This window comes from Prunus dulcis, chromosome 1, assembly GCF_902201215.1.
Source record: "Prunus dulcis chromosome 1, ALMONDv2, whole genome shotgun sequence".
NCBI classification, from domain to species: Eukaryota; Viridiplantae; Streptophyta; class Magnoliopsida; order Rosales; family Rosaceae; genus Prunus; species Prunus dulcis.
The window spans coordinates 4,528,938-4,599,443 of NC_047650.1; the positions used below are offsets into that span (position 1 = coordinate 4,528,938).

General features: G+C 36.0%; 7 protein-coding genes and 1 long non-coding RNA gene across 18 annotated transcripts in view; 5 read left to right on the plus strand and 3 right to left on the minus strand.

Annotated features, from left to right (window-relative positions):
• The window catches only part of LOC117621167 (cycloartenol synthase 2), an 11,364-nt gene extending 9,201 nt beyond the window's left edge, over positions 1-2,163 (minus strand). Inside the window, exons 1-2 of the mRNA XM_034351498.1 lie at positions 1,942-2,163; positions 1,580-1,790 (exon numbers count right to left, since the gene is read on the minus strand). Coding sequence (XP_034207389.1) covers positions 1,580-1,777 — 198 coding nt within the window. The 5' untranslated portion in view covers positions 1,778-1,790; positions 1,942-2,163. The remainder of the gene's footprint in view (positions 1-1,579; positions 1,791-1,941) is intronic.
• A 14,302-nt stretch (positions 2,164-16,465) lies between these two features.
• On the plus strand, positions 16,466-24,473 carry LOC117628265 (cycloartenol synthase-like). Its single transcript, XM_034360686.1, has 14 exons — positions 16,466-16,663; positions 16,816-17,010; positions 19,028-19,117; positions 19,584-19,778; positions 19,980-20,064; positions 20,403-20,569; positions 22,342-22,530; positions 22,657-22,770; positions 22,863-22,985; positions 23,095-23,217; positions 23,686-23,784; positions 24,024-24,080; positions 24,184-24,230; positions 24,326-24,473. Exons 1-14 carry the CDS (start codon positions 16,466-16,468, stop codon positions 24,471-24,473), a joined length of 1,830 nt encoding a protein of 609 aa, XP_034216577.1.
• Positions 24,474-26,050: 1,577 nt separating this feature from the next.
• On the minus strand, positions 26,051-36,742 carry LOC117616160 (U3 small nucleolar RNA-associated protein 21 homolog). Its single transcript, XM_034345390.1, has 18 exons — positions 36,460-36,742; positions 36,330-36,357; positions 35,953-36,053; positions 35,280-35,483; positions 34,900-35,143; positions 33,699-33,874; positions 32,820-32,902; positions 32,388-32,460; positions 30,930-30,995; positions 30,347-30,389; positions 29,801-29,940; positions 29,273-29,485; positions 28,848-28,932; positions 28,448-28,742; positions 27,668-27,929; positions 27,320-27,536; positions 26,993-27,204; positions 26,051-26,705 (listed from the first exon to the last, which is right to left on the minus strand). The coding sequence occupies exons 1-18, from the start codon at positions 36,583-36,585 to the stop codon at positions 26,556-26,558; spliced, it is 2,718 nt and encodes a 905-aa protein (XP_034201281.1). The 5' UTR covers positions 36,586-36,742; the 3' UTR covers positions 26,051-26,555.
• A 2,978-nt stretch (positions 36,743-39,720) lies between these two features.
• Positions 39,721-42,988, plus strand: LOC117614804. Of its 5 annotated transcripts, none has more exons than XR_004583917.1 (9): positions 39,721-39,776; positions 39,866-40,001; positions 40,094-40,200; positions 40,352-40,431; positions 40,933-41,047; positions 41,145-41,208; positions 41,312-41,368; positions 41,483-41,539; positions 42,519-42,988. It is a non-coding gene; the product is annotated as an uncharacterized LOC117614804 (long non-coding RNA). The 5 variants fall into 5 exon arrangements; XR_004583918.1 differs by having other exon boundaries at positions 42,526-42,988; XR_004583920.1 differs by having other exon boundaries at positions 39,944-40,001.
• A 651-nt stretch (positions 42,989-43,639) lies between these two features.
• LOC117616235 lies at positions 43,640-44,215 on the plus strand. Its single transcript, XM_034345484.1, has one exon. The coding sequence runs from the start codon at positions 43,640-43,642 to the stop codon at positions 44,213-44,215; it is 576 nt and encodes a 191-aa protein (XP_034201375.1).
• Positions 44,216-50,315: 6,100 nt separating this feature from the next.
• Positions 50,316-57,612, minus strand: LOC117635784 (26S proteasome regulatory subunit RPN13). 3 transcript variants are annotated; one of them, XR_004586949.1, is made up of 15 exons: positions 57,493-57,606; positions 57,208-57,285; positions 56,127-56,219; positions 55,952-56,011; positions 55,612-55,650; positions 55,449-55,523; positions 55,291-55,357; positions 54,848-54,929; positions 53,644-53,762; positions 53,521-53,544; positions 52,406-52,500; positions 52,246-52,323; positions 52,061-52,115; positions 50,879-51,149; positions 50,316-50,683 (listed from the first exon to the last, which is right to left on the minus strand). XR_004586949.1 is itself a non-coding variant. In XM_034370149.1 (14 exons), the coding sequence occupies exons 2-14, from the start codon at positions 57,244-57,246 to the stop codon at positions 51,007-51,009; spliced, it is 969 nt and encodes a 322-aa protein (XP_034226040.1). In that variant the 5' UTR covers positions 57,247-57,285; positions 57,493-57,612; the 3' UTR covers positions 50,696-51,006. The 3 variants fall into 3 exon arrangements, 2 of the variants coding, with proteins under 2 accessions (XP_034226040.1, XP_034226050.1); XM_034370149.1 differs by lacking the exon at positions 50,316-50,683 and having other exon boundaries at positions 50,696-51,149; positions 57,493-57,612; XM_034370159.1 differs by lacking the exons at positions 50,316-50,683; positions 53,521-53,544 and having other exon boundaries at positions 50,696-51,149.
• Positions 57,613-61,975: 4,363 nt separating this feature from the next.
• LOC117614469 (tRNA pseudouridine synthase A) lies at positions 61,976-66,523 on the plus strand. 5 transcript variants are annotated; one of them, XM_034343290.1, is made up of 9 exons: positions 61,978-62,272; positions 62,361-62,627; positions 62,751-62,896; positions 63,431-63,522; positions 63,722-64,059; positions 64,804-64,867; positions 65,693-65,755; positions 65,865-65,915; positions 66,023-66,124. In XM_034343290.1, exons 1-8 carry the CDS (start codon positions 62,205-62,207, stop codon positions 65,871-65,873), a joined length of 1,047 nt encoding a protein of 348 aa, XP_034199181.1. In that variant the 5' UTR covers positions 61,978-62,204; the 3' UTR covers positions 65,874-65,915; positions 66,023-66,124. The 5 variants fall into 5 exon arrangements, 3 of the variants coding, with proteins under 3 accessions (XP_034199181.1, XP_034199180.1, XP_034199179.1); XM_034343288.1 differs by lacking the exon at positions 65,865-65,915 and adding an exon at positions 66,314-66,523 and having other exon boundaries at positions 61,980-62,272; positions 66,023-66,238; XM_034343289.1 differs by lacking the exon at positions 66,023-66,124 and having other exon boundaries at positions 65,865-65,982.
• Positions 66,524-67,942: 1,419 nt separating this feature from the next.
• Positions 67,943-70,506, plus strand: part of LOC117616244 (pollen receptor-like kinase 2) — a 3,656-nt gene continuing 1,092 nt past the window's right edge. The window contains exons 1-2 of the mRNA XM_034345492.1: positions 67,943-68,868; positions 69,501-70,127. Of these exons, the coding sequence (XP_034201383.1) occupies positions 68,115-68,868; positions 69,501-70,127 (1,381 nt within the window). The 5' untranslated portion in view covers positions 67,943-68,114. The remainder of the gene's footprint in view (positions 68,869-69,500; positions 70,128-70,506) is intronic.

A 70,506-nucleotide genomic window follows, 5' to 3' on the forward strand; every position in this document is an offset into this window, starting at 1 on the left:
AGTTGAGAGATTTTGGGATGATTTTCACACAAAAATAAAATAAATAAATAAATTCAAGGAGCAGCTTGATATTCTGGATGACTACAGTAGCAAATCATAAACTCTTCGCCACCATTCCAACTATGGAAGGCATACGAAATTCTAGAGTCAATTTTTTGTAAGAAACCTTAATTCTATTATTAGAAAATTAGAACTATGATTATTCTTCAAATAATATTGGACAATATGTCAAAGGGAAAGCCTTTCAGAGAGTCTGCTGCTGTTCAAACTCAATAACTCTTTAGATGGAACCCACAAAAAAGAATTTTTTACAATCATACCAAGAAGTGGAAACCTGGGGAGGCAAAACACTAAGATGTTCTTTTTTGGATAAATGCATAGGTGAAGGATTATGATTGCATATTCGCTAACCTTAGAACCCAAGTCATTACAATATCACCTCTATCAGTTCTTAGAACCCAAGTCATTACAATATCACCTCTACCAGTCCATTAAACAGTCAGAATAATCCAAATTTTAGGAGAACTGAAAAGGCTGACGTATTTTCAGGAATACTTCCAATGAGTATTCTTACACACTTTTCCCCTTAACATTTAAAATGAAAAGACATAAAAGGTCAATCGTTTACAAGATTTATCATTGACTACAAAGTAGATGAATATAACAATAGTGCAAAGTGTTTACTGCTCCTTTAGCTTAATTTAGTGATACAATTTTATATTTAGTTGCATACTGACTTATACTTGTTCAAGTTGGCAGCTTTGGAATTTTAAAAGCGGAGTACTTTGTTCAATGAAATTTCAAAAGAAATGGCACTAAAATCATGTGGAGTGAAGGGTTGTCCTGGATTACAATGATAATAATAAAAATATTTTAAAAAGAGATTGGCAAAGGAACCAGCAGCATCCAACCAACATGACAATTAAGCGGAAACAGTAGATAACAGCTTAAAAATCATTCAGAAACCAAAAATCACATGTAATAGCAGCTTAAAAATCATTCAGAAACCAAAAATCACATGTAACTATTCAACGACAAAAGTAGCAGTATCCTAGTTTTTTATCCTCAGAGGCAGCTATAATTGACTCTTACATTTTGTGACATCTTCTGAAATTGGAACCAACAAGGAGATTGTCAAAAGGTTAATACTAAAGACAAATCCCCATTTGCTTAGAAATCTCATCCAAGGGAGACAAGAGAGCATATTTAGGAACTCTTCCAGAAGACTCAAAGTGACGCAAACAAGCTGCTATCAATTACTTTTCCATCCCCTCACTTCAAAAACACTCAAGAACTTCCCTTTCTCCATCATGGTTTCACAATTCACACCACCACGCAATTCCGCATTAACCCATTGATGACTTAGTCAAACCAGGTCTTTCTGGGGTCAACTTCAACTCTAAAATATAATATCAAAATATAAAATACATATTCATATTCAAGTCTTCAAGAAAGCACAAGATCCACAAATGAAAACCATATTACTTAAAAGTTCACGTAAGCACTCTCAAAACAAGCAGCAGAGCTTTCATTTTCATCAAACCAATAACGCATTTAAACACAGAGAGTAAATAATTACCTGCATGCGCATGAACAGATCGGAGCTGTGTTTCTTAACGAACCGATTGTTGCGAAAGTGCTCGCGAGCTTTCTCGATCTCGAGGAGCTCTTCGGGGGTGCCAAGCTTGGGATCAAACTCCCACACTTGCCTGCCCACATGATTGTTGAGTGTGCGCAGCCACGGGCTCCCTCCCTCCGCAATTTTCAGCTTCCACATTTTCTGGGTTCTTCTGTTTGGTTCCCGAGAAAACCAAAATGACAGAAAATGAGCGAACTTTAACGAAAAGAAAACAATTACAACCAATACAATAGCAAAAGTAGTTTGCTTTTTGGGAGTTTAAGATCTGTGAAGCGAAAGCGAAAGCGAAAACGAAAGGTTACCAGATTTCGATTATCAGTCAAATATTTGCACTGCTAGAGAAAAGACAGATAGAAAGCCGCTGAGAAATGCAGAGCTCTCTCTCTCTTCTCTCCGTCTTGCTCACTCCGAATGAGCGAGAAGTGTAGATGGGACTCTGAATGAGGCAGGTGGCAGTCGAGAAATTTAAACAATTTGGATTCACAGGGGTGATGAGAGAGAATGGCAGACAAACACACCGTGATTGTTTTGGCTGCTTTTGGATTTTTTGTTTTTTCCCATGCCACCGAATAGGCATTTTTAGCAATTGTGTTTTTTTTAAAATTGAGGTCTTCTAGAAAACAATTTGTGCTTGAAATGGTTAGGGGATGAACTCACTAAAGCATTTAAATTAATAATTAATAATTAATAATTTCAATTACAATAATGTGACCTTCTAGATGCATAAAGTTCCATGTTCTAGAATGTGATGTACATGACCATTAACTTGTGGCTCACCAGACTCCTCAGTTTGTTTTGCTACCATTTGCAGAATTGTTTTATTAAAATTTTCCTATTTTAAGTGTTTATAGCTCAATTGGTTAAAAAATATTTATACATGCATTTGAAGTGGATTTGATTATCTTTTCTCCTATATCACTTGTATTAAAATATAAAATAAAAAACTTTCCCTACTTTTTTTTTTTTTTGGTTATCTATTGGGTATGGGAATCATAGAAGTTTGGATAGATTATTGGTTGTGAAATGAAGTGTCAAAAGATAAGGGTGACATTGTTGATTGTCTCACTGTCACGGGTATTGGAGGAATTGTATTGAGATGTCTTATTTTGGGAGAAATTGGGTTCTTTTCAGGTGGGATTGGCTGCATCTTAGTATTTTTAGTCCATCTCTAGTCATGGGTCATAGGCCAAATATAGCCTTAAAATAATGCAAAACTTATCTTCAATCATGGGCTAAAAAAAATTTCGGCCAAATTTAGAGGGTTACATTTGGCCATTTAGCCCTTCAATCAGGCCACTTGTAGCCCAACTTTGGCCTAGGCCAAATTTTTTTTTTGGCCCAACACATATGCTTTCCAAGAAGAGAAAGTATCATGCGTAGGCAAAAGTAGGCAAAAGCACGAAATATCTCGTGCAACTATATATCCAATAACCAATATTAAAGGCGCGCAAACGTCATGTTTTATTTATTTATTTTTAAAAAAAATTTGACAGTTAAGCACAATGGCACATGTAGTAATTTTAGGGTTGTTGGATGTCCTTTTGGTAAAATTAGGTGGCTTTGATTTTATATTAATTAAGCAAAATTAATTATCTTTCTTCCAAATTAGTTAAGTTTTTTATGGGTTAAAACTAAAGAGCCCTTATTTTAGTAACATCTTTAAATGTTTTCAAATTCGTTTTGTTTGAAAATATATATATATATATATATATAATTGATTTCTGACCGTTGGAGGTCAAAATCATTGATTGAAAATATGCCTTTTTTATTTATTTAAAACCTTTTTAAATGTTTTAAATTCATTTTGTTTAAAAATATATATAAAACGTACACATGTCATATATGGAATATTGTCTCTAAATAGTAGTTTAATTAAATTAAACAATACATAGTTGTGGAATGTATGAGTGTTGTACCATAGTTTTTCTCAAAATAATAAAATATGAAGTACACTAAAATATAGTCATGCATATCTGGAGATAGAAAAATTTAACCCTACACTATTCTTTAAAAAATTAATATTTTGGAGGGCTAAATTTATAGCTCTGGACTACATTTAGCCCTATAAGTGAAGATGGCCTTATAGGTGTAGATACATGAACACATGTTTGCAAGTGTCAATATTACAAAAATATGGATCCATATATTATACCGTGTTAAAAACCAGTATGTTATTTACATGACACAAAGTTTGGTACCCGAAGTTTTTAGGATCACAACCTCAATAGAATTATGATGTCTTGGAAAAGAAAATCGCAAACATATAGAGGCCAAGAATCCATATCAACAAGAATAGTAGCGTATATGATGTAATCAATCACGTGACGAGAGATGCATAAAAAATAAAGCACGGCTCATCAAGTCCGTGACAATGACAACTACACAAGCAACAAGGCATCCACACTCCTTCACATTTAATGCAATCATCAACATCTCCAACCTCCAACCTCCAAATCCTTGTCTACACTACCATAATCATCACCTTCATATGCAAACTTTGCAATCAACTTCCGACATCAAGACTAGAGGGATGTGCTTATCTTCTAAAGTACAACTTTTAGATTAATATTGTTACTACAAAAACATTCTCGAAGGGACCATTTGGTATGAAATATGAGATGAAAGGAAATTGTATTTGAAGGACAACCTCATTTGATTAGTTGCCACTGGCTGCCAGCCAAAGAGTGGTTTGAAGCTATAAAAGCTTGTCTCTCGAAGCTCCTAGGCATTGGTCCACTCCTCCTTTTGTTTGGTACGAATTTAAATGTGGATGGTACGTAGTTGCAAACAGCATTTAAACCATATTAGTGCTGGGGGGCCTCTTGAGAAGATTTGATGGTCCTTGGATAAAAGGTTTTTCTTACTATATATGTAGGTGTTGGCTGGCTTGGGAGCTGAATTATGGGGTCTATATATAAGGGCCTTTCTCTTGTTTTTTTTATTATAAATATTATTTATTTATTTATTTCATGAGGGCCTTTCTCTTGCTTAGGATGAAGGGTTTCGACATATTTTGGTTGAATGTGATTCAAACTCTTGTCTTTGGTCTCTGTTGTTTTGGTTGAATGGATGATCAATCAACGATGAAGTTAAAACAGCACCGCCCAAGGCAGCCGAGGTTCATCTTTTCCACCACTCAAATTGTTAGAATGCTGCCGAAGATCATCCTTTTGACCAATCACAAGTGAAAGCGTACAAGGAAAGCCATAAAACTTATTGGACGCATATCAAAAGCTCGGCCAAGATTGCCAATTCGGCCAAGAAAGATGTGAAGTCTATAAGTAGAAGTAAAAGGAACAAGGCTCCAACACCAATCAACTCAAAAGCCCCTCAACGCGTAAAAAATCCTTTTTATATTTTTATCATGTAATTCCTAGTTTTCAATGTTTTTCTTTAGGCTTTAGGCTTTAGGATTTAGGGTAACTCTCGTTACAAAATCTCAAAACCCGTTCTAAGTTTGTGGGCAATCCCCACTTCGATCGTTCATTTTATATATCGACAAGAGTTTCTTTGTTTATCATTTTCAAAGCTAATTCTTGAGCACCATCTAATCCATCTAGATACCTTTGGATATCCGCATTTCTCGAGCTATCCCAACCCGCTGAGCTACCGAGCTCAGTGACACTATCAAACCACACGCTCATTCTAAAAGTCTTGTAGTCGAAGCCTAGAACCTTATAGCTAAGAATTTGTTGCTTTATCGGCCACAATCGCTCGACAAGAAGTCAAGATCAATAGCACACCCATCACTCAACTCGTACCCACGACAATTTTTGGCCACGGTACTGGCACGCCATACACACATCACTAAAGAATGACGTCTTTATTATCCAGTCCGCTCGACCCACTTAATTATTTTATTCTGAAATAATTGACACGTGGCCAAAAAGATTCGGAATTCAACTGTAATGGGACTCACATTGAATCAGAGTCTATAGTCTAATCACTATACATTCTACATTCTTCTTCCTTTTTCGTCAATAACACTCAAATATTTTCCATTGGTTCTTTTATATTTGAAAGAAGAAAAAAAACACTTGTAGCATCCTCCCGCATCACTTTTTGTTTTTTGTTTTAATCATTGTTTCTTCTTTTTTGTTACATTGGAAGGAGTCGAATTGTTGAAATATCCCTTCACCTTCTCTTTATCGTTGAGTAACTTTAAAGATTGACATTGTGTGATGTTTCATCTTATAGCAATAAATATATATATATATATATATATTGACAGGATCCGAACCAAATTCCACTTTGGAATTCGTGTCGAACCTTGTGTGTGACCGACACTTGGCGAATGTCGGGCACAATTGACCTAATTGCCCTTCTAATTGAAATTTCAACCTTGACTCCTGTCAAAAATTCGGCAGAGTCTCCCCTGTAATTTGCTTAATCCCAAAATTTTCACCTGCCAGAACGAGCAAAATATCCACACAACCAACTGCCAGCACTTCAATATACATGCCAAAAGTTCCAATCTCACTCTAAGGCAATATATCAGAGCAATTCTAATGGTTTACAGAGAAGTGAATCTTTTTACAAACCAACACTTTTTGTAACAATGAGGCGCGGAAGGCAAGATGGCCCGGTGGTGGATTTCCTGTGCACGCTACAGCCTGGGGGCGCAAAACATTTGAAAATGTGAGTGGACAAAAATAAAGGTTCATAAAATATCCTGAGAATATACTAACCCCCATTGTAAAAATATAGTTGAGAAAAACTGAATATCTAAACTACCTCTGAAGCATATTGAAATCAACGCATTTACGTATTTATATAAATATATAAAATCGTATTCAAGATCAATAAAACTTGCATGAAAGCACTGAAATCAAAACTTGCATAAAAACACTGTAATCAAACTTGCATAAAAGCAATGTACTCAAACCTTGCATAAAAGCTCTGCAATCAATTAAAACTACCACTCGGATGTACCCCTGTAATTTCGTCAATTCCCCTGGTAGGTCTCGGCAACACAAAGTCTATCCGAGCTGCAAACTGGCAGGATTCAAGGGACTATAGTCAGCCTGATCCGCTGGCAGGTCTCGGTGACACAAAGTCAACCCGAGCCGCAAACTGGCAGGATTCAGGGGACTATAGTCAGCCTGATCCGCAACCTGGCATGTCTCGGTGACACCAAGTCAATCCGAGCCGCAAATCCTGGCAGGTCTCGGGACACCAAGTCAATCCGAGCCGCAAATCCTGGCACTCACGGTCCGGGCGTCCCCGAAACTCATGAGGCAAATGTCAAGTGCATTGACAAAACTGAGGGTAAACTGGATGTCCGTAGACATCGGCATAACTGAGGGTAATAACTGTACCTGGGTACTCTCGGTGGTTTAAAATATAATATTTTTGAAAAATCTGATAAATAACTGAAGTTTGCTAAATCTGAAACTATGCTGCTATTTTATCTGTTATAATCTCAAATTCTGCTTTCTATAACTCTTTAGCATATCAACTAAGCAGCATATAATCAAGATATTTAACTCCACAAAGCATGCTAGGAAAAATCACAATTAATAAAACTTATTCAAGATCAAATAATGAAATTTATTTATATAAAATCATTTATAAAAGAAAAGTCCACTCACTCCTGGTCCGAGCTAGCTAGACCTCCTGAGGGTCTCTCATGCGGGCCTGCCTGGTCCCGGGTGCCTGGTAAACCATCATGAATATTTAATTAATAAAACTGCTCGGTATAAGTTTTTAAGTAAAACCCTGACCCTTGACTTCTAAAGTGCGTGCACTAGCTTTAAAGTTATTTTTCTGCCCACTTAGGCATTTCAGATGTTTAAAACCGTCTGAAAGGACCCGAAACTTCATTAAGCGATAAACTTCCATATTGGTCGATACGGAACCCCGTGGGGTCCACGACCTCCAATTACCAATCTGAGAGTTCCTTTAAGTTCCTCACATTTAAGGAACCATGTCCTGCAAGTTTGGTCTGAATTGGACGGTCGGATTGACCACAATCGTGTAAACGCATAATTCCCAAACCCTAGTCCCAGGGTTCGCGATTTCAGAGTATTCGGGACTCCGATTCGCAATCCGTTGAATCCTACACGGTCCTGAAATCATGTGGAACAACATATCTCAAATTGAGTGCGATCCAACGGTTCGACAGTAATGAACCCGGGAATCGCACAATATGGAAAATCCGTTCGGGGCTCAAACGGAATCCAAATTGAGATCCGCGAAATCCTATGCGCTCGTGACAACACGAGGATCGCAAAAATACACAGGGTCACTGCACTACCCTCAGCCACGCGCAGCCACACGCGCCGGCAGCAGTGGGTGTCTAAAGCGATAACGTCTCGCCAGAAAAACTCAAAACCAAGGCTCCAAACTCCTATCCTAGGTATAACACCACATTTGGAGCCACTTTTGTTCTTGGACATACCCCAAAAACTGACCGAAAATGGCCGATCACGGAGGTCGAAACTCGGCCAAATTTCAAATCACAAACTGGGCAATCTACGGCTAAAATTGATGAAAACCTATCCAACCATCAGCTAGATCACGAAAAATAGGTGAGAATCTATACCTTACTCGACAAAATCGGATGAGAATTGAAGGAGAACGAGAGGCTGGAAGTTTATCCCAAAACCGATTGGATTCCTCCTTTTTCCGGCCGGCTCCGGTCGGCTCGTGGGCGAAGATTGGTCGGGATGTGACGGCGAGGTCGAGGCAGTCCCGTTGGTACCGGCGCCATGGGTCGAGGTGGTCGGTGGCGGCGGCTGGAGCGGAGAGAGAGAGAGAGAGAGAGAAACTGATGGAGAAGAGAGAGAGAAAAGATAAAAATATGATTTTTGTCCAAATTACTGTTTTGCCCTTCACGGTATTTTGACCGTATTTTCTTCGTTACAACTCTGATTCGAGTCCACTCCGTGTCTACGGACTCGTTTCGTCGTGCTCTACGCAAGGTGTAAGTGGAATTGTCAAATTCCTTCTCGGTCAAAAAGTCAACTTTTTCCCCAATTAAATAAGGTGAGGGCAAAATCGTCTTTCTTCAAAATAATTTAATAATTAAATGAGGATTTTTGTTTTGGGTTATTACATATATATAGTGAGTTTCGATTGAGGGACACCCTTGTAAAGCCACTTTACATTGTATTTCATTCATCTAAACCGTCTATTTTGTAAATATTCATTCAAAGATCATCTATGCAAAAAATTACTTGAATCCGATATCATTTGACCACTCAATTAAATTATTGAAAGTTTAGTACTGTTTTTAAACACCGTGTTCATTGATTTTGTAGGACACAATTAGATGTCTAAATGGTTTTTGATTTGTCTAATTTTTTGTAAGGATGCTTTATGAATGAAGACCTAAAAAATAGATTGTTTGAATCATTGGGGAAAAAAAATTGTAGGATACCCTAAAAGGCATCCCTCATATAATTTATTTGAGGGATCCCTCAATAGAAGGAGATTATATATAGAATGCTGTTAAATGAACCCTAAAATTAACTGAGCACACCATACTACCAAACTATTAATTGAATTACTAATTTACCCTAATATAAAATGACCAAAAAAAACATATTGACCATATGTTAACAATAATACAAATGTAATTTCTATCCGTACATACATAAACAATGAGTTTCATCCGCTTATCGTAGAATCTGAAAATTTTATTCTAACGTCTAACAATCAGTTTTCTGATCTTGCTGGGTTGATCATCTTCTCCAAATGCCTTTATTGGTGTTATCCAAATGCAGACTTTTGACACCTCTGTTAGCTAGGAGAAAACTTTTCTATTTTCGTTTTATTGTTCCCCGTCTCCATCTCTCTCTCCCTTCTCTGTAATTCATTTATTGGAAAACTGGATTGCGGTTTCAAGTTAGTTATCAGGAAGGTTGCCTTTCAATTCTCCACTCAAGGCCCTCAACTATTTACAATTTATAAATCGATTCCGAGTTTCAGAATCGGATTCAGATATCTTGGTTAGCATTCCACTTGTTGTATCATGGGGTGTTACACTAGTTTCAACTGTCGACATGACAACCATCATCAATATGTACACCATTTAGGTAAACACTGCTACAAAGGACCCCTTCAGTTATTGTGACGTTAAAACTGAAGCAATCTTGCTCACCTTGCTTGTTCATGTTATGAAGTGTTGGCTTCTTAATCGACCAGCTCCCATCTGCAATTGAAATTTTGGATGAGCCAACGCAATTTGACAAATCAACACAAAATTTCATTCATCTAGTCTTTACCAATTTCTCTCAAAAGTACTGTAGACCCAAAATCGAAAAATAGAGCACGTATTCATGTAAAAAGAGAAATCTGGCTTAGGATTGGTTAGGCTGTTGTGTGATAGAGTATATAAGGGTGTACCAGGGGTATTTTTGGTAGTTAACTAGGGTGTACTTAGTTAATTTTACATTTTGATTAAAATATTAGGGTGTACTTAGATCATAGGGTGTACTTAGTTAATTTTATGGTTTGTTTAGCAGCACTCTATATATATATAGTTATTTTCTCATCCGGATGTCCCCATATTATTATCGTGCGGATGTCATTGTAAATTGAGAAGAAAGTAGGGAGGGTAATAGAAAATACATAACGTCCGCACTGTAATAGATGTTCGCATAGGAGAATTTTTGTGTGTGTATATATATATATATATATATATATTTCAGAGATGATACGAAAATAACAATAATATTTTATAAAATTACTAAAATTAGAAAGCGTGATGTGTTGCTAATAAGTCGATAGTGCAGGACGAATGTGGTGTCATTGTCGTTTGGTATACCTACTGATGTCGTTTTTGTTCAGAAAGAGAAACGTGGGTCCCATGAATGCCACCATCTTGATTAGAATCGAGTTAGAAGAAGTCAATGCGCCAAGGTAAAAGACAATGGTTTAAATAAATTTTTTTACGTAATTTTCATGTTGTTAACCTTTTAATTTCAGATAATATAAGTATAGCATATCAATTATCAAAATGAAATAAAAGAACATTTTTCAATATAACAACTTAAAAAATAAAAATAAAAAACAAGAACAAGAATCTTGATGTTGATTAGAAGAGCTTTAGATTTCGTTTTCTATATAAATTATTTTACGAGTCTTACAACTTCAAGAATGTTTGACTGTACTTGTGTCAACTATTAAACAACTAATGATAGAGTAACAATTTTCATTTTATATATAAAAGTTACAATAGTCTGCCTCTTGCACCCGAGTTCGATTGTCCTCCCTTATCTAGTTTAAAATAGTTTATTATTGATCAATCCTTCAAAGTCAAGGCTCAACTATTAAACAACTAATCTATCCAAAAAAAACTATTAAACAACTAATACTAAAGTAACAATTTTCATTTTATATATTTAAAAAATACAATAGTCTGTCTCTTGCACCTGAGTTTGATTCTCCTCCCCTATCTAATTTAAAATAGTTTATTATTGATTGTATATTAGTTTCATTTGTTCATATTGAAATTCACTCTAAGTTTCATTTATTTCTAACAACTAGATATTACAAATACGACCCTATGGTGGGTTTGTGTTCAACTTGACAAACCCATAAAGCAATGGCCCAAATACTTTTGGGCCCTTTCATTATTGTCTAATCTTAATGAAGAACATATTAATTGCATTGCAGGAGGACTTGTATTTTCCTCATCCTCTGTTGCAGGACGTGTTCTGGGAGTATCTTAACAAGTTTGGGGAGCTTCTTCTAAAGCGATGGCCCTTCTCCAAGCTAAGGCAAAAAGGCTCTCGGCACTGTCATGCACCATATGTTGACTGTTGATGGCTTTTAAAAAGTAAATTTAGGTTTTAACCACAAAAAATTTTAATCTTTTTTGTTTTAATATTTTGACTGTTTTCTTTTATTTATTATGGGAGTTATTTAATTTTCAGGTTTTATTTTTATATTGAATACCTTAATTTTCTCATTTATTGTAGTGGAGGTTATATGTCCTTGGATGCTTATAAAAAGTCACTCTTCCTTCACATTTGACACACCACAATTTGATTTCTTTTTCTTTTTTTATGAAGAAAAGGGGGGGGTGGGGTGGAACCCCAAACACCAACACAACAACTAACTACTACTAATCAGACGAGCCTTAACAGCTCTCAACGAATCATTAAGCAATAAACAACCAAGCCAGGCAGGACTCTCCTCAAAATAATAACAGCCCAAGTCCAGATTGTGACTCCAAGTAGCTAACCCATCAACTACATCATTCCTCTCTATATAGATATGTTGAAGCTTGATCCTTCGAAACAGATTCATAAGCCTTTTACAGCTGCTGACCAACCCAGCATTAGGATGACAAGCATTCAAAACCTTACTCTGAATAAGAAGCAGAATAGTATCAGAATCCATCTCAATAACAATATCATCTACTTTTTCTCAACAACCAAATTCAACCCAAAAAACAGGCCCCACAACTCAGCTTCAAGCACTTCTCCCTGGCCTAAATTGACAGCAAAGCCACCAATCCATTGACCCAAATGATCTCTTAGGACCCCTCCAACACCAATGGCACCAGTACTACCCCTGCGAGACCCATCTATATTTAACTTGACCACACCAATTTCAGGAGGGACCCAAGCCAACAACACTTGCACCTTATTAGCTCCACTATTAGTACCAATAATGGCCTGAAACCAATCTTTTGCAGCAGTAAAAATCAAATCTCTAAGGTTAAAAGGCAAATCAGAAATAAAGTCATTTCTCCATTTCCAAATATACCAGCATATAAAAACAAACATAATTCTCCATGGAATCTGAGCAAAGTGAGCCTTTGAATACAAATTGCTTAACAACCAATGATGAAAATCAGTTTGGAAAAAAGGCAAAGCTTGCGTAGAATTCATAAAGAGATCCCAAACCTTTCTAGCTCTAGAAGTATCTCTTAAGATATGCAAAGTAGATTTAATAGGCCACTTACAGTAATTGCAGGCACAATTCCCAGTAAGTGCCTTTGAACTTACTGCTCATTGGAGAGAATTTTCTCTTGAAAAACCAACCAAACGAAAATTTGGAGTTTAGGAGGGATTCGAAGCTTCCATAGAACTCTCCACCAAGGATTTAGCCAATCTACCCCCTGAAAAAGCAAGCAGTAAGCGGACTTGACAGAGAATAACCCATTAGAAGTAGGTTTCCAGATATGACAATCCTCCAATAAACCCTGAAAATTAGCTGAAAAACCAGTAACTTTTTGGACCCATTCCTCAGGAAAAACACTCCTCAAATTCTCCACATCCCATCAACCATTCACAAAAAAATCAGAAACAAGAGAATTCAAATTGAGATCAGGAGCAAGATGCACTGTCTGCATCAGAGGCACATCACTAATCCATTTATCTCTCCAAAACTTAACCTTATCGCCTTTCCCGAGCCTCCAAATTAACCCTTTGTCAAGCATCTTGAACTAGGAACTTTGATGCCTATAAAATGCTACAAGACTCTAAGATACGACCCCCAATACATAAGCTCAAGATCCACTATGAGTACATTCATAGTCGGATAAATGTCTCCAAGTCACTAAACCGTTGCCCAAAAATAATAATCGAAAGTAGAGAAAGTATGAAAGTAGGAGAAGAGAGAAGTCAGATTGTGGCGTGTGATAAGCATATATTATATATATATATATATATTTGTACCTCTTTTATCTATTTATTTATTGTTATCCTTGATTTAAATTGTTTGTTTTAATATGTTTTGTGAGATTTGTGAAGGATTTATGGAAATATGAGAAATTGAGCTAAAAAAGGGCAAGAAGATGAAGATTTCGTACAAATCAAGTAAAGAAGCTAAATCATTCCTTTTGTCACAATGAGTGTTGTCAAAGTTCCTAGTTCAAGATGGTTCAAGTCTTATCCAAGTCAAACTAGGAGAAATCAAGAAGACCCTAGATTAGTAGGAATCCTATTTTTATAATAATTGTAATTATACCTTAGATAGGTAGGATTTCTAGGAGTCCTATAAAGAGGGAGCTTCGGCCATTGAGAGAAGAACCTTAAGCCATCAAATTCCTACGAATAGTGTGTTTCAAATGTGAAAGAGGAGTGGCCTTTTATAGGCATCCAAAAACATGTAACCTCCACCACATTAAACCCAAAATTTAAGACAATAAATAAATATAAAAAATTAAACAATTAAACAATTGTAACTCCTATAATAAATAAAAGAAAGCAATTAAAGAATTAAAATAATATATAAAAATCAAAACGTTAAATTTTTAAAAACCTTTTAAATGTCAACACCATATTCACCCTACGAGGATGAATATGGTTCAATGCTAAAGAAGGCTCATGAGTTCATCAAGAACACACAGGTACTAAACCCAAAATCAACCTTTGTGAAGTAAATAAAGATGTTTACTCTAAGTTTCTATAGCTACAACTACACATTCATAACTTTCTAACTTCGGCTTGATTTCGGTTTGAAGATTAGGGAAGATTGCACTGAAAATGAGAAATGGTATCGCCAAATTTCCAAGGGTGGATGGCCCTTCTCCACTCAAGACCAGGCTTGGCTTGTTTCGGATTGTAGTGCAGAAGGTTTGAAGGTAATCAATGCACCATGCAACAAAGGTTTTGAACTTTTGATTAATTACCCAATGGAAAATGCAGATTTTCCTCAACTAAGTATAAAGCCACACACATGTATTAAACAAAGTATTTTAGTATAGGATAACAACAAAGTATTTTAATATATACATAATTATTTTAATATATACATTATTATATATTGTTAAATTGATAATTATTACTACTTGCTCAGTTATTCTGCCTAGAGAAATATCTCATATGGCACTTTATGTAGTACTGCCCTCTAGAATATGTTGAACGTATGAGTGCAATTGTAGCTACACAATAATTTTGTATAGTATATAGTATAGTTCCTTTGGTGGACACCATAAAATTAGTTTCACGATCAGAATGCCCTAATTAATTATGTCTAGCGTCGTTCAAAAAGTTAGCTTCACAAAACATGTGATAAAATTGAATGTGTTGGAAAGAAGTAGCTGGCTGACGAATATGACGAATAATATTACAAGTCCTCTACAGAACATAGGATTTGTCCAAGAAAGAATCAATAAGAAGCTAACATTTGAGTCTCCTTCAACTATGATTTGAGAAAAACCTTCTTAAGAGCATGAATGAGCCATTCTCGACCTTCAGCAATGAGGACATTACCAAAACCCAAATATTAACACCACCTATGAGTCATTCTATATTGAGGGCTTATCTAAGGCCCCTAAATGAGGTCATTTCTCTTAATTGTTGGATCAGATCAAGATATCATATCTCTTAAATGAGGTCAGATCTCTTAATAGTGAGGGCCTTATCTATAGAGTTCTTGCACCACACAGAGTAAGGGTCTGAATTGTGTTCAGGATGGAACCGACCAAGTTTCTGACATGGGTTGGATTGAAGACTGTGAACTATGGTCTAGGTTATGGGTGCCCAGTTGGTTAGCCTGATCCAACGTTTAAGAGATAAAACCTTACCTAAAGGATATATATAAAGCCCTCACTGTAGAATGACTCTAAGTACTTGTGTTTTTGTTGCTCAAATGAAACCAAAATAATCCCAAGGCATAATTGAAAGAAGGATGTGAGGTAGAATTATTCCTAGCTAGGGATGGAGAGGTCATACAAGAACAAATAAGTTAATGCATTATGATTGATTAAGAAAAAAAAAAAACCCAGCTTTTGAAGTGAGGTGCACAAAGAAAAATTGTCAGCCATAAGATGTGATATATATATTTCCTATAATATGTTTAATATTAATTTGTAGTTAGGAAGGAATAGAGGATTCTGGCCAAATATATTTTGTTTAAAAGATCTAGTTAGAAGGGAAGGGGATATGTCCAAATAGTTCTTCAAATCTCAACAACCACACAACACCAACTTTTCATGAATTTTTTTTTAGGACTTTTCATATATTGAGAAGGGCAATAACATATTAAACTCACACACACTACTTGGATGCTAGGATTGGAACCATGACATTTCCTGAGAAGAGCATTTGTTCCAAACTACTACACTAGTGGGTCCTTTGCATTACCTTTAATTTAAAAAAAAATGAATATATTAATAACCAATACAATATTTTCGATAAACACTAAAATGATCGCGGCGATGACGATCAATGTGGTCCTAATTTCTTTTCTTCATTAAAAAAATTATGTTCAACAATGTGGTCCTTATATATACACACAATGACACACACACATATACAGTACATGTATGGATGTCCTTGGATTGAAAATTCATGTGGGAAGTACACACAAGTCTAATTCTACCAGTATTTTCTTTAGGGTTTAGCATTATTCAAGATAATATTTCCCAAATTAATTAAATTTGGGTTCTCGTGGGGATGGATATTAAGATGTCAAGTGCCATAGGACAAAAAATTTAAAAATAAAATAAAACAATAAAAGTCCAAGGTCAAATTAATGGGGGGGTAGTTTGGTAATCATGTCATGTGCAAAATATGTATAAGGACCCTCACTGTGGCTCACAAATTCAGTGTCACATTAAAGTTATATAGTTTTCTCCTAATCCAAATCGTAAGTGAATAGCTAAGGAAACCTTCCCTCTCTTTCTTGTACACTTTCCTCTGAAGGTTATCTGATGCTTATAAACCCTAGCTAGCCACCATATATTTCTTCTTAGATAGATAGAACATAATTTTCTTTGGGTTTTTTTTTTTTTTTTTTGGGTGGGTTTGTAATGAATTATGTAATCTCCACTCAAATCACATTCCCTACTATAAGATATGATATCAGATTCTTATATGTTATAATAATACTATTGTTTCATGTCTGTTAGAAGGTAAAAGAATAATGTGGAGGCTGAAGCTTTCAGAAGGCAAAGATCCATGGCTTACAAGTGTAAATAATCACATTGGAAGACAATATTGGGAGTTTGATCCAAATCTTGGAACACCAGAAGAGAGAGCTCAAGTGGAAAAAGCTCGTCTCAAGTTTCGCAAGAATCGTTTTCAATCCAAACATAGCTCTGATCTCTTAATGAGACTTCAGGTGAGGCAGCTCTCACTGTGCATGGTTTCTCTCATAAATATTTCATTTTTCTGATATATATGAAATGACTTTAATTAATTTGGGTTAATTAACTAATTGTATGCGCATATATATATATATATATATATATATATATATATTTGAATACAAAGTTTGCAAAGGAGAAAGCATGTGAAATGAAGCAAGTACCAGCTCAGGTGAAAGCGAGAAGTGATGAAGAAGAAATAAGTGAGGAAACAGTGGGGATCACACTGAGAAGGGCCTTGAGCTTTTACTCCACTCTGCAGGCTGAGGATGGTTTCTGGCCTGGTGACTATGGGGGACCTTTGTTTCTTCTACCTGGCTTGGTAAGATTTTAATTTCAATAATTTTTTTTTATACAAACAAAATTGGGGTAGGGGAATCTAACTTAGGATCTCAGGTGCAAGGGTAAATGCAACCTTGTAATTAATTTCAATACTTAACCTATATATGTTACTATGTGTATACAAATACCTTTCCATAATTTCCAGTCCTATAATAAGGCTAAGGTTGGGTTATACACATTGACCTTAATTACCATATATTCTCTTTCATTTTTTGTTTCAAAAACCTTACCAACCATATAAAGGAGGTGAAAAACTAACTACTCATGCAAAACCATTCACGTTGTTCTAAACTTTTAAAGTCAAATAAAATAATAAAAATTAATACTACATGACGGGACACATGAGAAGTACCATGTGTAAATTACTAATTGATCATAATAATTAATGTAATAAGTTAGTCCGAATACATAAACAAATAATCTAAAGATGCATCCACTCTAACATTACTTCAAAAAAATAATATTTCGGTAAGCTTCCCCGAAGAAAGATCCAAAACTCTGCAGCCTCACATTTAAATTTATAGGAATATATGTTTAATTTTGAAGGATTTGCTAAAATTTTCTGCGTGAATTAACTCTAGCATTTTAGAGCTTTGCTTAAAGATATATATCTCAAGTTACGTAAGCACGTATTTAGGCTCTCGATCGAGGGATAAAGTTATGAAAGTTGAAGGGATAATGCCATTAGCTAGTCATCCTAAATTTATGAAAGTTCAAGCGATAAAGTTCCTTATAATATTAAACACTAATGTATAATGCCTCTGTAATTTCATGGAACATTCATTCAAACATAATATATTGTATAATTCCTTTTCATCACATATATGGTCCCCCTTTTTCCCTGTTTTAGTCGTTCAAACGGACTGTCGATACATTTAATGTCATAGTCATTTTCTTCATATAATATGATAATAAATGTACGATGATAATGAAAGTATCCATTAAATGGATTTTTTTTTAGTCTATTCGAACTTACGAGTTCAAATCAATAAGCAAGACTTTCTTTTCTCCCTTTAATAAAAACTTTTCATTGCTGTAACAATGGTCCAATGCAATGGTCCCCCTTTCCCTCTTCTCCCCACTTCCCCTCCCTTTCTCTTGGTTTCAAGATATATATGTATAATGGATGAATTCTATGTCGTAGTCATATTTGTTGGTTTTGTTTATGATTTATATACATTAATCCCCATCAAATGTTTGTTTATATATACAGTGTCCTACAATTAATAATATACAATTGTATAGAAAACAACTTTACATTAAAATCAAGCTGGCTCCCTTCATTATTGATGGTCCTATTTTCCACCTCTCTTTTCCTTAATTCTTTATATTTTTATTTATTTATTTATAATCTGAGAACTTTTTGCCTGTCTCTTTATACCTCTTCTCTGTTATTTGTTTTTGTTCCCTTTTTGGTGCTACAATAATACACTGCGTAAATACCTAGCTGGCCAATATACCGTATATCCCCCTTCTCTCAGTCCTTCTTCATTGTCCATAAGGAATCCCACAAAACATGGAAATCGAACAAGAAATTTAGGGTTTAGGGAATCCCTTTGCGGTCCACAAGTACCCGAGAGAAACACAATTCAAAAATTAAAATAAAAAACGAAAGGAGAAAATATAATGTTAGTTTGCATATATATATATATATATATATATATCTAACATTATATTTAGATATTGGGAAACACTAGACCTCGGATGCAGTAATAACTACTTTTAACCAATTGAACTAAGTCTCTTGTTAAAGAAAAACTTCATTCAGTTATTAATAGTTAAGGTTGAGAGTATTGTGGTGATTGATAAAACCATCCACAACTATATGCTACATACTATCATCTATTGTTGTTGTCAATTGGTCTTATTATATATTGTAGTGATCGATTTAGAATACCGTCATAGTGACATTCCGTGTTAGTGTGGGATAGCAATAATACAAGATGTCTTACCCTTATATCGCACAAATTAATTTAAGCGATGGGATTTTGTCCTAGGTTATTGGCTTATCTGTAACAGGGGCCCTTCATGCAATCTTGCCGCATGAGCATCAACAGGAGATCTGCCGTTATCTGTACAACCATCAGGTATATCAATTTCTTAATTTTCCGAATGCTACCTGTCATTTGAAATGATTTTTAATGAGATTAATTAACAGTTGATGACATGACCGACCACAAAAAGTAGTAATTGATGTGTTTAATACTAGGCTGACTTTGGCCATTTATTTGGAACCAATCAAATTATCTTCTAGGTGTAATTAAATAAATTATATATATGAACTAACAAATCCATTGGATATGGGTTGACTGACATAACCAATTTACCAAAAACACCTAATTCTTCTGTCTTTGAATGGAAGTATGAATACCCACAATCCATTTTAATATTTATGGTTATCTTTTGGAAATAGAGTTTTCTCATACGCAGTATGCTCTTAAAGTGTTATAGGAGTCCGAACTTGAGATCACTGACTCGTTGACTACTACAAGTGTATTACTACTAATGTTTTTTTTTTTTTTTTGGGTGCAACCTAATTGTAATGAATTGCAGAATATGGATGGAGGTTGGGGATTGCATATAGAAGGCCCCAGCACAATGTTCTGTACAGCTCTGTCCTATGTCACTTTGAGATTGCTTGGAGAGGAAATGGACGGTGGTGATGGCGACATGGATAGGGCACGAAAATGGATTCTTGATCGTGGTGGGGTTACCTTCATTCCATCATGGGGAAAGATGTGGCTTTCAGTAAGCACACTTTTATTAACAAATTAAGCTGCCATTGCCCTCCACCAATTACTGTGGTCCTTATGAAATTAGCCAAAACAAAAATACAAGTTTATTTGTTCATGGATTGATAAATTTTTTTGATTGTTTTGCCGCCATATGTTAATGCTCATCATCTTGCACGGTTTTAACTGTAGCTTAATTTGGAAATGAAATTGGCAGGTCCTTGGTGTCTACGAATGGAGTGGAAACAATCCACTGCCACCGGAGTTGTGGCTTTTACCTTACTCTCTCCCAATACACCCAGGTGTGTGCATACATATTAAAAGCTTTCTAATTTTCTTTTACACTAAAGATCGAGAAGAAATCGAATACAAGAATTCGAATGCATAAATAAACGTTTTGAACTATTTAAACTATAATAAATTCTTATAAAAAAGACTTTTGTTTTTTCTTCTGTTTTCTTCTTCTTTGTTTAACGTGTATAATATGCAAGAATATTATCTATGAATGCATGTGATCGGAGAAAATTAACGAAGAATCTGCTAATTAATTATAGCTACAGAATACAGACAAAAAGCTTAAGAAATTAAAAGTCAATCATGAAATGGATTAATGAATTAATTATGCATGATGATGGTGCAGGTCGAATGTGGTGTCACTGCAGGATGGTTTATCTGCCCATGTCATATTTATATGGGAAGAGATTTGTGGGTCCCATCAACGGCCTTGTTTTATCACTCAGGAGAGAGCTTTATACCTTTCCTTATCACCTGATTGATTGGGACCAAGCAAGAAATCTATGCGCTAAGGTGCCTACGTATTCTTTCTAGCCTTTTAGTTCTTATTAATTTAAAGAAATAAATAAAATAACATCTTATACATATAATATTAACTGCACAAATATTATTTTAGAAAATTTCTTTTTGAATCAAACTTAAGCAAATAAAGACCCTTACCAGTTATATTATATAAGGGTCCATTTGGATCAAGTGATTTCAAATTTAGGAATTTAGATGTAAGGTTAAATTGGATGTTTATATTACCATAGTTTATATGTCTGTCAAGATTTGAATTTAAAAAAAAAACAAAAACAAAATGGATTTCAAATGACTTATTGCATATAGTCACTTCAATCTAAATAATTCAAATGTTCTACATCTAATTATTTCAAATACATACAATATATATCTAGTTTTCTTTAGTAAATTTAACTTTGTTGTCAAATCCAATCCTTTAACGTCCATCTCAATAGAGCTTAAGTTGCAAAGGACCCACTAGTGTAATGGTTTGGAGCAAATATGCTCTCTTTCTCCGAAAAGATCATGGGTTCGAGTTCTATAACATCTGTGTAGTGTGTGTGTGAGTTTAGTATGTTATCGTCCCTCTCAATAGGAAAAATTCTAAAAAAACATAAAGCCTAAGTTCTATACTATATAAAGATAATTTAGTAATTTAATGCTTTATTTGTCTTTTCCACATCCTACCTTTTTTTTTTCCTCTTTATAGTAATATTTCATCACATCCCTTGCGGGATCTAATATATCTAGACGTTTTTTCAAAATACATCTCTCTCGACTGTTATGAGCACTCGATTTTTATTTTTTATTTTTAATTAATTAAGAAAAATGGAAAACCAGATTAGGACGGCATCACATATTATTATATGTATTTGAAAGCATGATGGAGTCTTGGGGATGCTGCAATTCAAGTAACCAATGAAGTGCAAAGCAGTGCAGGTCAAAGGACTAAAAATACACTTACCAGAAAAATAAAAAGATTAAACTACAAATATGTAAAAAAGAAAGAGTCAACTGACAACGGGCAAGTCAAATTTGGTGGAAGGTTGTGAGGCCCACTCAAATATCAGATGGAGTCGTAAGAATTCTGACTTTATTCTTCCTAGTTTATTAATCGAATCTGATCTCATGACATGATCATGTTTTTCATAATCATGTACGTTTAAAATATAAGACATATACCAATAATAATTTAAAATTTTAAAGTAAATATAATTTAAAAAGTGCGTGGTTGTGGTTAGTTCATAAACTTTGGTTCAAATGACATTAAAAACAGTAGACAAAGATGTACGACCTAATTTGAAGTTTTGACGTAAGAATGGAAAACATAAAGGAAAAAGGAAAAGTGTGGTGGTGTTATTAGGCTAGGTCTAGAGATATTCTTGATAATTCTAATTAGATCATAGATTTGGGCCTCCCATTTTCCTTGTACTAGTAGTTTGTTAATTAGGTTCGATTAGGGTTTGATAGCTCAACTCCTAATTAAACTTCTTTTATGGGTTTAGTTGCACCAATAATCTAATCCCAACCTTTAATTTATCAGTTGAAATCAATCAAATTATGACATTTCAACATTGGTATTTTAAGCTGTATATGTTTTAGAATCTAATGATCCGATCCAAATCGATTTGAAATCACAATTTGAGTTCCATTGAAGCTTGTTTTTCCTTTTTCTGTTAACAATCTAAATCCAATATAACCAAAGAAACTTAACAAAGATAAACTAAAAACTTAACAAAGATAAACTAAAACAATCTTCCTCTTCTAAATAATTTTGCATGCAGGAGGACTTGTATTATCCACATCCCATTTTGCAGGACATCTTGTGGGGGAGTCTTCAAAAGGTTGGGGAGCCTCTTCTCATGAAATGGCCATTCTCAAGGCTAAGGCAAAAGGCTCTCCGCACTGTAATGCACCACATACACTATGAGGATGAAAAGACTCAGTATATTTGCATTGGACCTGTCAATAAGGTTTGCTTAAAAAAGAAAAAAAGAAGATAAAATATGCAAGAAAGAAAGCATACTCTATCAATTTATTTTGGGTTATTTTGGAGATTAATTACCGGACCAAGTGTGTTTTTTCTTCATGATCAACAGGTACTAAACATGATTTGTTGTTGGGTGGAGGATCCAAATTCAAAAGCATACAGGAACCATCTTTCAAGAATCAAAGATTATCTTTGGGTTGCAGAAGATGGAATGAAAATGCAGGTCCTCAAATGAATAATTAATATTGTTTAATGATTACATAATTATATTTAAAGGATGTGAGACTAATTAAACATTATTTTGATGACATGTAGGGATATAATGGATCTCAGTTTTGGGATGTTGCTTTGGCTGTGCAAGCAATCCTTGCAACCAACCTTGTCAATGAATCTGGTTTTGTGCTTGAGAAGGCACACAATTTCATAAAAAACACACAAGTATTTAACCTCAAACTTAATTAATCACTACCAAAACATAATATAATATAATTAAGATATGACATCCCTATTTAACTATAATCAACTGGGTTTTGGTGCTTGAATTAAGGTTAAGGCAAACAGCTCTGGCAATCTTAGTTATTGGTACCGCCACATTTCGAAGGGTGGATGGCCCTTCTCTACTCCAGATAATGGTTGGCCTGTCTCAGATTGTACGGCAGAAGGTTTGAAGGTAATATACTTGAGGGTTTGGAGTTGGCATAAAATAATATTGGAGAAACCACATAATGCAACATATGATGTGCATTAGGAGCTGGTTAAACGTATTTGCTGGTTAAATGGTTTTCGGATTCAAGTGATTTCTTGCAAAGACGATCTTTGAGAGAATACTTGGAAAATAAATGGTTCGGAAATATAATATAGAATAAGCTCTACGAAAGTGTCCCTCAATAAGCTTATTTGAACATCCCTTGATGTTCTATATGTATAAACATAACATTAATTGATGTAAGAATAAAGCTATTTATACCATCTCAACTGACTATATCTAAGGAACAAACAGTTGATTTGTATATAAAATATGAACACGGCAATATATAATGCAAGCTAAGTTATTTGCTGATCCCTTATGATTGTCACCTAATATTTTGTTAGTTTGTAGCTTAAACAACTTTGAAAAACTTACACCAACTAATTACAGGCGGCACTCTTACTATCACTTATGCCGTCTGAAATTGTGGGAGAAGCCATACAAGCGGATCAACTATATGATGCTGTTAATGTGATATTATCCCTACAGGTAAAAACTACTTTTAATTAGTATTTATATATAATTCATTAGAAGTTGATTTGATTAAGTATAATCATGGGATCATTGATCAAGTTGATTCTTGTCTTAATGTATAGTCGAGATTCACTCATTATAAATATATGCCTGACAATATAAGTCTGACAAGAAAACATTATCAACGTTGTAGAGTCATGCTTCCATGCGTGCGTTTTATAAGTTTCCAATAACTTTACTCTTTGACACAACAGAACAGTACTGGAGGATTTGCATCGTATGAACTCACAAGATCCTATGCCTGGTTGGAGGTGATGAAGCAATTCTGTCCTTTTCAATGGATATTTAGAGTACGTTAATTAAATGTGGTTAAGTAACTTTTTTGAGAGGATCTGACACACTTTTCAATCCCAGATGATCAATCCAGCGGAAACATTTGGAGACATCATTATTGATTATCAGTAAGATACAAAAATACTTTGTTTTCTGTCGAAAACAAATAAAATAGTGGCACAAAAGATCTTATGACATATTATATAATCATAAAAAAATGCAGGTACGTGGAATGCACATCAGCAGCAATTGAAGGCCTTAAATCATTCTTGAAATTATATCCAGGACATAGGAGGAAAGAAATTGAAGCATGTATTGTAAAGGCAGTTAAATTCATCGAGAGCATACAACTACCTGATGGCTCATGGTAATTTGTTTCTCTTAGTGAAATATTAGAATGGCATTAAATTAATATGACTAGATGTGATTTTTAATCTTTGTGAAATATTTGGTAGCCTAAAACAACCGTGATTTGGATTATGCTTAATCTTACTAGGCTCAACGTCGTAGGATTATGAATCCCACCAAAAGGTTGGGGTTAAGTTGGATTGGTGTTATCATCTTTAATCCAATGTGGTCCTGCTGCACCATGTAATATAATAGCATATTTCAGTTAAGTTAATCCCTTAATCATGTGTAGTACCAAACACATCACTCTATTAGTGTTATCTTCTCCAATGCGATCTAATTCCACCGCATAATCTAAATCCGATCAAAATCAGCAAATATAACCTTATATCAATCAATTAATGTTGCAGGTATGGGTCTTGGGGAGTCTGCTACACCTATGGAACATGGTTTGGGATAAAGGGGTTAGTGGCTGGCGGTAAGACCTACCATACTAGCCATAGCATTAGAAGAGCATGTGATTTCTTACTGTCCAAACAACTTGGTTCAGGCGGCTGGGGAGAGAGCTACCTATCATGTCAAAACAAGGTAAGGATCAATAAATTTTGGGAGCTACCTATCATACGATTGGGTTGATTTGTTGAGTTTAGGAGGTTTTTCTGTTTAGTTTGTGACTATTATAATTCAAGGAAGCGGGGGATGTATGATTGTAGCTATAAAAGCGGCAATGTCCCCTTGTCAAATAATTTAGCATCTTATGTTAAGGGATTGTGACCTACTTAATAGTTCATAAACATATTATGACAACATAAGCTGCTAGACTGTTCGACAATAGAATAGCTTCGATTAAATAATAACAGCATTTGCTGTTATATATTATGTCACCAGACTATCCATCAAGAGAACATTTTGAATTGTACAATAGCAGCATTACGCTACTACATACATATTTGTAACGGTGTCTATTATTCTGTGAGTGGACTAATAGGTATACACAAATCTCGAAGGAAACAAACCACACATAGTGAATACTGGATGGGCAATGTTGGGTCTGATTGAAGCAGGCCAGGTGTGTTGCAGTCTGTGTTTCTCCTACAAAACCTATGTCTATAGAAATAGTAGATAACAATTTACTTGTTTTGTTTTATTTTACCATTTTTGACTGTTTAGGCTGAGAGGGATCCGATCCCCTTGCATCGTGCAGCAAAGCTGTTGATTAATTCACAGATGGAAAATGGAGATTTCCCACAACAGGTACATTATCTATTAGTTTAACTACTTGTCTTTCTAATCTCGAAAGATGGCTTAAATTCAAATCTCAGTTATGCATAACACACTTTTCATCCTAAAATATTACAATATTTTTTTTTTTTGGGACAGCAAATCATGGGAGTCTTCAATAAAAATTGCATGATCAGTTATTCTGCATACAGAAATATCTTCCCCATATGGGCGCTTGGAGAATATAGCCATCGGGTATTGGCATTGCTACCTTATAAGTGTATAAATCAAATTACCAGAACATGAGTGTTTAAATGCTCATGTACAAACAATCATGTGTTTATTGGCTTTGTCGTTTCCTTTACGTTGGTTAATATGTTGTATGTATAATAAATGTTTTATATCCCAGTCCAAAAGAAAAATAATCCATTTTGCAGGGCAAGGGTAAAACTATTCCATCTTGCAGAGGCAGACAGTTACAGAAAATAATACACTGTAAAAACCTGTTGATCGCATTTGAAAACTATAGTACAACTGAATTTTTACAGACGATGTGAAATCTTCACCATTTCCCTAGACATCTGCAAATATATAACTCATCGTCTTCCCTGGAACTGAGTCTCCATGGAAATAAACAATTTCAGTTGAAGAAGTTTGCAACTCTCAAGTCTCGATTCATTATCAGTCCTGGCTTCGATTAACAATTGCCAAGACAGTTGATCGAATGAAAAGGCAAGCGTCAACTCTGGCCAACTTAAGAATGCAACAGAAATAAAGAATGCAACAGAAATATTATCCATTACACGGAACCGTTCCTAAGCATGATACAAAATTGGGGATGGATATGTAGAAAATCAGAAATACATGACAAAATTTCAGGGCACTCAAAACCGTGAGTTGCTAAGAAAAGCTACCACACAACTAGTGCTCTGAAACAAATTTTCTACTTTCTGCCATGTTTTGCTTTGAATATCTAGGAGCTTTCTTGCCTTATCCTGCAGTCTTGATTGGCACCGAATTGTTTCGCCATGGATCTGTCAAGGAAGAAAACAATGGAAAAAGAAAGGGGTTAAACAAGGAGTTAAGGGCCACTGAAGACCGACTGGAAACTTGCAAATTTAAGGATTTTTCTCTTGATTCATAAATTTGATAAAAGATCACTCATGCCAGTGACTTTTATAAAAACAAACCAGTTTGAAAATTAAGCGTTCTTGCTTCTAGGTCTGTGATATTGGAATTTTGTCAAAGCTCTTAAAAGCCTCGACAGTGCTACAACTTCGTTGATAGCGAAAAAAATATACAATAAAGGAGAAGTCTGTACCTTCAGAAACACCTTGATGACAGCTTGTACAAAGTCAAAATTGTTTCTGCACGAAGTCTCGTATATAAAATAATCAAGAAGCAGTTCAATTGAAAATAATTCTGGCCTCTTTTCAGGTTCTTGCTCATCATCATCTACAATTTGAAGCATCCGAACTTCCATATCCAGAGTTGATGGAGATAAACTTTTGATATAATCAGTAAATGCTGAAACTGCAAAAAATACACAATTTAAAGACCATCATGTCTTTTGCACATATCTTATTGCAATCAAGAAGGAAACCTTTCAACTGAATCACAAATGAAAACTAAAAGATAAGATATTTACAATTCTTCATTTCTGCAGACGAGTGAAGAAGTTGCACAAATTGAGATGGTGCCAGACCAGACTTTATTCTAGTGTCTTCTACTTCATCACCTTTGGCTTCCTCTTCCGCTGACCCACTGGGTTTAAATAATATGTCTCCAGAAAGAGAAGGGACTGAAGGCAAAAAGAAAGGAGCCCTTTCGGGTTTTTTTGGCGGTTCAATTGGTTTATTTCGTTCCTGGACATTGCAGAGATGCAACATAATTTACTGATCAATCACCAAAAAATATAAAGGGCAAAAGGACAACCATAATTTACAAATGAGGTCAAACAGTCTGAAACCAATCAATAATCAGCAGTAGAAAATACCTTTATGATGTCTAAATTGATTAAGCTTTGCCACTGGCTTTTAGGTAATAACGAGAGAGTAACAAGATCTGGAATTTGCAGGTCACGAGTTGTAAAAGCTGAAGCATCTTTAGATTGTGGATTGTCCACAATAGGCTCATCAAAGTCCTCATCTTGAGAACCTTTTGTCGAAGAGACAGATGGTAACTTAACACTCACAACTTCCTTTCCACTTGCATAAGAATCAACCTTTGAAGCTCCAGAAAACATTGATTGATTTACCCTGTAAAGGTAGCCAGGTTTAGAATTTTTTGATAAATGAATATCCCGGTCAAAAATGAGGAAAACAAATAAGAAATGCTACTGTATTAAAACTACCATCGATTGCATGCTAAATCATTCACTGTTAACATAATTAAAAAATTTAAGGTTCACTTGGTTGCTATGCTAAAAAACATGATGCATTTGGTCTAGGCAAAAGGCTAAGGTTCTATGGGGTTGTAGTGACTTGGCTGTAATCTGGGTAATTTAGATGAGAGGCATGGGAGGGTCTTCGAAGATTATAGAGGCGTGGGGTGGAGGAACACTGGGAGAGAGAGGTTTTCGTCGTCACTGTGGGCTTCTGTTTCGACAAAATTTAAAAGATTTGTTTCTTCTGTAATGTTGAAGTGGAGGGCAGCTGTAGGCTGAGTATTCATAAGAACTGTTTTTCCGATTCTATATGCAATCACATTTATCAACTTCAACTTCCCAACAAAAATTCACTAGCTCTTTTTGGGGTCAAAAGATATGAAGACTTACCAAAGATAGACCCCATTTTGATCAACATGGGCAGTCGCTAGAACATCCATATTTGGTGACAGAGACAATGCTGTTATAGACACATCAACATGCAATGCATCTATTTGCCTTGCTAAAATGACATCCCAAACTCGAAGACTTCCATCCATACTGGATGACAAAAGCCATTTTCCATCCTCACTAAAACACATGTCTGTTACACGATCCGTATGGCCTTCAAATTTACGAACAATTCTTGATGCCACAACATCAAACAAGCGGATGATTAAGTCATCAGCCACAACAGCCAAAAGACCTGAAAGTTTTTTGAATTGATCACAATATTATCCAAGGCATTTATGATACCAAAAAGCTGAACAAAATACGTTAATATGACAAAAGAATATCAAACACTAGTTACCATTCAAACGATTGTATACAATCTTGACAACAGAACACCCAACTTCCCATCTAGATTTTACGTCACGTCCCTTGAAATTCCAAACCTGCAGGTCAAAACATGTGACGAATGAAACATTCAACACATTCAGCAAATTCATTTGGGAATCGCTTAGTTGAGCTGGAGCAAATTTCTTCACTGTGCTGAGCCTTATAGATCAAGATGAAAACATATACAAGAGAAAAACGTTTCTTAGTGCAAACTGTAATATCTCTAAACATACAAGCAAAAAAGGTTTAGGGCAGCCCCACCGCCATCAGCCTCATAAACCATGTAAATCCCCATCCTTCAGCACCACAGACCTTGTATTCTACTTTATGAGGCATATGAGTAAATCCGACAGTAAGGTAGAGCGTAATGTTTTGAAATAAGAAATACAAACTGACCTTTATGTCTCCATGATATCCTGCACTTATCATTAGAGTATTTGTTGAATCACAAGCAATTCCAACCACTTCCCCATCATGGGCAAAGCTTCTTCTTGCTGACGTGTCTACATAACTGCCTCGGCTCATTCCTGACTGAAGGTTGAAGCGCTCAATCCAACCATCTGCTGTCCCCAGAATGGCGAAATTGCCACACGCACTGATGGCACAGGCCTATCACCAACAAAAGACAACCATTCATTAATATTGTAGACTGTTTGAAAAGGATGGTGTAGTACACGAGTCTTTAAGGTAGTACACGAGTCTTTAAAGTTGCACATCAAATAGTCATCAGAACTGGGTCTTTTTGGCAGGCTACTGTTATCTCATATATTGAAAATCATCAGGAATCATATGAATCCAAAGATGAGCAGAAATTGCCAATTTGATTATTAAACCTTGTAAAAATGGATGTTATAAATCTTGTAAAACATTGACCACAAGGGTCACAAAAAAATGAGCAGTATTGAAATAGATTGAAATTCTAACCTTCACAGGACTGGGATTTTCTGGTCTTGGCTTCAGAATATGCTCACCAAGAACAAAGTTTTGAAGTCGCCACACATATGCCTGTGCAGTATCCATATGGCATGTAACCACATTGCACCAATCTCGCTCTCTTATTTCAGCTGAAATAATTTTTCGTATAAAAATTCAGAAGATTTGACAAATCTTATAGATCAAAGAGTATAACAGGTCATTGATGCAATTTGAGAAAATGCCAAAATGAGAAAGGAGCCAACTCTGAAACTGATTTCTCAAATTGAATAGGATTTAACACCAGTCCTAGCGACTTTAGCTATACTAAATCTATGGTTTTGATATTTAAACTTCAGCATCAATTTTGTTGAGGTAGAAGCCAAACCAAATTTCATTATATTGAAATATAATTTTCACTGGTAAATTTGTGTCAGATAAGTGTTGTTTTAGTACTTTTTGGATTTCTTCTAGCATTTCAGTTTACTTTTTGTCAGAAGAAGTCTTATTAAAATGAACACCAGTAAACATAAAATTACACGTACAAAAGGACCTTACCACAATCAAAAGCTATCACAGGCTTCAGTTTTATCTCTTCTTCCTAGAAGGTGAGGGAAACAGAAATTAAATAGTTAATCCATCAGAATACTGAAATAGCACTATTTGTCAATTGAAGATTGGCATGATAATATATATATATAACCATCATGGACATTTCTATAAAAGTCTAGCCATGGTACATGGCTGTGCATGGTGTGGATACTTCACTAATCCCAGGAAACAGACTAGCTTAGAGTACAGTAAATACCCGAGGTCGATAAAAAATTTACACATTACTTAACACTCAACACACACAGTATCCCCATCACTTAACTATGACATGAGAAGGTTGAGACTTGAGACACTTCAGAAGGATGTAAAATATTTGGAACGGAAAGGGAGGGGAAAAGGAACTAAATACCTAGGCAGATGAAAACCTAGTGTAAGCATTTCATGGATCCATCTAAGACATTTTCTATTTTTGAACATTTTGAAAAAAATGGAGAAATGATCAAGCCCTTTTCTAATACATCCAAACTGAAGAACAATAAGAAGTTATTTTCTCCTTTATGAAAAACAGTAAATAGGGAATAGAAAATACCTTCATCCTCATTTTCTTTGCTCGTTTGGATACATGGCGTTGAGAAAGTTCTCTACTTTGTTGATCCTAATAACACAATGTAACTAAATTACAAACGCTAAACAGAACCATAAAAAATAATTAAAATAGTTGTTTAGACGTTTTGTACTAATAGCTCAATTATGATGGGGTGTGTGATAAGAATTAGAAAAGGTACACATGGACCAATCTTGATCATTGGTTTGACCAAACGACCAATATTAAAACACCAACAAAAACCTGGTTTTAAAACCCTTGACCTGAGTGCATTAAGTTTGTGACCAGTTACCAAATGTGACCCATATCTCCAACCTTACTTCATTGGATGGCCTCTAAACACTTCTACTCAAAAGGGATTGACAACAAAGCTGTAAGATATATCTAGCATCAGAGTTCTTTCATAGGTTTGGCATAAATACAGAATATTTGTAATCTTGTCAATGCACCTTCCTTCTCAATCTACATGCTGCTGGGTAGAAAGAGAACTTTGGAAAACTATTGAACCTTCCAAGTGTAAATATTGCAGATGGTTTTCTAGCTTGTTTTAAAAAATCCATCTATTTATCATGCTTCAAAACTGACCCAACTCTCCTTTCTTTTCTTCTTTTTTCAACAATCAGCCACCAAAGTCCACAAGAATCACCCTTCAACTCATACTCCCAGTGCACACATATTTCATTCATCTATCAAAATCTGCTTTTACCTATAATTTTACAGCCTTCGCCTACAGATGGGGGAAAAGGGTTAAATTGCACAATCTGTTGTTTCACCCAATTCAAGTGTTAACTTTAATAGAAAAAATCACTGTTCTTTAACCAAAAATTACACTTCCAGCCATTGCCAATCCAACCTCCAGACACCACTAAATCATACTTGACTTTCCTCTCATCCAATCATACAAAAATTCTCAAAAACCACAATCACCCAATCTCATCACTCATCCATGGCAGTGCTCCTCACCTCATTATTGTTTTATCACAAAGAGCAACAACAGGATGAAGACTACCGACACGGAGAGAGAAAGAGAAAAAAAGATGAACGGTGGCTGGATGCTTGGTCTACATGACGACAAAGTGTGGGGTTGAAGGATGAAAGCCTGAAACTTCGGTTTTGTCAACATTCACAATTTGTTTAACAAGTGCAGGTTGGGGGTTGAAAACTGGTTTTTGACTGATCTTCTAATCTTAAGCGTTGGTTCAAATGAAAGATCAAAATTGGTCCATGTGCACAATTCATTGTGCATGTGAGAAACCTCAAAATAATTCATCCCCGGGCAAACACAAAGAGTCATACAAACACTACAAAGAGCGGATGTGAGGAAAAGAGTGAAAAGATAAAAGAAAAAACATTTCCAGTTCTCTTCTGAGAACTTCTATAATAATATTTAACTTAAAAAACACAAAACCGGTATTCAGACTTTGATGATGACTGAGTCCAAACCTGGATTACAGAGAAAAGGCGAAAGGCACGATCCTGACCAGCAGATAGAATGTGTCTCCCATTTGCATAAAACCTAAAATTCATGCATAAGATTAATAAAGAATGTTGAAATGCAGCTAATTTCCTCAACATAAAGCAAGTGCATAAACTTCACAGAAAACCAAAGACTTTAAAAGTGATCTAGTGCACTATTTAAACTAAAAGTAGTGAAAGTCCTCAATTGTTGTGTAGAAAAGCATCATGATAAGGAGCAACAGATCATGAAATGGATTTTGCTTCAGATATAAGCACCGCAAGATAACAAAGACATGACAGATGCAGGTCACAAGGTCAATGGGCAGAAATAAGCGAATCTTGTAGCACAATGGCAATAACAACACAAGCGGAAACTAAAAATTCACTCTCCTAAAATCAATATGAAAAGCATTATACCTGATGCATTGTGGAGGAGCACTATGACCACTTCTAAAGCGTAAAAGACGAGGATCTCCATCACTTGTGTCAAAAATCCACATCTAGATGAGCATAAATATAAATCAATTTTACAGCACATGAAAAAACAGGGTAATCTTTTTTCTTTTTTTTTCTCTCTCTCTTTCTTGCGGAGTAAATCAAGGTCATACAACAATGATATATGCAAAACCTTGTAATTTCTTAATTCCTTCAAATATTTAACATTATAATGTTTAAACTAAGAACGCAGAGTTTTAGCCACAAAAAATATAATATTAATCAGTGTTCTCAGTTGAATCAATGAAGTGAAAAATAATAACAATTCACAAGGAACTCCAAGCCAAAAAAAAAAAACAAAGCAGAAGAGAAAAAACCAAACAACCAAAGAGTGACATTGAAGAAAATATATCAAGTGAGCAAAACAAATGGGACCATTTTGCAGAGAGAAAAATATACCATCTTGGCAAAGCCAAAGAAGAAATTATCATTTGATAATAATAACAAACATTGTGTCCTAAGTTCAACCGATATGCATATATTGGTAGAATTGCTGAAGTATTTACTTTCTAGCGTCTACCTATTTTAATAGTCTGAAGCAGAAACAGTTCAAGCTGTCATGTCACTCATAAAAAGGCTTCTTTTATTGATGGAGAAGAAAATTATATTAAACCATGGTTGTAACTTGTAGCTTTCTTCAAAGTATTAATTAACACATTTCCAATTATAATATCTGATTACAGCAATATATTAATGTGGTAATTACCAGTGTATGTTCTCCCTACAGAGTTGGACAAGCAACTAGATGCAAAATATATTTTTATTTATGAAAACCAATAAAGGACAAAAAATTACTCTTACTTTAATAGAATTGTCTGATGATGAACTCATTAACACAGGTTCATTCACAAAAAAGTGAAGTGAAAGTATGGAACCATCATGAGCATCTCTTATAACTGATTGAAGCCTTCGTTTTTCAAGATTCCATATGCTTATGACACCAGAAGAACCTCCAGATGCTAAAAGAGGCTGCCCATCTAAAAAAGAGGAATAAATAACCATAAGCATTAACTAGTCACCAACTTTATAGATAACCATCAAATATAACAGGTCGTAACTCATTAATTTTTCTCTTTTCTTCTATAGGATAAACATAGAAGTCCCAACTCAAAAGGGACAATTGAGAATTAATTATGCCACATGTTTCAAGATTGATGTCCCCGTAAACATAGAGAAAATAGAAATTTGGAAGATAGCAACAGAAACAAAAATGGAACACATTCCAAAATTATTGCACAAGTTTTAATTTAGGAAAAATGCCAAGGTATTAACTGATAGAGAACATAAAATCCCACATTGAGAATTTGAAGCCTTGCATTACAATACAAAATTTTATCCTTCACCCATTGCCAATTGGTTTTTGGTTGGATGCTCTGACTTTAACATGGTATCAAAGCAGGCAATCTACATGTTAGGCTTAGCAACTAAATGTGCTCAACGTCACCCAATTTAGTTCAACTACATGTTTGGCTCAGTTTTCCACATCTGAGGGAGCGTGTTGAGAATATAGAATCCCACATTGGAAATTCTAAGCTTTGCCTAACAATATACAAGATCATGGGCTTCTCCACCTATTTTTCCCATAGGGTTTGGGTTGGATGTTGACTTAACATGGTATCAAAGCATGCAATTCACGTATTTGGTCCAATCCTTTAGCCAAACATAACCTACGTCAACAATTTAAGCTGTCCATATGCGGTGGGACTCATGTATTCGGCTTAAGTCCTGACCCACATGTGTGAGGGCATGTTGACAGTATAGAATCCCAAATCAGGATTTCTAAGCCATACATCACAGTTTATAATATCCTGCACCTTTCCACCCATTGTGAGGGAAGAGGGCCAGGATAGTATAGTACTAAAACCCTTCATATTGTTCTATTTTTTGGTAATTAAGAGCGAAAGAGAAATACTTCTATAGTACCACACAGCAACCTTCACAGCACCATGGTAAAATAGTAATGGACAGCCACTAATATAAATCAAAAGCCTGAAACTCTTACCGGTGCTGAAAGATAAGGCAGTCACAGCACCACGTGTCGAATGAGCAAACGTGACTAGCTCTTCATCGTAACGAATGTTGTGAACATGAATTTTTCCATCAGCACAACCAACTGCAACAACATCTAGTGCAGGAGATGAAACAAAACTGCAGATAGAAGATTTCCATCCCTTGAACTCATAGAGTTTTTTCTTTGTGCTGATATTCCAAAGTTGTAGAGGACCTTCTTGACTCCCAATAATAACCTGCACATATTATAAAGAGGGTTTCATCTTAAATTGGAAGGAAAAAAGAGCTATACATGAATTTTAATGATTGAAAATTCATGGTTATTTTGCAACGAAAATTGCAATAGAGCTTCTTTGAGAAAAATGCAGTTACCTTATTTAGGTAGGTATCCGGATGCATTATACAGCTAGGACTAAAGTTGTTCTCTAACGTGATATGGCCGACGGGAGAAAGATTCTGATCAATTCCTTTAAAAGCCCATATAAATAGATTGCCTTCAATATCAACACTTAAGATATGCTCTCCAAACAATAGCAACGAATTGACCTTAGCATTATGGCTGCTCCATGTTGCTACCTGTTAAAGAATTAAAACTATAGTCAAACATGAAGTTCAGTCCATCAGATGCTTCTGATAATAGATGCAGATGGCTTCCCAGGACCACATTATTTATAATATTCTATCTAAAGGTATGAAATTAGGATACCATCTCCGTCATAAGGAATTGTAGAGTTACAACATTGACCATTGGTTTGCAAAACCACGACTTCCATTAGATTGCATTACTCATTCACTTCCGTTAGTTTAATCAAATTTTCCCTCCTTTACTCAACTTTATTTTGGTTGCTTCTTCTGTGCCAACAATTTTTGTACAAGATCAATACAGGAAGTCACTCTTAACTAAGCTAGCATACAAAAGCATCAAACAGAAGGACAAGCAAGAACTCTGAAACCCACAAACTATAGCTTGGGATTTAAGAAAAGGGAAGGGGGACAAATTTCATTCCTTTTAAACAAATCTATAGACACAACACTGCACACCAACCTGATGAGCTCGCTTAAAAACGGCTATATCATTCCCATACGCAGCAAATGTATAATCACGGTAGGAAGCAAGAGCTCGAATCTTCTTCTGCAATTGTGGACCTGCATAAATTTTTATTTTTATTTTTAAAAGTTCATATAAATACACTGCATAAAATTCCGAAAGAATGCAGTAGAATTTTATTTGGACAAAGAGAAACTAAAAAGAAAACTCGTCAAGACAACATCATCCTGCTCCTGAAACGTTGAAATTGCTGACTTTGCACCCCAAAATCAAAACTAAAGTTACAACTCCGAGCTAATTCACAAATTGTATAGAACACTACGAGTTAACATGAATTCCCAACACTAAAATATTGTTAATGATTAGTAACTTACCAACAAGGACCAGACTGAGCTTTGCGCACTGCATCGAAAGACAATTTAAGGAAAAAAAATAACGAAGTGAGCATCAAAATTGTAACTTAAATACTAACGAACAAGATGAATAAAATAAAATAAAAATTACGTTGTAAATTTGGAAGGCCTTGCCGACGCTGACAGTGACGAAGGTCTCAGTGCCGAGCCTCTGAACAGAGAATGGCACAGAGCTGGTTGTGTAGCCGATTGCTCTGAACGGCTCGAATATTCCCATTCTCTCTCTTTTCTCTCTTTCTCTCGGATCCTAGCTATTGCTTAGGGTTTTTCTGAAACTTTCCAAAAGACAAATAGAGAGAAAGAAATGGAGACGCGAGGGAGAGAGAAACAGAGGGGGTTTAGGGTTTTAGGAGGGAAGACACAGACGATAAACGACAGGCGTTTCGAAAGATCCGAGTTCCCTCACTCGTTGGCATTTGCCCACTGGAAACAACCGGGTCGGGTCTGGGCCGAGCCCAATATAAATTTCTTGAGTAAATTAGAAAAAAAAACCCCCCTGAAAACTGTATACTTTACACCAGAACACTTAGAGAGGCAATTTAGGGAAAAAAACCCTCAGTTAGCCACTTGTCGTTTTCTATTTGGTTATTAATGTCTGTTTAGTTAAAAATTTTAAAGTTCACCCTGATTGATAAGAGATAAAAAAACACTTATTGTGAATAATTGTTGTGAGAGAAAGCAGCTCATTAGGTGCTTTCATTTTCTAATTATACTGAAATCAAATTTGAAGATGCGCTAAACTTTAATAAAACTTTCATAATTCCAAAAATACCTGCATTTAATTCCACGCCCGCTCTTTTGCTCGTTGGTTTCAATCTTCACGCCCTCTCTTCCTAGAGCTCTTCTCTTCCATTTGTTATTATTATTTTATTTTTTTTGGATCAATTGAAATAACCCACAAGACTCATATAAGATACACATTAGGTTTATTTATTCCCAATTTCATTATTTCCTTTTGCTTTAATTTCTAGGGTTTTAATTGCTGCTTTGTGATGAATTTTGTGTTTGTATTTATTAAGCCAAAATCGGAATTACTCTATTTTTTTCTTGTTGTTTTTACTACCCACCTTGTGTTTTGGGGTTTAAGTAAGGGTTTGGATTTTAGGGAAAAGAATGTTGTTGTATATTGTTTGGCAAATTGGAGTTTTTAGTCTGGCTTTTGGGGTTAGTCATTTTGATGAGCCTCCAGTTTGGCTTAGTTCTTTTCTGATAGATGATTTGATGGGGTTGCTACTTTTCGGATGATCAGTGTGGCTCAGTTGTTGTTTTTCTTGGGTTTTATCTCTCTCTTTGGTTTAAAAAAAAGAAAAAAGAATATGAGTAATTCAGAGTTCCTCATTGTTCATAAGGGAATTGGAGACCAGAAAAACTCATTCGAGCATATGAATTTATTTTTGTTCTACTCCAATATGTAGAAGGTCAAAATTCATCACAAATACAGAAGCACGAGTACTCTTAAATACGTATATAGATCCAAAAGACAGAAACATGCTTCTGCCATTGTATTCTTCTTTAGTTTCTGAGTCTCATGCTTCTGCAGGGTTGATAAATTTTAGGACTTGGGTGGTTTGATGTTTGCAACATTTTATGTCTCCAAGGAGATCTTCAGTCAGAAGACCACCGCGCAAAGCAGCTGAGTCTGTTCATTCCTACAAAGTTCCTCTCCATGTAAAATTGCGTAGAGGAGAGTGAGCAGAAGGGAAGCACCTGAATTTTGAGAATACCAGTGAGTTGAAAAGCACTTGTATAAATTTTTTTTTTAATTTTTAAAACAAATATAAAAGAGCATAAATTAAAATAAAAAATAAAAAATAAGTAATTAAAAAAAAAGGCAACTTTACGCAATGAGCATGCAAAAACGCCAAAAATTAAAATAAAGGTATCATAAGAACAGCACCCATCCGTTGGATCCAACTGCTGGGGCTGGGCCTAAAGGCAATGGCTTCCTTCGTGGATCTCTCTCTCTCTCTCTCTCTCTCTCTCTCTCTCTCCAACGGCTTTCTTTGTTTCCAAGTAACTCTCGGCTTATAAAAATAAATTCTATATATACTAAAGCCCAATGCAACTAAACACTGTAGCTAAGCACAGTGTAATGACGGAAATGCCCCTCATTTTTCTGCTGTCTCTGTTTTTTTTCCTTGCTGCACAGTAAATTGGCGAAACTGCCCTTGACTAAACAGCTTCTTTTGTTTCCGTTTTTGCCCCTCCTCCTTCGTTGAGAGGGTTTGGTTCGCAGAGACAAAGCCCTGACTTCAGTTTGTTTCCAACCAGCTGGTTGGGGGGCAGCCACGGGAGAACAGTTTGGCCACTTCATCAAAGAGAAGTGAGAGAGAGAGAGGCCTCAGAGATCATAGTCGTCTTCTCCAACTCTCTCCCCGTCTCTTTCCCTTTCTCTCTGCCGCCGCCGCCGTCATCATCACAAGCACCGACTCTCCGCCACCGTCTCCGATGCCCTCCAGCCCTGTTCTCATCTCTTCGTGGGAACCGAAATTCCCACTTTTGGCTGGCTCTTTCTCCCATGAGAGCTTCACTATTGAAGCTTGATCTGGCTTTCTTGCGGCCGTTGATTTCATTTGTGGCTGCTATGGTGCGAATTGGTTCGTTCATTTGGTCCTCTTCTTCATTAGATAACCTTCTTTTCATTTGTTCTCCTGTTTGTCTCATATCGCATTCTTCCTCTTTCGTTGGGTTTCCTTCAATTTTTCAGATATGTCTCCTTTTCTGTTCTTCTTTTTAATCGCGTCTTCTTTTGATGTTTTGTAGGTAGTGTTTCGACGGACGGTTCTGATGCCTCACCTGTTGGATCTCCCGATCACGCCTCCTCCGAGATTCAACGACAGCCATCCGACGATGGCATGATCAATTGTCTGGGACCGGCGGTCTCTCCGAGGATCTCAAACAAAAAATTATTAAACAGGCAAGATCTCTTTGTATCTCTCTATTTGAACATGTAGAGAATGAACCGTAGGAGCTTAATATATGTTTGTATCTAAAAGGAAATATGGTTGGTTCAATATAAGATCATTCAAACAAAAAATCTGATTTAACACTCTATAAAATATGTAGAAACCTACTTACCCTCTATTTGTTTGCTAAGAAAATGCAAGAAAAAAAACAGAAAATTTCATCTTTTTAAACATTTTACTGTTGTTTTGTGGGTAGGAGTTCAATAATTATGCTTATAAGGGCGTTTGAGGTCACCCACTTAATAACATTAGTACTTTTTATTGAAAGCAAAAGTTTGAGTCTTTGTTCTATAATTATGTTGGATTGAAAATTTGGTGCCTTTGTTCTTTCTTGCATGTGCTTGGAATTACAATGAAAATTTTCTTTCATTGTTTTTTTTGTTGTTGAAGGGTTTGGGCACGAGGACAAAGGTGATTTTGCAACTTCACCAAAGTATTTCAGGTAAGAACCATATCCTTGAATTGCTCTTTTGGACCAAAATTAGGCCTTTTCTGTGATGGTTTATCATCTGATTGGGTTATATGTTTGAGCTTATGGATTGGTTCATGGTGGATTTGAATTGACACGCGGAGTTGCTTGGGTGAAGTTGATGACTGTGTGCATTGCAGGACTACAACAACAAAATGGTGCAATTACATCTAATTGTGACTTTGAAATAGAAAAAAGGTTTGCATCGTTTAATTGCCTCCGCTGTATTTTAATTTCTTTCCCTTTTATTAATTTTGATTGTATTACTTCCCAATGATGGGATTGAACAGGCTTTTGAATTGGTAATGGGAGGTGACTATTTGTGCTTGAATAAAGGCTTGCCATTGCCATTGCCGCTGTTGTGGGACAGAGCCAATGTATATGTACAGAAGTTGTGGTATACATTGTTCTCTCTCCCTCTCTTTAATTTCAGTTTTTTTCCCTTTAATAGAATTTCGTCAAATATTTTGGTTCTGGACTTTTTGTGTTGAAGAAATTTACAATAAAGGTATTTTATGATGTTCTGTGTTCATAAATATCTTTTGTAGAACAACACAGAATGTTGACTGACTTTGAAGGTGCTACAAGAAGAAGCGAAGTAGGGTTCCGCATTTGGACTAGCAAAGAGGTTTGTCAATCGTTCTCTCATCCTCTGTTTTTTTTCTTTCAATAACTCGATTACATCTCAGCCTTAAATTCACTGTTTTTTTTATATTTCAGTTTAATTTAATGGGACAATTTCTGTTACAGAATTCTAAATTATGCATTTTTTAAACTAGGATGCTTGGGGGGGTTTTTTAATTTTCTTTTCCTCATATTATAACTTAGATGGGTATGCTTCAAGAAGGTTGGTTTTATTCTTGAAGAATACCCATTTGGTTTTATACATAGTTTATTTAGTTAAATATAAGGCTACTGGTGAAATGGATTAGCCAAATTCTTAGCATTGTTGTAAACAGTCAGTTTAAGTGGAGGTTTGTTGTATGAAATTTGGTAAACAAATATCTAGAAAATTATCTTCATAGTTTCTTAGGTTCCATTTAATTTGGTATTTGTTTGTGTGATATATTTTTCTTAGGGCATGTCAAATGGTAAAGCTGCAATTAATGGTGTCGTTTTTGTGTTGCAGTTCCACCAGTACCAGGTTGTTGGGAGGAAGCTCCCTACAGCATCTGATGAGCACCCCAAGACTTACCGAATGAAGCTTTGGGCCACCAATGAGGTTCGCCCAAGTCCAAGTTCTGGTATAATCCTTAGCATTAGCTTGGCTTTTATGATCCAAATGTTCATTGGTGAATTTTGGGTTAAACTTAATTGTGTTGGTTGATTTGTTTGGATTAGGTATTTCCTGAGGAAGCTGAAGAAGGTCAAGAAGAGCAATGGCTAAGTGCTTGCCATTAATGAGGTTTGTTCTCTCTGCCATTTATACTTTACTTTTTTCTAATTAATAAATTTGTACCCATTTTGATTATTTGTCAGTGTCTAATGTAGTAAATGTTGTTTTGCAGTGGGGAAGTGGTTCCTCCTCAACTCTCCTCCTGGCGAAATCCAATTTGTTGCCAAAGGTCTCACCTTTTACCCCCAAAGCGTCACTCTTTTATCACTTTGATTTCGCTTTTCTAATTTAGTTTCAATCATTTGAATCGCATTTTGCATTTGATGTTTGGCTTTGGTGGCAGATGTGAAGGAGGCTGCGCCATAGGCATCCCCTCGAAATGCCCGGTTGAATTGGAGACGTATGTTTTCTTTTCTTTTTTTCCCTTCAAAATTGAAGCCTCCTCTTTGCTGAATAAAGGCTCCTCTTGGTTTTAGTGTCTCATTTCGATGAATTTTGGGCTCTCAAATGTGTCTGCAAAATTGCAAACCTTTCTTTTGTATTGGGGTTCCAATTTTCCGGGTGATAAGTCTTTCCTCTTTTTTTTAAATATTTACTCTCATGTCTCTGTCCAAAACATTTTTTTTATAGTACGTTTTGTGCAATGTACAAATATATTATAGGAATAGAAGATGAATCTGTCTTTTCAACAAACAGCAAGAGTTACATATTCTGCGAGTACTTTACTCCACCAGTTTTAGAATGAATTTTTTTATAAAAACATTATCTCTTTAAACTCAACATTTAATTTTGAATTTTCCAATGAAAATGACACAATTTTTGGTACAGTTTTCTTCCGATAATTGGAGTAGGCAAGTAGCAAAGGATAAACTATCAAAATCGTAGGTAGGTTACAGGAACCCAAATTATTGTAAAATTTGATTGGTAAAGATTTAAAAGTATGTTAGATTGACAATAAAAAAAGTGAAAGATCAATTACAGAGAAATGGGTGGCGCGAGTGGTCTTAATTGTTGCATGTCTTCCTTATATGTGCATATTCTGTCTATTATTCTCTATTTCATGATTGATTTGATTATCTGTTTTTATCCTCTAGGTTTGTTGGGATGTTAATAAGGTTTTGTGCTTTTGCAAAATATTGGTTCATCCTTTCAATTTATATGATATGAATGTGTCCTGTAGTATGCATATTTTAGATTTCTTATTTGACGATTTATGAGCTGAAATGGGATGTGCCACAATTTGGTACATACATGCCGCTACTAAGCTGTGGTTTGATTTGATATTTGTGGAAGTTTTGCAACATTTATAGATTCGTACATACGGACTTTTAAGAATGAAAATTTCCTTTTATGGCAACCCATAACAAATACCAATGTAGCTTGCAGGGCTTGGATTGTGCATCGAGCACTGAAGAGCTTGGATTGTGCTTCAAATACTGAAGTTGTTGTGGCACTGGAACACCAAGGAGTTTGTAAGTGAAAGGAGCTGCCAGCAAAGGGCTAATCTTCTACAAGTGGTGACTCATATTTTTGTTTTTTGTATGCTCAATGATTCTTTGGCACTTCTTACTTTGGCATTTAATTAACTACCATACATTTGATTTGTGGTGATATTTGGCTGATTCTGTTTATTTGCTTTCTCGGGAAACAGAGGAAGAGGAAGAAAAAGTAAAAATGGGCATCCAACATTCAAAAACTTTTATGCTCTTATTCTCTGTTTTAGAAACACTTGCTTTGGTCTCTATCAAAAGCAATCAATTCCTCAATTGTTGTTAGGGTCACCCTAAATTGTGTAATGATCTGTTGTTAATATTTGCTTTTTTATTAATTTTTTGTCTTCATGTGTTTTTATACTGATTTTGTGTAATATTTATTGATTTGGTGATGTCATGTTAGAGATGTTCAAAGTTTAAAGACTACCTCCATTATCTGAATTCTAATTCCGAATTTTAATCCTTCTCTCTTTCTAAGTTTGAACGCTACCTCTATTATTTGGAATTGATTAAGATTCTTTTTAGCTAATGTAGTTTGGCTAATTTTTTCTTTAGGAATATTAGACTTGCAAAACAAAGATGCCACTATTTAGATCTCCATGTCTATATAAATAGTACCATCTTGCCTACATATTTTCACGACTATGTATACATTTCACACGGTTTTAAAACCCGCAGCATCGTGCGGGCACCATTACTAGTAAACACTATTGCGCACTTCACTTGAACAAGAACAGTCTTCCTCCTTTGGGCAAAAGTTAAATCAAGATTGTGTGGTTCTTTGCATATGAACACATCCAGCCCTGGGAAATCCGATTCTTTGAGAACCCTTTTCAGGTTTTCAGGGAATTCACTTCGGTAAATCGGTGTCATTCGACAAGATTGTGTGGTGAAGGTCTTTTATCCATCTCTCTCTCTCTCTCATGGCTAATTCCGGAGTGACACAACTGGTCGGCTTCCGGTTCCGCCCCACGGACCAAGAAATTATCGGCTTCTTTCTCTACAAGATGGTGGTGGAGAAAAGGCCTCTGACTTCGATGCCGCCATACAACAAGGTTATCCACAAGTGCAACCTCTTCGGCAAAAAACGAGAACCCTCAGAAATTTGGAGAGATTACGGAGGAGATCAACTTAAGGATCAAGACTTGTACTTCTTTTCTGAGCTCCAGAGAAATGGTTTACGCATCCAACGCAAGACTGGCCGCGGTACTTGGAGCGAAACCGTAACCTACCAAAATGTTAAGGAGGAGGTGGATGAGATTAATGGAAAATCTAATCTTGATGTTATAGGGAGAAAACGGAAATTCCGGTATGAGAACGGCAGTACTTCGGAGGACCACGCGGGCTGGCTTTTGGATGAATATAGCCTTTTCAAAAAGGCTTGCAAGAATGGCACAAGTAGTAATTGCTATGATTTTGACGTTGTGATTTGTCGGCTGAGAAGGAAGGGCAATATGGACAAGTCCGGGAAAAAGAGGAAGTGCTGTTCTCAAGATCAATCAAACAAGAAGATGAAAAGAGATCAATCTACAAAGGAGATGAAAACTGAAAATTCAGTGGGGCCGCAGATTATGAATGATTAGAGGAATCAGTTGATGATCAACGACAGTACCACCACTTATGATCCAGAATATTTTATCGACACCAATTATAAAAGCTTCGACATTGATGGACTCTTTGCAGAACTAGACCGCGAACCGCCATTGTTACACTGGCAGCAACTGCCTGAGATTGTTGAAAGCCAAGAAGAGCCTTGTGTTAATCAATGGGAGATTCACTATTATACTCAATATGGGGGCCCAAATTATAAAAATATCATATATAAAATGGACTTTAGAAACACACCCAAAACCCATTTACAACATAACAAAAAAGCTTTTAACTTCTTATAAATTACAAAACTGCCATCAATTTCTTAAAACAAGCCCAACCCAAAAATCTCATAAAAATACCCAAAGCACTCAATAGGGCATCAAAGTAATTTAATAATCAATATTAAATTCATTAAGGCTAGCTATCATTTTTTGGGTTTTTTTTGGGTTTGTTTATAGGAATTCAATTGTGTAGGGTTTATTTATAATATTAGTGTTAGAAATGGGTATATCACTAAATATCTCTTAATCAATTTGACGGACCAGTGGAAGCAGCCACCAGCGATCTGAGAAATTTTGAGTATAATATCGATGAACTAGTGGGATTAATAGGGAATGCTGATGATCATGAGGATCCGAATTTATTCTTCGAACTCGATGAACTATTGGCAGAAGATGCAGAGCCTTTGTCAACTTCTGAGCTCGATGATGTTTATAATATGGTCAGCCATTGGCGGACCAGGAATTTTTTTAGTGGAGGTGCAAATTTGAATGGTTAAAAACTTGAATTGAACATCTAAGGCTTTTTACTTAGATTGACTTTAGGTCCCTTCTTTCATTCATATCATACATGAAAAATTGTTTTATGTAAAAATATTGACCAAGTATGAAAAATGGCTTTTTGCAAGAATCATTTTCTCAAGATAATTTTTGGCGGCTCATCAATTAAGAAAATTTGATTTTACTGGATTTTATTATGAAGTATATTTTGACTTAATGAGCCATCATTTTTAGCCTAATCGTATTTTGCACTAAGACCGATTTTTCATATTTTGATTTGGTGGGAATTTGATTTTCTAGTATTTTTATTTGAATCCAAATGGGGGATACTTCCTTATTTACATTGTAAACTTAAGTAAATGGAGTAATATAAAAATAAATGAAAGTAAATACTTTCATTTATTTTTATATTACTCCATTTACTTAAATGTTGAAAACGGAAATAAGGTAATCTGAGCAAATGGGCAATTTGAAGCACCAACAATAGTTTTTCCGGCAATGAGAGGTGCAGATGCACCTCCTTGCGCCTTAATAGATCCGTCACTGTGGTCAGCCAACCATTAGACCAAAACAGCTACAGGTCCAATTCCATTATGGATCAGAATTACAATTCCTATATATGACAGAGGAGGAAATCATGGCTGATTAATTAGATATATTGTACAAGTGTAACTGGCTGTAAGTTTAGATGTAATTTTTTCATGAACAGGCGAAATATACAACCTTCATTCTATAGTAAATTATGTGTTGATACTTGATAGAATATCCTTTATGATGATTTTGAATTATATTGCCTCTGGTGGTTTTTGCAAAGGGAATGTTCGTTTGGTTTTCTTTGCTTCTTTCCTCCCTCACTAAGTTTCTCTGTAATGGATATATTGGTAATGTATTATGTAATTGGGGACAAATGCAGAGCAACAATGGCTTCTTCCCTACCTACCTAGTTTATAATTGCTTTTGAATTTTCTTTTAAACCCCTAAATTAGAGAGGAAAAATGTCATTCAATTTTAATTGGGTTAGTTTTAAAAGATATGAGACTAAATACAAATGCCTTTCGGTCTTAATCAAGACGAGATAAAGAAGACTCCACTTAGCTTATTATTCGTACAACTTTGAAGTTCTCTGATGATGGTTCAATCTTGAAAGAGCTGGTCACTGCAACTTCCATTTTTAAGTAGTCAGCCTTTTCCTCCAAATCAGGTCTGCCATCATGCATTGCTGCTGCTACTTTGGAACTCTTTGATTCATTTCCACAAGCATCAGTCATCTAAACCAACCTCATGAACAGTTTCCCCAAAACCTTGCAGGAAGCGTTGTTTGCAAGCAAGGTTCCATTCAAACAAGATCCGGGATTAATTTCCTGCTGCTCTCGTATGACACCAATATCTCAACTGAGATTGATTTTATCACTCTTCAAATTATTCTGCTCTACTCAAGTATCTTGCTGGCAATAGCTTTTGTCATCTTCAGTCTGTAACTGAAGGACACCAGAGCAACTTTCAACAGGTGAGTTGCAATATTTGGGCTCAATTACGTCTTTTATCGCAAAGCCACCCTCAACTTGCACTTTCTCGTTTAGCTTGGATGTGAAATCTCCCACACTATCCAATTTCAAATAACAGTCTTGACAGTGAAGCTGAAATTCATTTCTTGACTGTGAGTCCAGGTTGTAACTCTCAACCGCTGTTTCATTGTTTTCAGATACTGATGCAGTATTATCCACATTCTGGGACTCCAATATTTCTGCAACATTAAAACTGAAATCTAGCATACTATGTGGTATTAGAGAAAGGGTTCTGGAAACTTCTGATTCACTTCTGCAGGCACCAGTTCCTTCTGGTTCTTTTGAATCAACACATTAAAGAACATTTTTCTGCTGGGATTCTTCAGGGAAAATACTGAATCCATCCAAAACACACAATCATTTAAGTGCAATTTATTTTCCTGGAAAACCTGTTCTCCAACATAGCAGGAATTTGGAAGGTCTAGCTGTTCAGGTTTTTCGTTTCCACAATCAGTTATCACCAGTTGAAAATTTTCTGGAGCTGAAGTGCTCAGGTCAACATCACTCATTTCATCTATTATCCTTCCACTTAAAGCCAGCATTTGTACATCTTCCACATGTGATTTCCTACTCTGTGTTAAATCTACTACCATCATATTTTGCTTGGTTTTTAAATCTAGAGTCAGACAAAGCATCAGACCTTTTCAATTCAGATGCACTAGAATTTTGGACCTTTGGGCTGACATCTGCAACCTTCACAGAACTGTAGCTCCGGATCTCTTCAGAAACTTGACATTCCTTGGTGAAAACTACCCGTGTTTTCCCAGATCATTTGATCCTCATCAGAAATTTGGTTGCCTTCACAGGTCATAGGTTTAAACAGATCAGCTTCTGCCCCATGCAGTTCATTGACATTATGATAGCTGCTTGACTGATCATCCTATGATATTAAGACACTACCAGAAGAACTTGCCTCTTCTTTGACTACCTCAACAGTTTCAGGTGAAGCAGTCTCACTTTCTTTCCATGTCAGGTGGTGTTGTCTCATATGCAAGAAAAAAGCGCAGTAAGAACGCTACTAAAACCAGTATTTGAATCCCACCCAGGTGGTAATGATGAGTTTTTCTAATTACCTAAAGTTCATTGTCATTGGGCTTTGGAATTTGAAGCTGAGCAGATATGTTCTGTAGCACAAGTAGAAGAATATGAAGAAGGTCAGATTCATTGCCTAACTAAACTCTAGCTATAGTTATCACAAGAAATGTAAAATGAATATATTACCCGAAGAACTATGCACCATTAAATTTTCTAAAGCTAACAAGTTCAGTCTTAAGGCATCAAAGTTGAAGTGCATGGTCTCTATAAATTTGACCGTTTATGAATTTCTACTCCTGCTCAAGATACGATAACAGAAATGATAAATAGACACCGCACTGACCTGATTTTCTGTTAGCAGCACTCTCCTACTAGAATTTGATCCCCGAGCACCAACTACACATGTGCAAGCATGGCTGCAAGGTTCTCCAACATACTTTACATACATAAATACATTTACAATTGCAAACATGCTTGCAGGCTCCATTTGCATTTGCAACAATGGTTAAACAACTATAGGTTTGATAAGTGACTGATAGGAATGCTCCCAACAATTTTTATTAAGCACATCGCAGAACACGCACAAACAGAATCTTGACAGCTAAACTATATGAGCTGCAACTGCTTGTTTCCAAATCTTATGAAAAATCAGATGTTAGGTACCATTATTGATGTATTCATCCATGGATTGTCGATCCCCATTCAATTAAATTAGATGGGCGCTTAAATATGATATTCTAACATGGGTCAAATATACATATATATGCCAAAAGTTTATCTAAATCAGTAAGATATCTTCCAATTGTCAACATTCTGTCAGGTGTGTAAAACTTCTCCAACTATTCTTAATTATTTCAGAATTAAACTTGTATAAGAAAGAGGAAATGCCAATTGGACTTCCTAGTCCAGTTCCTTCCAGATTCTTTTACAGTTATCCTATTTCTAGTCTAGTACTACAAGAACAACACTCTTGTTGTGCATCATGGATAGACAGAGAGCAACAGAGGCCTAATCCACACCACTTTTCCAAAACCAAGAAACAATTGGAGAAAAAGCCTAATTGGTGACCCACAGCCACCAAATCATATCCAATCGTATTTCCTAAAATTCAAGCTTAATTAAAAATACATAAATTTTAAATTTTAAATTAAAAAACAGATTATTTGATAAACCTTTTCTTGAGCCAATTTCGGCAGGTTAGGAACTTCCTCCAACAATCAAGCTTTGGTCTGTTGAATCTTCACATTCGTTGCAACCTCCACAGCCCGATTACTCACCCATCTCGGCTTTCTGCACATTTCAGAACACAATCAAACACCAGGCACTCAAATCTTTCAGTTTCCCCTGTCTCTCCGTTGCTACATTTTCTCGGCAACCAAACAGAAACAATGGAATGAAGAACAGAAAATATTCAAACAAACCTGAAGAGCAGCTTAGATTTTTTTCGTTGACGCCACCTTAGAGACGAGCGAAGGCAGTGTCGCGGTAAGGGTTGAGGTCGCGCTGCTTCTCCAGGTCGTACTCGTCGTATTTCTCGTTTCCTCACAGAATGAGAAGAAAATATCCTGACATTAGAGAGAGAGTCTCTCTCGTCTCGTTCAGGCATTGCGTCTCTCTTGCTCTCTCCTCTCTGTGCCCTGTGAATTTTCTGTGCCTTTTTATTTTTGGAGAAGGAAGGACACGAAAGGGCGACTTCATTCAGAGAGAGTCATTTTGGCGGGTACACATCCACTTTTTTTTAATGGTTTTCTGCAGTTTTGCCCCTGAACTATTTGCATATTGTTATTTTAGCTCTTAACAATTTTTTTGGTAAATTAAGGATTCCAATTGTTTAAATATCGTCAATTGAGGGCCTGCCACCAATTTTTTTTATTTTTTTTTAATAATTCTATCCAAATTTCCATCCAAATTAAAGGTAAACTCGTAATTTTAAAAAATATTTAAAAAAACATAAAATAAAAGCCTGACCTACCCTCTACAGATTTTAGAAATCGTAAAATACCCTACTCTAATTAACAAATTAATTAATAATTTGTCTAGTTGTCTGATTCTTTTCTTGTTCTCTTTGTTTTGTTATACATCTCGGCGTTCTGTGAGTCACATCACAGCTAGAAGAATTAATCACTATTCACCATTCTGTTTCTTGTTTTTATACAGTAGTGTACATGTCAAACGAAAATGTTTTGTGTGATTTCAGTGAGTGAACATAGGAGTATGACAGCTTGATTTCTGCTATATATGATTTTTTCAAGTGAAGATGGCCTAAATGACATCCAAGTCAAGAGATTGAGAGAGAGGTTGATGCACACCAAGAAGATGGTTCAGTAGCATAAAAAATGGAGGCATTGAGAAATCATATAGCCGTCAGTTTAGTGAGTTCATCTATTTAGAAATTGTATATGATTCTTTGTTTATGAGTGACTAGCTTAACTTTTGTTAATACCATATTATTGACACTATATTTTTGATACTTTATTTGTTTTATGTTAAAATAATTTTTAGGGTGTGTTGGAAACATACTTCACAAAAAAAAATATGTAAGAGAAAGTGAAAGTAATTTTTTTTTTTTTTTGGGCCAAACACTTGAATTGAAAAGTCATTTCAACATAGTGCCATTTTTAGTCATTATACACCGATAATAACATTTTCACACAAAAATTTACCAAACACTCAAAACTGATTATTGTACCAACATCACTTTTAACAAAAAGTTTACCAAATGCCAAACTACTTTATTTCACAGCTGATTTCTTTCACAACAAATCTAACATCAATTATTTTCACAACACAACAATGCCAAACTGGCCCTTAGTGTGTATTAGTTTTTCCATTTAAAACTACAACAGGAGATTTCTCTAAAATATTGAACTTGAAAGATTTTTCTCTATATGTGAAAAGCCCAAGTTTCTTTTCGTTTGTCTGATTTTATTTCCACCCAAGCTTTTTTCTAGACGCATTCGATTTCTCTGGACACCCAACCTTTTGCAAAATTACGTCAGAGGATATACGTGCAATTGAAGAAAATACAACAAATAAACTTGATCACCATGGAGGTTGCAGCCATGGCAGTCGTATCTTACTGAAAAAACAATCAATCAAACAATTCTACGTTAGCACATTAACCTCCAATAGTTTGACATGTTACATTGTTAACTTTGATGTTCAAGTATTATGAACGATTCAACATGTACAAGGAAAATTTACGAAACCTTTAAGATATTTATTGATCTGTGTACGAAATAGTAGGAACTCTAAATAAATCTTCAACACTTACCATTTCTTGTTGCATCTTTTCCCTTTCCTGAACCAACGATGTATAGAGTGTTACAAGAAGACTGGATAAAAGTCCTACAAACGAACGGAGGATAAATGAACAGAAACGCGTAAAAACAAGTGTCTCCACTACTTGGACTCATCCATGGGATCGTTACGATTACAAGATTCAGATCTTAAATCCTTGTTGTCTTGCCTCGACTCATCAGACTCTGAAGCCTTCGAAACCGAATCCTCAAGTGCCTCAAGAAAAGACAATACAGTGAATTTGTCTGCAAGAAAGAGGAGAAAAGTAGTTAAAACCATAAGTAACAATACCATGGATTATCATGATAGAGTTATGTCTCATTTGATATCATGTTGAGGTGCTCTCAAATCCTCAAGTGGATACAAAATACTGGAAAATAACATCAGCATCAGGCCCTCTAAAGTTTTTCAATTTAATGAAGTTGCATATGGCCAATGTGATTCATCCACACGTCAGGCCAAAGGAACTTTAAAGTGGAACTAGAATTGTCTGAAAAATGCCAGTAGAATGGGTAGTCATATTCCCATTTAGAGGTAAGCTGATAGTCGAATTGGGGAACCTTGATGGAGAGCAGAGTTATCTTTTCTGACACAGTATTTAACACAAAGGAAGGAAAATAAGAAAAATGGATTGGATAGTATGGATGAAGAGTTTGCTTTCCCTCCTGATTTTAGTATGGAACACAGAAGGCAATGGAAAAGGGAAACTACTGATGTCTTTAACATTACCAAAATCTAATCTGACGAGGTCAAGGAGTAAAAATACAAGTCACAGCATTTCCATCTTCCTTCCTGCTCAGTAAATAAACCATTAGGACGTATTTGAAATGGTGGATCTAGGTGGATGCCTCACTCACCCCCAGTTTTCCACTTTCGTCCTCTGAGATTACCAGTCTTACTTCTCCTTATCCCTCCGCCCCTTCTTCCCCTCCTCTATTTCTCTCCACAAATGGTAATGCAATGGCTAAGATGCATCTCACAAGTAGTTGATGTTTCTCACATGCTATTATGTCTTATTGTCAAGTTTCAGAATTCGCCCATTGACAGTATCAAATTTTAAAAATTAAAAAAAAAAAAGTAAAATAAATAAATGAATCATTCAGTAAGTATGAATATAATAGAAAACTACAAGATTCTGCTCATATAGATTGCTTACATTTACTTGGGTCAACACCAAACTGAGACAAATCTATCTGTCCTGTTCGAAGTACCTATAAACATTTAGGGAAAGATAAAAGAAAGTTTAGCACGATAATGATGATAAAAGAAACGAACTACCTTCATTAAAAAAAACAACCAAACAGCATTACAATTCCAAAAGATGACATTTTAAATTCTTACATAAGCAAATGAATCCATTTGTTGGCGGAATGGTGGACTCTGCAGCAACTCCAAAATATCCTCTGGAGACCATTGACCCTGCAACCTCAACCAAATCAAACAATGGCGCAAAAGTAGTGTATAACAAAACAGAGAACTCAAGTACCAGAATGATGCATACCTCAGGTAAGTAAGACTCTAAACGCTGCTCTAGTTGCAATGTCTCAATCAATGGCATAATCAAATCAGGTTTCAATATGTCCCCCAAACTCAAGCCTAGCCCGACAAAAGCAAGTCAAAATGTTAGAGCCATATCATATTTTAAAGAATTGTAGAAGATACTCTACTACAATCAGCCAGTATGCCAATTGTTAGAATTTTAAATAATGATTGACGGGTCCCAATAGAGACGTTAATACGAAAATTATGATTAAAATCACTTTAGATCCTCTGTGAATGGTCCAAATTCACATTATCATCTTGCTTTTAAAACTCTCAGTTTTGTTAAAATCATTGAATACCACCTGAACCTCTGGGATCAATTCTGTCAGATTCTGCCATTTAAATTAACCCAATTGTGCCTCAATTACCATATTTACTTACATCAGAGCAAAGTGAACTTTTCCCACAAGTAACTTGATTATTTGGCCAAACAACTAGGAGAAAGGCCACCACAAGGAAGAACGAGAAAAGAAACAGGCTAGTATGGCAATTTGCAAAATGAACATTCCAGGAATACCGCCCGCCACGTCATCCTTTTTGAATAATAACACTCAATAAAGGGCCTAAACACTGAATGAAAGGCATATACTGAAGCACCATAATGGTTCGGGGCAAAGTGTTCATAAAAATTGTCATTTACTGGCTGAATTAAGGAAATAGATGACCTCCGATGCTAAAAGCAAACAGGGTTAAAAATATGAACCCGTTTGTAGAAATTCATTTATCTTTCTTATTTCTACCTAGTATTTATGAGTACGCGTTCTAATCTATTTTGTAATGGGGATCAAAAACACTTGATCGTGCCACGTTGAAGTAATTTTTAAACATTAAGGATTTCACTACAGGAAATAAGCAACACATTGAATCTTCCACAATATTGCTACTTCTTTTGAATAAAAAATATGAAGGGCATTTTGCATTGAAACTATGCAATATATTAGATAGTTCAGATATGAAAAGCGTAAGAAATTTCCTAGATCAAGGCAACCTATACATATTAAATCAAAAAAGTTTGGATGTAAGGCATTTGTGTCCATTTAAAACAACACCAACGATAAAAGATCATAATCTCACCCTCATCTGGATCCAAAGCAGTATCTGCAGATGACACAAGAAGTGACAGAAGGTAGAGTAATTCAACGAAATGAGAGAAAAGACTTATATACAAATGTATAATATAAGGAGAAAACTTGATACCTGCTGGGTCAATATTGCTTAAGATTCTTTGAAGATCTTCCAATTTCACTGGGCCAGATGAAGAAGTCACATCGCTACTTACTTCTGCACCGAAGTTTGGTTCCACCAATATTCCAGCTCTGGAAGACATAACATTGATCATATCAGAGTAATGTTATGCAAATTCCAAGAATACACAGAGAAAAAGAAAAAACACACGTTTTCAAATGAAAATAATAAAGGTATTGCGCATGCAAGAAATTAAGTATATCATCATAATCACTTTCAGAAACAAACAGTTTGTTTTTAAATTCAGGAACAGTTCAAATCATGAATCAAAGACTTTATAGGACTGTGTAGAACATATGAATGAAAACAATTACAACACAAGCACAAGCTGGAAAACCACCTTGAAGGTCATGAAATATAGTCCTACAAGTTAAAGGAAGGATAATCAAAATCCTAATCACCATTCCCACTCCCCAACTATACCTCTGTGACCAAGGACCCAGACAAGGGATTTCTGGTGCTTAGAAAACTTGGTACATAGTTACTGGCCCTGTACTATGTGCATATCCACAATAGTCATCCAACCATCAAGTGATTGATGAACAGTTCGCTTAGAGAATGCTCATGTTGTCAAAATGAAAAAGGGGTAGAGACAAGCCACAATTTCATGCATTATTAAAAAATAACTTGCATCATTACGGCAAGCCCAGATGCAGAGCACACTGTATAAATCTTATTAAAGGTTGCCCATGTCCCCGATACACTCCCCACCTTAGCTTTCCATGATGGGAGTCCGATCATAAAAACATAATTTTTTAACATTACAGTGAGTACTACACCAGGAGGGGAAATTTTAGTTTTCCTTGACAAGTCACTAGGAGTCGACCATCTTTGATAAAAAGGTCAATAAGCTCACCAGCATTTCTTAAAAATACAATTGCTTTATGTTTAGCCATTTCAGCCTTTGGAATCATTGAGAATTTGCTATTATATTCTGATACAGTATTTGGTGGCAGCCTTTTTCATCTTGTAATATAATATTTGATGTCAACCTATTTGAAAGAACCCTAAACTTATTTGAAATTCCACTATAAGTCCGCCACTCATGTTTTATTACTTGTTGTGGAGTTTTGTTCCCCCCTTCCCCCTTCTCCCTCTTTTGGCTACTAACAGGACAAAGATTGCAAGTTTCACTGCTATGCTATGACAACTTTACCTTGATGAAATATCATCTTCAACCACATCTTCAGAAACTTGTAGAGGAACAGAAGCATCAGGCCCTTCTTCATCAAGGAACTCTGCCAAAGCAGCAAGATAAACACAATATCAAACTTGAGGCAGAAATGCAACAAAACAAAGACTGAACTTTCAGGTTTTGAAAGTCAAAGTTGAAGCCTTCGTAAAGATTTTCTGTAGTGAGAGATTTCACATTTTAGGTAATGTTCTACAATGCCATATGATGTGATACGATATGATATGAATATCTATCGAAAAATATCATGCCATTAAATGTCAAGGACTGGAAGTACGTGTCATGTACATAATTCAAATAAAGCTTAATACATTGCAGAGGTGCAGTTAACGGAAACTTCTTTTTAAAAATATATAATAGAGATAATGTTAGTGGTAGCCTAAAGCAACAAAATGAATTTGACATACCTAATGGTCGATTGAGGTAGTAATTGACTGAGCTACACAAGTGTGAGTCATTTTCAGCTTTAGGCTCCTTAATATCATATTAGCAATGAAAGTTAGAATCTTATAAGACTTACACATTAAATGGTAAGAAAAGAAAATAGATTCACAATAAACCAAACCTGCATCCAGAAGAAGAACTTCCTATCATCAGTGTTGAACTTCAATAAGTAAACCCTTCCTGATGCTTGATTAACCTGAGTGAACCAAAAATTATGATTTGAATATTAGATTTTTGGGAGGGGGCAGATCTGCATTACAAAAATCCAAAATAATCCTAAATACCTTTTCAAAAACTGCCTCATCGGGAAAGATGATCTGATCCTGTGGTATTTTTGTTAAGGAAATTTTAGCAAAAGTATATAAAAAACAGAAGATACATATAAACCGAAAGAGGAAACACACAAAAACATGGAAATAGTGAAACTGTGAAGTGAACAAGAATTACAACAAAATAAGGACGTACAAATATAAGAGGGAGAATTGAACAAGTGTGAAAGAACAAAGACTTAAAGAAATAATAACAATAACAAAAACAGCAACAACAACAAAATACAACTATGAAAACAATAATCATAGAAACTGGAAAAAGATTTTTGAAAAAATGAAAAATAATCCAGGATACATCTTCAACAACATTTTGGCTCCGATCAAGCCACTGAAAATGCACCAACCCCTCATCACCCTGATACAGAAAGAAGATAGATTTACTCTAAAATGTTGTGCCAGAAATACTTCAAATAAATATTAGATAGAATGGATGTCAACTTCTGAAGGCTAGAATTAGAATAATGAAATACCTTCGCAATGCGAACAAGTCCTTTACGGGTATCAGGAGCAACCTTTTTCCCCTCAAAAACCATTTTACCAGCACGAAACTCCAGCATAATTTCCTGCCAATAGATGTTAGTTTGATGAAGAAAGTCCAACCATGACACAGAAAACAAGAGATGAACACAGAAACATGTGTGCACTCAAACACAGACAAGCGTACATAAAAGTATAGAATTCTTGTACATAAAAGTATAGAATTATGCGCTTACTTGCCTAAAAGTCAATGTTTGAAACTAACATTCTGATGCCAACCAACAACATACCAGCAAAGCAAGAGAAGAAAAGAAATTGAGATAGAAATTGGAGTGTAAACATATAATTTATTTATTTTTAGTAGCAGAATCATGCTAGTTGGAGCTTCTGAATTTGTGTACAGTATTGGGAATTTGTATAACAAAATGAAAAAAAGAAAGTGAGGAATACAGGTAGAAAGGAGAAGCTTGTACCTTAGTGCTACACAGAAGGTGGAAAATGAAAATCCTAAGCAAAGTGTGTAAAGAAGAGAAGCCAATATTTAATAAATTTGATAGAAACTCCAAATTCTAAATGTTCGTCCAAAAGGTCCCTCAAACTATAAACTCAACAGAAACTTCACCTGCTCAATGGATATTTCCTAACAAAATTTCTCATCCATCTTCTATTTTATTTCATGGGCAAATAAAATGCAACTCATACGAAAGCCAACGCATAATTAGAGATGTCATTCCTTTTAAAGACCATCCAGAAAACATAAGGAGGTCCTTCCACATAAGCTAAAAAAACCAATGTTACTGTGACTATCCCCACTTACAAGTCTTTCACCCAACTTGATGTACTCCAAACTATCATGTTCCGACATAAATTTAATCGGAAATACAAATTTTCCCAGCCATAATCAAACGTTCAGGCCCTGAAAGCCCTTCCTCTGGAAAATATTAACACTTGCAATGTTCCGTGGTTGTTTTATTAAATACATATCACATATGGACGAAGTCGCAACTATTCTATAGCTTCCAATATCCTATAGATTAAAACAAAAATAGCTACCCATGTATGTATATATAGTACCTGCATTTGTGGTATAGCTGCGTTTGAAGACGAACCCATTGTTTAACTTCTCTGTTTGCGGCCTTCAACGGCTCAAAACTACAGAATTGAAGGGGTGGGAACGAAGAAGATGAAAATATTGAAGATTAGTAAATGGAAAAAAATAAATGAAGTCCAATGCTTTGAATGGAATCGAACCCTAGAGAAAGAAAAAACAGACACAAAAATTATCAAAAGAAGGAAACAAACACCAAAAATAAGATTAATAATCATCGTAACAACGGTTATAATAATGAGAATAAGTACCTGTATATTGCATAAAAAATAAAGATATTTGATTTTTCGGTGATGAGCTTGTGAGAGTTTTGTTTTACAAAGAGTTTTATTTCAGGATTCTGAGTTGTCAGGGACTCGAGGTCGAGGACGAATTGGGCTTTTCAATTCGGGCATCACATCGCACATATTTACTAAAGTGGCAGTCGGTCTAAAAGTTTATTTATTTATTTATTTTGTTAAACATAAAAACAAAATTACAACGAAATTTATCACCATACAAATCAAATTTAACATACCATCTAATAGGGAAGGAATTTAAACCAAATATTATATATCCTTTATATATCAAAGAGAACTTTGTACGGTAAGTGAAAAGTATTTGAGAAAACTTGCCATTGAAATTTGAGAAATTTTGAGAGATGGTATTAAATTCGAATGGTTTTAGGAATTTAGTATTTTTGCATTAAATGGTTCATATAAATGTGGGATGGAGCATACTAACAAATAGTGATAAAACCAATAAGAAAATATTGAGTATTAAAGAGAACGTGTAGTTTGGTTTGATTTAGACGATTTCTCAATAGTCTAAATCAAACGAGTGTAAAAAAAAACATGCTATTTGGTTTGAATTGGACGATTTTTCAATAGTTTAAATTAAACCAAATCAAACTAATTGCAATTTGGTTTGATTCGATCTAAAATTTCAATTTTTGGTGTAAAACCTAAATAAAATCGTTTCAGATTGATTTGATTTGACCAACTTGAACAGTACTTACGGATTTATGCACACCCTTGCTTTTTATGACTGGTATATGTCCATACTCTCATCTATCATATTTTGTCAAAACAAGCATCTCAAGGTTCTCTCTCAAATAAATGCATACAAAAGTGAACTACAGTTATCGTGACTTTTTGATTGGGATCACAAATTTCCTTGTGTAGGGTTGCTGCCTAAATGTAGGTCCCACCCATTTGAAAGATTTGGAAATGGGCTAATTTCGAATCTGAATTAGTTGCTACAGAACTGTGCAAGATTTGCCTAATAGTGTTGAAGAAGCAGTGACAAGTTTGATATTTGTTGTATCAAGATGTGGTGAACTGCCATAGGGAAGCACTTTACATAAGTTTTATACACAATGAATTAGCTTGAGGGAAGCCCTTTACAAACTGGAAACTGCTAGACCCTGATGGGTGAAATGAAAATGCTCAGATGTGAGGCTCCCCCTTGCAGTGTCCTCTTCTGGTGTGAGACAGAAAGTTTGTTTCCTCCTCATCTCTCTTTCTCCCTTTCTACTATATTGTCTCAACTTTACTCTTCAATATGAAAGATGGTTATCCATATGAAGATGAAATGGTCATTCACTCCAAAGATAGTAAGGATCTGGAAAAACATATCAAAAACAATATTGCTCATGTTGGACTTCTCATTGCGGACAGTGAACCATCACAGTTTATTGTCAAGGAAGTTCTAAGAATGGTCTAGAGCAGGATGGGTGTTATGAAGCTCCTCAAAGCAAAAGAAAATGTATGCTCCATCATGATGGGATAAGAAGAAGTTGCAAGAAGATTGATTGATGGAGGTCGATTGTTCATCTAAGGTTACACCATAATTGTGAAACACTGGTCTATCTATCATTCTTCTAATAATATCCAAACAAATCGAGCAGCATACTTACTAGGTACAGGCACATATGGTATCCCCCATAATCTCTTCACAACAAAAAATGCCAGGCAAATGGGTGCTCAACTTGGGTCGGTGCTTGATGTTGAAGATATCAATGTTGCTAGCTTTCATGGCTTCTTGAGAATGCACATCGACCTTGATGCCACAAAATCACTAACTCCAGGGTTTGTCATGCCTTGCCCAATGGCTGGTAAGTGCATAATCCATTTGAAATACCAGGGACTAAAGGATTTCTATATGAAATGTGGAAGTCTAGGCCACTACATATGTTGTCAATGGCCTAAAAACTCCTCTATGCTTGTTGATGGATGGCAATTCAACTAGAAAATGCGAACACAGCCTATCTGAAAAATAGTCAAGCTTTCTCTCATATCCTTAGAAGGGTCCGGCTCTTGTCAAACCAGATGATGTGTTCGATCGAAGTCATTGGAGTCATCGCTGGGAGAGAAGAACCCAGAAGAGGCATTCATATGTGCAATGCTAGAGAGTCCATGGTCAACACAACAATAAATGAGACAAATCCTACAGCCCTATCACAACATGAGCCACAATATTAATCGACACATCAGACAACAAATTTGCAACCTGGGATGATTCAGTCTGCTGCCATCGTAGCAGACCTACATGGCCTAACCTTATGGGACCCATAAAGCCACAATTCGCTATACAGAAATGGCACCCTAACCTTAGTTGTCCAAGGATTGTCTTTGGAGCGCAACTGGTGCGACTCAAAAAGTATCCTACCTAGGGCCTTTGAATAAACCTCTATTGTCCCTGAGTGCAACCTTAATATTGAGCCTATCATTACTGAGCTGTAGGGGTCCAACACAAATGAATCCTAGATAACAATTGAAGATGCAGTTCATTAGCCCAACCTCAATATTGGGCCTGTCATTACTAAGTTGGAGGGGTCCAACACAAATGAAGCTCAGAATTAACATTGATGATGTTAAAAGTTGGCTACTTTTTGAGCCATCAAATTTGTTCTCGGAGCAAGATAAAAGACAACGCAATGGTAAAGAGAAACTATTTGAACAAAGCCAAGGTGGAGGCCTAAACGAAAAGGCTAGGGTTTCTCTTAGTCCTACGTCCAGTTGCCCCCTTCTCCTTTCATGCAGAGGAGGAAGGAACTTGCGTTGAAAATCCAGAGGTGGTTGTTCCAGGAGTTGCCCATCAAGAACATCAAAGTATGATAGTGAAAATGCCTTATGCACTGACAATAAACTCTGTGAAGTGGTTATATGTCCCTCTAAAGAATTAGAGGAAGTTGAGAATCGACTGAAGGAAGAAAAATATGTGAAAGAAAGCAATGACAAACAATGTGGTTGTTGGCCTTAAGCAGCCACAGAAAGTCAATGATACTTAAAGGCGAGAACGAAGTAGAGATTGCTTGTCCAAATTGGTTACCACCAAAGACAAGGTAGCTATAGCTCTCGTTCCCTAGCTGCTAAACGGTAGGTAGGTGACGGATGCCTTTAACCTTAGTCAGGTGCTTGAACCTTCCTATGTGTATTTTTCATCCCTTAGCTTAACCGAACTGAATGCGAAAAGGAAAAGAGTCACCTAGCTGTGTGATGAGCTGAGGATGATCTAATATTCTGCCTTTGCCACTAATCTTGTGCTGAGGCGATCTTGTTCCCCGGATAATTCTCAAGATTCAACCATTTTTTAATGTTTATATCCTCCTATAAAGGCAATTTTCAATCGTGCCAAGTCTTTTTCTTATTCCTTACTCTATTCGCTGGCTCGCGGTTACTTGATCAGTGAAGCCACTCTATTTGATTACTTATTTTTATTTTTTAATTAATAATTTTGTGGGTATGTCAAATAATAAAAGAAGACTGCCGAAGTGAATGTGAAACAATGTTCGAAAAAGAAGGTTGCGATGTTTGGATCATGGCTGCAAAGCCCACTATTTCACTTGGGCTCATAGCCTTGGGATTCCTCTCTTGTATAAGCAATATTGCATTGTCGAACTCTACTCTACTTGGGTAGAAAAATGACCAAACACTTGTGTTACTATTGGTACAATGATCGGCTCAAATCATTGCCCCCTGGTGGCTTTGTTTTTATCGAAGATGCTTGTGTTTACTTCAAATGGGAGAGAGGGGATATTATTCAACCCTTTTGGAGAGAATCTTTTGGAGGTCTATGTCTCCCATGGCAGCCACTATGTGAGTTTGTGGGTTGCTATCATTCTGCTTCGCGTGTGGTGGAACTGCAATCGTTTGAGCAGTTATTAGTCCCTAATGGTTATTTTGTATTCAGGGTTCACGAAGCAGTTAAAGCGGTTGTTTTCATTTTTTTAAATTTAACACATAAAAGATAAAAGGAAGAAGATGAGATGGATAAAAAAATAATAATAATAAAAGGAAGAAGAAGAAGAAGAAGAGACTGAGAGTGAGGGATAAAAAGAAACGGGAAGAAAGAAGAAAGAAAAGTGGGGGAGATGAAAAGATGAATCTAGCAGAAAAATAAAAGGTTACATTGAAAAGATGGAAAACACGCCTTGTTGTCAATTTTGGGACAACAAAAGAACAATATTTGTTTTGTGTTTTTTTATGGTATAAAGTAAACAACACAATGAAAAGATGTAACGGAGCTGGGCTTGGAGTTGGTGAAAGTTGAGCTTCAACTTAGTTGAAATTCGGCTTGGATATGGCTCAAGTATATATATCTCAATAAATAATTATATTTATATTTAATTCGGTCCACCTTGATTAACTACGGTTTTGGAGGAGATAAAACCGGATTTGAAACCGATCTGAACTGGTTCGGTTTAATTTAAAATTTTTTTGTTGACTTTTATTCAACTCGGTTGTTGCCCCTTTTTTTTCAATTCGGATCGGCTCGGTTTTGTGGTTCTCCGGTTCTTATGCCCATTCTGAGCATAATTGCTTCCTGGTTTTGACTGCTTCTGCGAGACTAAAATTGTCATCATCATCAGTGCAGCCATTGCAGGCTGGCTGCAAGAGAGGGTTATTAGAATTAAAGTGAATACCTCGCAGACGCAGACAAACTGCAGATTTTCAATCAAGAAGTAGAATTAGAACTTGACATGGAAAACAAGGTTTTAATTCAGTACAACCACACGGATCCCTGCTCATTTGCGCGTTGGACTACCAAGTACTTACCTCCATCCCTCTTTTTTGCCTTTTTTTATTTTCTTTTTTTGTTAAATTTAATTATTTTTTTTAAATATGGGTTTTGGCAGGGAATGCTTCCAGTTCATGTCTGCCAGGCCATGGCAACAAGTTATGGATTTTTATTCGGATGTGGTGAAGGACCGCAAGCCCTTATCAGCGTTGTTGGGCAAAGCTTGTTTGAGTAAGAGTAACATTTACAATAGGCTAGAGAGTCTACCGCCATCTCAAGATAAGGGTGGGAGGTGGGCACGACTAACATTCAAGATTGTTGTTTCGTATCATGGTGGTTCCTTTGATGGCTGGCAAAGGCAGCCAGGCCTCAACACTGTTCAAAGGTGCTAGCTTTGACAATCTTTGATGCTTTTTTGTACCTTGCAAAATTGCCCATGTGGCTTTAACTGTGGTTTTGTTCTTTGTTCAAGTGTTTACGATGTTTGCTCTTGTGTTGGCACTTGCAGTGTGGTGGAAAAATCTCTGGGAAAATTTGTTGATGAGAGGAAAGCGCAGATGCTGAAAGACAAAGGTTTGCCATTAGAAGGCGCTGCTCTTGTTGCCGGACGCACTGACAAAGGAGTGACTGCCGTTCATCAAGTTTGTTCTTTTTGTATGTTACAACCTCATTCATTGTAACTTATTTGTTTTAGTTTGAAAAAGATCTGCTCAGGAAGTTCTCTGGCAGTTGGTTCATACTTGTCATAAAGGAAAAGAATAGTAAAAGAAAGTGAACCACCAACTCCCTTGCTGAAATAGAGTTGGTTTTAATTCTTGATATTGATGTCATCTGGGGTTGTATAAGGCTAATTGTTTATGCTTTTGCTAGAACAATTTTTCTAAGCATGAGTGATCCTTTTGTTTGCATCATTTAAAAATGAGTCTAAATCAATTAGATAGCTTATATGTGTTTCACATTCTTTTGCGCTAACATATATGCATAATATTTCCTCCATTTTCCTTGAAGCTGTCATTGTTTATGTACTTGCTACTGGGTGTTTGGTATTAATTTTTCTATGACAATTGTATTTTTCATTTATGCCTGATGTACGGTAGTCTTCTCCAGTGTTTCTCCATTTTTCGATTCTGCCAACTGGCGCATTGGGGGTTTGCAAATTTCTAACATTGCTCCATTTGTCTTTTTTAGATACTTGGAGAAAGGATGTCAAATCTCAAGATATTACAGATGCCATCAATAGTGCAGCACCAGGAAAACTCAGGGTCGTATCAGTTACTGAGGTGATGTTTTGTTCAGATTTTCCTACAAATCACTAGGTTCAAAGTGAAATCCACTAATCATATTTTGGTTGCTTCAATTCTTTTAGCAAGTTGACCTTGTTATCATTGCTGCATCAGATCTTTATCTTCTGCATAATGTCTATATTTATTTCTTTACTTTTAATTTTAGTACTCTGATAGCTAGTCTGTCTTACTGTAGGTATCACGTGCCTTCCATCCAAATTTTACTGCCAAATGGAGGCATTATTTATATATATTTCCATTTAATGATGAGGAGGACATGGAGCAAAGTAATCAGAGTGGAGAGAATGTTCAAAATTTTAAGAGTCAAGAGAATTATCATGAGCATAAAAATGGATGTGATCAATGCAATGAAGCAAATGTTGGGAACTTAGTTATCAACGATAACGAAGACCTTGAAACTCTGAAACCTCGGGAATTCACCGTAAGCAGGGTGAACCAACTTTTACAGAAACTAGAAGGAAAGTTATTATCGTATAAGATGTTTGCACGTGATACCAAACCATCCAGAAATGAGTAAGAATTAAGATTCGATTTGCCATCGGTACTTGGAGGCGTATCATTTTTCAGATTATAGTTTTGACTGTTCCTTCGCAACTCCAATTTGCATAATCTTGGCCTTGCTCTTTCAGTGGCCCTAATTTGTATTATTTGGTAACCACTGGTGCATGCACTGCCTTTGACTAGTTTGGTCAAGACCATATTAATTGTCATCCTCTCATCTTGTCATGCACTGGTGTAAGCTTTTGTTTTTCAGAATTCTTATTGTTTCTGTTTGTTTACTTATGTTTCATGCCACATGGCCATGGCACAATCCTCAGTTCATTTGTTTCATTGTGTGTATATTTATACTGCTCAGGATAACAGAAATAGTGAAGCAATTTTGATGAGATTGAAGTTCATTATAATTTGCATTGGCTTGATTCTATATAGAGGAAAAATGGAAAGGATTATAATGAGTTCTCATGTGTATCCAGCCAGATATATCTCCTGTAATCATCCCAATCCAACTTCCCAACCCGATATATAGGTGCCTGGGAATGACTAGTCTTGTGTAGAAATGGATGGCAGAGGTTCAAATGCTATTTCACTGTCTAGGGTCTTTCGAATCAATCATGATTTCATACACAAGGAAATAACTTTGCTAGCTGAATATCCCCTTAATATTTCCTATCGAAATAATATCCCTTTAATATTGACTTGCCTTAGCAGAGGGAAGTTGTTCTTCCATGTTCTAACAGTATCTGTTTGTCTTTTCAGGGGTCCGCCAACAGAGTGTTTTCTCTACCATGCTCGAGCAAAAGAATCCAAACTACCATGTTCAGTATGAGTTTGCTGCTATTACTAGTCTTGCAAATCTTGTCTCTTCTGTTTATATTTTCCTTCTGTGATTTAGGTTTTTTAAGTTCACATCTATTGTGTAGGATGGGACTCAATTATTTAGTTTCTGCACCCATATACACATGAGACTGACACGAGTAATCATGTTCACTGATGGGAATAACGCATGCCATAATTTTGGACCTCAATTGCCTCCCTCTCCCAATAATATCGATGGGAATTTGGATGGACAAAGCGTACATGAATAAACTGAATCAGAAAAACCGAAAAAAAATCATATGAGGGCCTAGCCTCAGGAAGTAAATTCTTGGAAAATTTTCAGTATCATCTCGCAGTTTCTAGTCCTCAAACTTTCCACTATGTGAGGACAGGCTTTGAAAGCGTTCTAACCACTTCTTGCCCTAAATAATAAATATCTTATACCTTAAAGGCATGAGTACTTGTGTCCATAAATGTGTGCTTATAATTTATAGTTAGATTGCAGGATTTATCTGAATATAATGTTTAGAACATATTGGATTAAGCACAACGTACGTGGTTACTTTCCCTTTTCGTTTGAATTGGCTGAATTATACATTAAAATGATGTGAAATTGTTCCAAACTATTGTTTAGGTGAGCACAAAATGCTCTTGGCCGTGCCTTGCCTGCAATGGATTTGATATTTTATTTGCAGAAATTTCATAACTCTAATTATATGAGCTTCAGGCTCAAATATTAAATCTTTTGTTGTCAATGTAGTGATCCAGCAAAATGTGTACCTACCCACGAGTGTATATGAATTACTAATGGCACTGTGGTTATGTGTAGGAGCATGAGAAAGGAAGAAGGGTTATGTGTATTGAACTTGTTGCTAATCGATTCTTACGCAGGGTAATAAATTTACTTGATATAATTGAAGCACGATTAAAAAAAAAAAGTTTCATTTTTATTTAATGTCTCGTTTGGTTGGTGGGTTTCCATTTGGTTCTTGCAATATTAGCATCGTTGAATGTCCTCTTGAGATCATTGCCAGATTTTACTAATCCTGCTGGTAATCTTATGGTCTTTTAGATATATTGCATTTCCACCAACTTCTATGGGGTACTTCGTAGCCAAAATTAACAAAAGAAAAAAATTGGGGGTTACAATTTTCTGCAGATGGTTCGGGTTCTTGTGGCAACCTCAATAAGGGAAGCGGCTGCAGGTGCAGATGAGGATGCATTGCTAAAGCTGATGGATGCTACATGCAGACGTGCCACTGCTCCCCCAGCACCCCCTGATGGTTTATGTCTTGTTGATGTGGGTTATGAAGAATTTGATCCACAAGATTGCCTCATCTTGAAAGAGTGAATGTACAGTGACATTCATGCAGAGGTAGCTTCCGATCTTTAAAGTGAATATGACAAAGCAAACACATTAAACAATGATAAACCCTTGTTTTGATATTAGGTGGAAATGCAAGTCATCCGATGGATCTCAACCTATCCAAAGCACTTATTTTTTCACATGTAACTCCTTGCCGCTGAAATTTTTACAGAAATGTCAAATTTTGTTGTGAGGGCTATTCCAGTTTAATTCTTGTGATACTGTCTGAACTGAAATCAAGTCAGTTGTGTTTAGTAAGAGAAGAAATGAAGTTGCTTATTGTTCTAACACCCATTGGGTTCTTGCATTATATTCATATGTCAAAATCCAGTTTGGCCGTAGTTTGCAAATTCTTTGAGTTCAGGTCCGATGCCTAAAATCTTATGTCGTTTTCATCCAAGAGTGAAAGGAATAGTAGGGTTTGATGTGAGTGGGGCTAATGTAAGTTTTGTTTAGCAGATTATGTGTTAGTCTCTCATTTATTCAAATTTGAGCCCACTCGACCTCAATTGTCATTTATCCAAATTTGAGCTCTGCTGTGAACTCATGTCATTTATTCGAATCTGAGCCCATTCGGCCTCATCTAATTAGAACAAGCAAGTCTTTCGACCCAAGAAATAAAAATAAAAAAATAAAAAACCTGATTTATTTTTTCAGAAGACATGAAAAACTACCAGGGCTGGGCATAGCTATAGCTATGATTCCCACAAGGATCATACTTTCTTGGTGGGTTATACCCCTCGCTTCTCTCCGAGGGGACTTCCTTCTTTACTTTTCCCATTAAGACTGATATGTCTACTGACGAGTCTCTAGTTTTATTGTGTTTTAATTACCTTCCTGTCATATTATTTCAAATCCCTCCATCGGCAATTCCATCAATTTCGGTCATGCCTTGATTAACTCTATCAACATCGTCAATTCCATCAAATCTTTGTCATGCCTTGACTAACTCCATCAACATCATCAATTCCATCAAATCACTGTCATGCCTTGAATTCTCCTTTTTTGTTTGTTGCCAAATCTGTCATGCGTTGATTAACTTCCATCATACCCTAATTTTCTCCTTTATTATTATTTTGGTGGAAACTTTTCTCCTTGATTATTGTTATTGTATTTTCCTTTCTTAGTCACATCTCACATGCATAATTTCTGTAACTTTGGTGCTTTGCACCCTATGAAATACACAATTAATATTATTAAATTCCTTTTTTAATTAACCTTTTTTGGTTACCTATAGAATCATCAGATACATCACACACCATAGAAAGAAGGTGTAGTGAACAGAAATTAAAAGGGGTTGATTCTAGAGTATTTTCCTTGTCTGGATAGATTTCTAGTGCGATTTTTTGTCATGTTTTTAGAGAAGTCAATGTAGTGGTACATAGATTAGTTCGTTTTGCTTTGTCGGCATTCAATTCGAGGACACTTTTATCTTTCCAGTAAATCACCAATTGTTTGAAGAAAAACAAAAATAAAATGAAAGAGTTGAAAGGGGGCTGATAGATAATCAATCTCATGCTCAAATTTTTCAAAGGTGGACCGGATAATTCTCATGCAAATACACACATAACCCATGTTGCACAAAATTACAGGAATTAAGGGAAAGACTTTGTCAACTTTTAGACAACCCCATTTCCCCAATGATCCCTCCCCATTTGACCCTTGTAAACAGCCTTTCCAAACTTCTATTCTTAGCCTCTTTCTCATCTCCTCTTTCTCTCTCATCACTCACTCTTTCCCCTCTCTTTCTCAATGCCATCAAAATTAACCACTATCAACCTTCAAATCCTTCTTCACCCGCACCCTGACTCAATTTTTGCAGCGCAGCCCCCTCTAAAAGGGCGCACACGCTGCCCCTACTTGTGCGTGTACGTACAACCCTATTATGCTACGTACCTACACCACCATTATGGAACACCATCAACAACAACAACAACGTAACAAGAAGAACATCATGGTAATGATGATGCTTCGGGCATCATCGTTGTCTCGTACCATGATCCTGTTCTTCGTTATCGTGTTGTTGAATGTTCGTGTTGCCTCTTCTGCTGGGGCTTCTGATAGCGAAACCCTCCTCAAGTTCAAGGACTCCTTGAAGAACACGGATGGATTGACCAATTGGAAAAGTTCATCCATTCCATGCCAAGGAGCAACGTCGAATTGGGTTGGAATTCGTTGCGATGGAAAAGGGAGAGTTTGGGGTCTGCAGCTTGAGAAAATGGGGCTCAATGGTGACATCAATGTGGACATACTCAAGGACCTGCCTGACTTACGAACCATAAGCTTTATGAAGAACAACTTTGATGGTCCCATGCCTGACTTGAGGAAACTTACTGCCTTAAAAACTGTCTACTTGTCCGATAACAAATTCTCCGGGGCCATTCCTCCCGATTGGTTCGCGGGAATGTCTTCGTTGAAGAAGATTCACTTGGCGAATAATCAGTTTACAGGGGAGATTCCTAGGTCGTTGACAGGTTTGGACAAGCTGGTGGAGCTGAGTCTTGAAAATAACAAATTTAAAGGCAAAATACCAGATTTTAGGCAGCCCGCCGGGTTCACAACCTTTAATGTGTCTAACAACAAATTGGAGGGTGAGATCCCGGAAGGCCTTCGAAAATTGGATGCAAGCTCCTTCGCTGGTGAGTCATAAGTTCTCTCTCTCTCTCTCTCTCTCTCTCTCTCTCTCTCTCTCTCTCTTAAGATCCCCTGAAACAATTAATAGAAGAAATTAAAGGCTCGTGTATTCTGCTAACTGCGTTTATAATGCATTTCCCTCTCCTTTCGCTCAAGAACCAAACAAAGGGTGGTTCTTTTTTTTTTTTTTTTTTCCACATCTTTCTTATTCAACCAAAAGTAGAAAAGCGAGAGTCGTGGATTAAGTTACATAAAGAAAAGTCAGGCGTGTCCTTCCTTCTCAGCATCCTTCTCTTAGCTTATGAAATGCCTATTTGGGGTGTTACATCAAACACAAACACCTTTCCCCCCTAAGGAGAACTTACAGGTTGGTGAGGTAGGGTGGGAAACGGGATAGGATTACGATAGTTTAAATCGTAAAGCATTGGAGTCACACTGCATCTTCAAGATTAATGACATGAGGAGTTTAAGAATCTGCATTAAAAAAACTTCCTCTCCTAGCTACCTCAAACATTAATTGATGAATTAGGTTATAAGCCTCTTTTTAAGCAAACCAAACTCATAGAGTGCACATAGACAACAAAATTTTGTTCTTTAAAGAAGTTGAAAATTAACAGTTTGCCACCTGAATATGCAGGTAATGAAGATCTATGTGGAGGGACATTAAAAGCTTGCCCCTCAAAGAAGCCCGCAACCTGGAGTATCGTGGTGGTTGTGATCATCGTGATAGTAGCACTCGCAGCCATTGCTATTGCAGCGTTCTTCATCCTCAGACGCCGCAACAAAGCATCTGAATCATCAATAGAGGATCCACCGCCATCAACAGTAACTGTCCAGAACAGATCAGTTCGAAACGAACCAGAGCAACAAGCAAGTGCTCCAGGCTCACCCGAAAACTTGAATGGGAGAGAAGTAAGTGGAAAGCAAAATAAGGCTGATCAGAGCTTGAAGCTTTCCTTTGTGAGAGATGACAGGGAGAGGTTTGATATGCAAGACTTGCTGAGAGCCTCGGCCGAGGTGTTGGGCAGTGGTTGTTTTGGGTCTTCTTACAAGGCTGCTTTGCTGAGTGGACCAGTGATGGTTGTGAAGAGGTATAAGCAGATGAACAATGTAGGAAAAGAGGATTTCCAAGAGCATATGAGAAGGATAGGGAGATTGGCACATCCTAATTTGCTTCCACTTGTGGCTTATTATTATAAGAAGGAAGAGAAGCTCTTGATTTCTGACCATGTTCAAAAGGGTAGCTTGGCTGTTCATCTTCATGGTAAGTTCCTTTTTAAACATATAGATGCATTGCACGATCATATTCTCTATACTAGTTGTTCTACAAATAAGTTGATGCATCCTATTATTTTAATAATAAAACTATTTGTATACTGCATTTTAATACATGATGCATTCGTATGGGTGGATTTTGTCTCGATTGGGGATGTGGTTTATAATGTGGTCCGTATAGTATTGCTCCTATAGTAATTTGCATGTTTAATGTTCATATATGGTTATGGACAGTCTTACATTTGTGTCTTATAGTTGTATCATGCCCTTCCCCTTTTCCCTTTCCCCTCTCCCATAAGCAATATCACACAATTTTTGGGTATGTTAAGTATACATCAATTGGTTTTGACATAATTAAAGATCATATA

Coding starts and splice junctions, on each gene's coding strand:
- LOC117614469 (XM_034343288.1), top strand. CDS start 62,205: ATGGAAAACAAGGTTTTAATTCAGTACAACCACACGGATCCCTGCTCA. Junction 62,897..63,430: donor TCATCAAGTTTGTTCTTTTT/GTATGTTACAAC, acceptor TGTCTTTTTTAG/ATACTTGGAGAAAGGATGTC. Junction 64,868..65,692: donor AATCCAAACTACCATGTTCA/GTATGAGTTTGC, acceptor GGTTATGTGTAG/GAGCATGAGAAAGGAAGAAG.
- LOC117616160 (XM_034345390.1), bottom strand. CDS start 36,585: ATGGGAATATTCGAGCCGTTCAGAGCAATCGGCTACACAACCAGCTCT. Junction 29,486..29,800: donor AAAATCCCAGTCCTGTGAAG/GTTAGAATTTCA, acceptor TGTTGGTGATAG/GCCTGTGCCATCAGTGCGTG. Junction 28,933..29,272: donor GATATCATGGAGACATAAAG/GTCAGTTTGTAT, acceptor TTTGACCTGCAG/GTTTGGAATTTCAAGGGACG.
- LOC117635784 (XM_034370149.1), bottom strand. CDS start 57,246: ATGGGTTCGTCTTCAAACGCAGCTATACCACAAATGCAG. Junction 56,220..57,207: donor CAGCTATACCACAAATGCAG/GTACTATATATA, acceptor ATCTATTGGCAG/GAAATTATGCTGGAGTTTCG. Junction 56,012..56,126: donor GACTTGTTCGCATTGCGAAG/GTATTTCATTAT, acceptor TTTCTGTATCAG/GGTGATGAGGGGTTGGTGCA.
- LOC117628265 (XM_034360686.1), top strand. CDS start 16,466: ATGTGGAGGCTGAAGCTTTCAGAAGGCAAAGATCCATGGCTTACAAGT. Junction 17,011..19,027: donor TGTTTCTTCTACCTGGCTTG/GTAAGATTTTAA, acceptor ATTTTGTCCTAG/GTTATTGGCTTATCTGTAAC. Junction 22,531..22,656: donor GCATTGGACCTGTCAATAAG/GTTTGCTTAAAA, acceptor CATGATCAACAG/GTACTAAACATGATTTGTTG.
- LOC117616235 (XM_034345484.1), top strand. CDS start 43,640: ATGGTGGTGGAGAAAAGGCCTCTGACTTCGATGCCGCCATACAACAAG.